General features: G+C 42.2%; 2 long non-coding RNA genes across 2 annotated transcripts; both read right to left on the bottom strand.

Annotated features, from left to right (window-relative positions):
• Positions 1-28,855: 28,855 nt before the first annotated feature.
• LOC128085773 (uncharacterized) lies at positions 28,856-29,841 on the bottom strand. Its single transcript, XR_008209089.1, has 2 exons — positions 29,488-29,841; positions 28,856-29,276 (listed from the first exon to the last, which is right to left on the bottom strand). It is a non-coding gene; the product is annotated as an uncharacterized LOC128085773 (long non-coding RNA).
• Positions 29,842-56,200: 26,359 nt separating this feature from the next.
• Positions 56,201-62,624, bottom strand: LOC128085771 (uncharacterized). Its single transcript, XR_008209087.1, has 3 exons — positions 62,481-62,624; positions 58,094-58,202; positions 56,201-57,987 (listed from the first exon to the last, which is right to left on the bottom strand). It is a non-coding gene; the product is annotated as an uncharacterized LOC128085771 (long non-coding RNA).
• Between the last annotated feature and the right edge of the window lie 9,465 nt (positions 62,625-72,089).

Here is a 72,089-nt window from a genome sequence, read left to right as displayed (position 1 = left end):
GTTTCTTCCTTCATAGAACAGACGGGGATTTTTTCCAGAGTCCACTCAAGGAACTCACTGCATTTTCATCCTTACAAAAGGCTTTGGATCAGGTCCACCCGTATGGATAGTCCTCTTTTTTTCTCGTCTCCTTTAATTGAATGTATGACATATTTAATTCTGGCAGTGTTCTTTATCTCTGTGAGAAGTCCTTTTAATTCGCCGTGTAAGAAAGTGTTCTGTGATGTGGCTACCTGATTTTATTGAAACTTGCATGTTGGGGAAAAAAAAAATCTTTGCCTTCGCTGTCAAAACTGACAGTAATTACAAGTCCAAATATATAGCTGTGATTGACTTGTAAAACCAGATCTATAATATTTCAAGTTTGCACGTTGACTTGTGCAGCTTTCAGGAAATACAACCCAGTGTTTTTCTTGCAAACTGACGTCTCTTTATCCATTTCTTTTATCGCCTTTGTTTTTATTTGTAAGGGCGGGGAGCAGACAGCATTTATATAGCACGTACTGGATGGCATTTAGCAAGTCTGCTTCTGGGGGAAAAAGCGTTCTTTCTGGCTAAGCACAGCTACAGCAAAATCAGGGATGTTTTAGCACATGGCTCCTTTTATGTGCTCCTCTTTGCACGTAATCTGTCAGCAATAAATACTTTGTATTGATTGCTTAATTGTAATGGAAACATACTTGGGCAGGGCAGCATTACAGCCTATTTACTGCCTTAATTTTTAAAGAGTTTTTAAATTTTAAAATGGATGTTTCCCTCAGTGTGGTGCCGCACTCTCCTGTGCAGAACTGTTATGGAAGGGACTTTCTCACCCAGTCTGTGCACTCAGAGCTCCTTCTGTTCCAGCTGCCTTCCTTTCCCCTACACTTATAAACCCAGAAGGATCTGTAATTGCTGTTCATCCTCCATTAGTATATGTAAAATTCACATCAGAACAGAACAATTGTTTTAGATTAATTAACAAAGAAGTCCAAAGTAGGCTTTGGTAGATAATTAATACTTTTTTCCAGATTAATCGTAAGAATTTAACTTGTTTATTTGCCTAAAAAATCAAAAGTGTGCTAGAGCTGCCTGGTTAATAATGGGCATTTCTAAGGAATGGTAGTGAAAAGTGATCCTCCTTTGGCTGAAGAAAAAATACGCATGTGTGCATCAAATGAGTGTGTAAACCAAATGCTGACCTAAAGTTGTCCTAAAAGTGAACCAATAGCACTGCATGGAAAAAAAATAATAAAAAGAGAAGTCTTTATTTTAAATATCACGTAATCATTTACCTGATGTACATGAAAATGAATAGGTGTTGAAATGATAAAAACGAACAGCTACAAGGAGGCACTTAGAAGTGGTATCCAAATGCTGTATATTGTTTCAAATGTACAATACCAAATTATTTTGGAGCAGAAAAGATTAAATTTCCTTATAGGTCAAAATATTCTCCATTTTAATCTGTCATTTCAAGGCTGGTATTTGGATGGTATTGCTGTTGTGATTCCAGTTTTCCTTCCTTCCTTCCTTCTTCTCCTCTTTTTTTTTTTTTTTTTTTTCTTTCTTTCTTTCTTTCTTTCTTTCTTTCTTTCTTTCTTTCTTTCTCTCTCTCTCTCTCTCTCTCTCTCTCTTTCTCTTTCTCTTTCTTTCTCTCTCTCTCTTGCTCTCTTGCTCTCTTTCTTTCTCTCTCTCTTTCTTTCTCTCTTTCTTTCTCTCTCTCTTTTTCTCTTTCTCTCTCTTTCTCTTTTTCTCTCTTTCTCTCTTTCTCTCTTTCTTTCTCTTTCTCTCTCTCTCTGTCTATCTATCCAAAGCAGTGGAGCTGAGCTTGGGAAACAGTAATTTCTTTGAATCTTAATGCAGTCTGTCTTCTTAATGAGCCTCCTGCACTGCCCTGAAAACAGCCCTTTACAAATAAACATGCTGGAAGTGATTTAGCCACAATGTCCAGACTGTGTAAACATCTAATTATTACAATAAAATTGTCAATAAATATACATTACTGCTCCCTTTTCAAACGTTAACCAACTTTTTTCTTTATACCTTGATAAAAAGGTATAAATTGTATTTCTGTACATGGGTTCTGTTTCCATTACGTGCTCGCCGCTCTCCAGACAAAAGGATGCAGCCTAATGCCGGGGTTATTCCTGGATGGCAATAAGTCCTACAGGAGTTTATTAATGTAAACTACAGTGTTGCCTTTCACAGTAAAATGGATTCGGAGCTGATGTTTAGTCACAGCATCTTTTATTTCCCCCCCCCAAATCAAAGGGCTATAAAACCTGTTATTTTACCTGCTGTAACTGCAGGGTAGGCGCGTGATTAAAACCCGCTTGTTAGAGGGAGGAACAGGCATAATGCTGCATTAGGGCTGTGAGAGCAAATAGCAAAACGGAGTAATTTTCTCAAAAATATGAAGTTCTGCTTTCAGGATTATGGCATCGTGTTGACCATAATTGCAGCATACCCCCCTTTCCCATACGTCCCCCCTTCTTGCATATCTTATGTAAGTGGAACATTAACATCAGAAAAGCCGAGCGATATTGAATCCTAATGAGGTCTGGCCTATATGCTGGGGCAGGAGAAGAATGAGGATCATTCATTTGTATGCCACAAAGCGTTCAGGACTCCGTGAGCATCCCCGTGGCTCCGGCGCGGTGCTGATCATCTGTTCTTGCTTTGGGGGGTTCCACGGCTCCGAGCAGCATCTGAGCTGGGCAGAAAATAGTTAACCACTTTGCTGCAAGCTTTTGTTATATAATGACAATTTAATACGGTGGCTATTTTTTTGTTAACCTGCTTTAAAAAGGTCTTTCAGATGGTTAAATTAATCTTCTGATTAGCTGTGCCTGCCAGGTAAAATATGAGGAGGAAAGTGGCATGGGATGCAACGGTGTAAATGCGTGATCCAGTCCTGGTAAACACGTCTGTTTTAAATAATCAATGCAACGACAGCGGCCACTCGGTCCTAAAAGATATTTTTGAAGTACTTTTTGTTCTATTTCACTGCTCGTGTTCACATCTCTTTTCATCTTTCTCTTTTAACCCAGGAGATGCTCGGCAGAGTGATGCGGTATTTAAAAAGAGCAGGGTGAAATGTTTCCCGAAACTGAGGTATAAAAGATCCGTGCAAATTGCCACGCAAAATGATCTGCACAAAAAGGCATCGGGGAAGGGAGCGAGGGCTGTGCCAAACAGATGGCACACCCTGCTGTGTTTTTGATTGAAAAAGAAAGGTAACATTTGCAGCCACGTCAAAGAGACAGTGATCAGCTAAACAAATTGGTCTCCAAAGTGCAGCCGTGCTGGAGCAGACCCTGCTGCAGGGTACGGCGCGGCTGTATTTCACCATCGTGCTACGTGCTCCGAGTGGAGGGACATGGCCCCTTCCTCCCTGCGAAGCGAGCAGAAGCCTTTGTTGGAAGAGGCTGCGGCGTGCTCTGCAGAGAAATCCACAGACAATAAGTGCCAGTGTTTTGGGGTTTTTTTCCCCCTTTCTTTTCGGCGTGTTTTATCTCTCCTGGTCACCTCCACGTCGTGGCCTCGGTCTTCCAGTTGGTGGATCAGGTGCTGGGTCAGAAGGGATGGGGAGACGATGCCAGGCGGGCGGAGGAGGAGGCTGCGTCCTGCTGCTGCCACAGCGCCAGCGTGGCATGGCAAGGGTGTGGGGCTCCCCCTCCCCTGGATGGGGCTCTTCTCAGCTGGCAGCCTGATTCCGCCTCAGTAAAGACAAGGTACAGAAATGTCCTTTGGGTGACATTCAAAACTCGATATAAATCCACCGCTTTATGAGACTGCAGTGCAATAAATTACTTAGCCTAATTGTAGATGTAATGAATTACCATAATTAGTCATGGGCTACATTAAATTAATCAGCATGGTACATTATTTTGCTAAATTACATCTTTGCCTTCCAAAGCCACCAGTGCAGCAATCAGTGTTTCTTGCAAGAGGGGAATGATGCTGTAATGAGAAGCCTTTCTGCTCCTCGAATAGTGACAGGATATGAATTTTGATGGGAGACGGGAGCTCGGAGACGCTGGAGCCTCGCCTTGTGCCTGAAGTGCCTGCCGTCGTTAATGATGCGCCGGTCCTCCTGCAGGGAGCAGTGGGCTGTGTCTCGTGAAGGTTGTGGACGATTCTCCTCGCAGGGGAAGAAAAACACTTAGCTCGTGCTTTAAGGCAAACAATATCGCTGATACAACAAGTCACAAAGCAGTGGGGTGGCAGAGAGATAATGCCTCTGGAAATATTAATAGATTTAGAATGTTCTTTTACATCGGTTGATGAGATTTATAGTTACCAGGTATTTTTTTTTTTTTTTTTATTATTCATACCATTTGGATCTGAGTTAAAGCCTGTAGCTATTTCTGTTTTTTACTTAAACCTCCAGCTGTTTGGAATCTTGCTGTTGCTTCCCAGTGAATACGTCTGGAAGCAAACCGTACTTGAGCTGAGTATTATTCACTATTCAGCAAAATGTTGTTGGGAGAGCTCCAGCGTCCCACCTGAACACACATGCTCTGCTTGGGTTTCGATTCGGGGGCTTATGAGTGTATAAAGACCATTATATGGCTTGATATATGGCAGAGTTTGCATTTCAGATGCGTGAATCCCAGTTACTTCAGATCTATTCCAAAAGTTTGAAATGGCTGTTCTACTTTTTTTTCCTTTCCCCAAGTACTCCCTTTCCGAGGTCTGTCACTTTAATGCTTCAGAACAAGTTTGTTTAAATATTTACTTATACTCAGGATGTCACCAGCTGACAGTTTGTGACAGAGATTCATGGCACTGTCCTGCAATGAGGTTAATTATCCCGCATTTGCGGTGAAGGATGCCGTTGTGTTGCCGTTGTTTCGTTTTCTGGAATGACAATGTTTGTGAGCTTCTAGTTTAAAGGATGCATCTGCTGTCTAAGTGCCCATCTGTGTAATGAAATTAGGCTGGGACTTCTGCAGCGTTCCTCTCTGGTTTTGCTGCCCACCTGCCTGCCTTGTCTAACGGATGGGAGAAAACCAGCCAGCTTAAAATGGGACCAGGGAATGGGGAACGGGGAAAAGTGACAATGGAGATGCTTCTGGTGAGAGCGCAGCTCCTCTCCCTGCAACTGTGAGCTCAGTCTCTCAGCCTGGTGAGGAGAAAGGGACCCAAGTAAAGCATGGTCACATCTGCAGGGGAAAATGCATAGGGATGCAGAAAAGCCCTGTTTGTAATTTGTGTTTTTGTCCTGGTGGGAACCCATTTAATTAGTGCAAGAAGGTATTGAATTTTAGCTTATCATGCATATTGTTTTCCAGCTGTACAGAAGGTTGCCAAGTTTCTAATGGCCTGACCCTACTCTGTAAATCAGCAGTAAATTGCGGCATTTACACTGAGCAAAGGCAAAGGGCTCATTCTGTTGGGTTTGCGCTGTCACAGGAACCTGGGCTAAGGGATTAATGGTCTGATGTTAAACATCTGTCCCCTGTCTTTGGGGGGACGTAAACACACAAAGAGGGAATCTAATGCCATCTACTAAAAGATCTTCAATGAGAGGGAGCCCTTGCTAACATTTCCATCCAGTGGCACCTCAGACACATTGCCTCTTTATGCTAAAGCCCCACAGCACTAAGGGCCCTATAAATAGTCTCCATGTGACAGCTCTGAGAAGAAGAGAGGTTTCCTCTAGACATTAGTTGTGCTAAAAGATTCATCATTACCTGCAGTCATGAAATAAATCTTTGATGCTTACAACTATAATATCCATGCTCTACGTTTTATTGCAGATATAGGTAGACAGTCATTATTTCTGACACTTTCTCGGCATTACAAGGAGTACTCTAGGGGAACAACTAGTGTACAGTCTTACAGAAATAGATTGATATAACCACATGGAAACCAGTTACTTGCAGTCAATATAATATTCCCTTAATGATGTTAAACAGTCGTGTAGATTCCAAGTTTAATGTAAAAATCCCATCTTCGAACAACCGTAGTTATCTACTGATTAAGTTGCCAGAGGGGAAATTTATTTTTTCATCATATGTAAGTCCTTGAGAAATATATTAGAGAAATATATTACTTGGAGCTAAATAAAATACTTGTGTTTTTTTTTTTCTTTTTTTCTTTTTTTCTTTTTTCTTTTTTTTTTTTTCTTCATTATAGTCTGTTATTATGTAGGGGATGTTAAAGTAAGACAATGGCCAACAGCAATCACTTCAAAGCACTCTTGGAAGATGGAAGCATGGAGTCCTGTGAAGTAGGGCACTGAGGGATGCTCTTTGTGGTGGTGATGTGGCAGGTACCGCAGTCATGTAAATTCAGTGATTGTTTTACGTGGCAAACAACATCCCATACAGCACTTTGATAGTCTGGCTGGCAGCACCTTGGAGAGCCAGCCCAAGTTCCTGTCCTGCCTCTTGCAGACGGGGCTTCAAATGCAGATGGGCACTTTGGGAAAAGATGCTCATCAACTCAGAATGAGGCTTTTTATTTCCTGAAATGCAATACTGTTATTGGTAGTCTTCATACAACAAAGAGTGGGCATCCTGGGTTATCAGTGCAGTTTTTTAATTTGTCTGGAGCTGTGGCTGGCACAAAATGTAGTGCTGGGCATCCAGCACTGCTGGTATGTTCAAGGCTGGATGGCAGAAAGCAGGGCTGGAGCTCTGGAGGTTTAAAGCCCCTTCTTTATCAAGATCAGAGATGTGCAGCCATGACTTAACACCCATGAGAGCTGCACTGAATTGCCAGTGCATTCCTGATGTCAACACTGTTGGAAAACACTATGCATCTTTCACTGAAGTGTGTTTGAATAATGCTGAGCTTTCTTCCTTCAGCCACTGAAAGAAGCCCTCGCGTATGTTAATATTCTGCTGATAAGTGGAGAGATTCGTTGTACATAACATTTGCTCTGATTCCTGAGAGTCATTCCCAAACTACCCTGTTAGCCCCAGAAGTGGCACTGATATGAGTGCCCCACTCATACCCTCTGAGGATGAACCTCAGAGACCTAGGTTGGATATTAGGAAAAATTTCTTCTCAGAAGGAATGGTGATGCACTGGAATGGGCTGCCCAGGGAGGTGGTGGAGTTACTGTCATTGGAGGTGTTCATGAAGAGAGTAGATGTGGCACTGAGGGGCATGGTTAGTGGGCACGGCGGGGATGGGCTGATGGTTGGACTGGATGATCTTAGTGGTCTTTTTCCACCTTAGTGATTCTATGACTCCTTTGTTTCACTTTGGGAGAGAAAGGAAACGTGGTGATTCCAGTATTTGGTGGGAAGAAATATCAGCATGGGGGTTCTTACATTGCCCTTTAGCTAGAGGAATGTTACTGATTTTCCAACTGCTATTTTTCAATGCCAGGTGACATCTCTTCATGCATCCTCACTGACAGATAGGAAGTTATAGTCAGTGAGTGACACTCTTGCATCTCACCCTCACATCTCACCTCCACCGGCACCAGGAGTGCTGCAGGTGGGTGCCCGAGCACGCAAAGATTCTCCCACCCATCCTCCCATGCTCACCTGTGACACGTTCGTCATCTCACTTGTGAGTGATGATAATGAGGTTTCAGCTGCTTTCTGGTGCAGAAATGTGCACTGCTACAGTGCAGTTGGTTCAGCTTCTGCAGCCGTGCCACTGAAAGGCTATCGATTCAGGCTTTCACATTTTTAAAAGGTCACAGCAATAATTCTATCTGAATTGTGCTAAGTGAAAATAGTTTGTAGAGGTAATAGACTCCTGCTCAGTTCCAGTGTAAACAAAAGCCATTGTTTTTTATTACTGGGCTTTTTTTTTTTTTTTTTTTTTTTTGTATATTTTAATTACATGGATTTGCCTTGCTCTCACATTGGGTCAGTGAACTATGTGTGAAGTTGCAAGGCAAGTGACCTTCAGTGTTATGTGGCTCTTGGTTTTATGCAGAGATGTTTTATTTTTCTATTATGTAAGATGTGCTGGAAGCGCTTACCATAATATGGTGCTCACATTAAAAATTAAAAACACAAGAATAAAAATTACCTTTTTTTCCTTGCCCTGTCATATATCCGTCTGTTTTAATAAGACAAAAATATCTACAGCTCTAGAAATGTGGTGTTATATGTGCTCGCCTTTTGTAAAATATCATTGTAGTTAAACAAACAGCCTCCTCTGGCATGACTAGGAACAGATTGTTCCCAACAGCTCGTTTGATGAACAGGCTATATAATGCAATGAGTTAACTTACTGCAATGCATAGTTACTGCAGCCCAAGTGCCCTAGAAAGATGACAGAAAACTGTGGATGCTATGGCATCAATTATTTCAATAGCTGTGCTGCAATTAGTGATTTTGTATTCTGTCTGGTTTATGGGACTCACAAGCAGGTCACAAAGGAGAAAGAGAAGGTTAAATTTTATGCACAGAGTGAGCATTTTTATTTTCCTTAGATTTTTTTCCCTGTGTTGGCTTTGTTTTAAATCATTTTACTGTGTCAATCCTGTGAACACCAACAGAGCTCTTGGGAGCTTTCCAACTCAGCTGAATGGCTTTGCATGAGGCTGCAGAAGAGCAGAGAAGTGCCATGCATGGGGACCTGTTCTTTCCACCTCACATCATGGGCTTTGGGCTGATACCCAGTGTCTGGGAGGACATGGGGAAAGATCTCCTTCCTGAACTGCTGTAGCATTAATGGTAAGTGGCATGCGTAGAGGTGGAAGCTTAAATGTACTTTGTTTCCATGTGCATCTATTGAGTCTCACTGCTGTTGCCATCACTCACTCCACAACTGGATGTTAATTTACTTTAATACTTGGGTCTGTAGCATGTAGAGTTGATAAATAGTGAGAAAGTACGTGATGGCTTATCTAACCTTCTTCATATAGATGAAACACTACAGGTCTGAAATCCATTCGTGCTCCCTGAACACAATGCCTTATTCTGGTTTTCTATTCATACTGTTGTAAATTTGTCAGCCTAATGGGACACTTTGTAAGACGTTTTCCTTTTTAAGTGCTTTAATGGGAGTAGGTATTACATTGATCCAAAATCTAGCCTAGCATTTCATATCGTGGAGCCTGGAATTGCATTGTTATCTGCATAAAAGTTAAGTGGTGCTGTGTTCTTCCCCTTATTTTAAGCTGAATTTTGCGAACCTGAAACTCAGCCTGCCACGTACATATGGAATAAAATAAGCCCTCAGTTTGGCCACCAAATTCTGAAGATGCACTCTATTATTGCTTGGTACCAGCATAAGTGGAGGTGGCAAGCATGCAGTGCACACAGCCAAAGCCACATCTTTTTCCTCTCTTTCCCTGCAGTAAGAGGGCAGCGGTTGCAAAATAGCCACGCCAGAACAGATGCAGAGTCCAGGGACCTGGCCATGGGGACAATGACAGGATGACACTGGTGCAGACACTGAATCACAGAATCATTAAGGTTGAAAAAGACCACTAAGATCATCCAGTCCAATTGTCCACATGCCCACTGAACCATGTTCCTAAGTGCTATGTCTACACATTTCTTGAACGCTTTCAGGGATGTTGACTCCACCACCTCCCTCGGCAGCCTATTCTAGTGAGCAATCACTCTTTCTGAGAAGTTTTTCCTACTATCCAATCTGAACCTCCCCTAGTGCAACTTCAGGCCATTCCCTCTTGTTGCTGTTACATGGGAGAAGAGGCTGACTCCCGCCTTGCTACTCTCCTTTCAGGGAGTTGTAGAGAGCAGTGAAGTCTCCCTGAGCCTTCTCTTCTTCAGACTGAGCAATCCCAGCCAGAAAAGTTTGTCTTAGGAGGGCAAGAAGCAGATGGACAAAAGGAACCAGTCGATAAATGGAACAGTTATTGACCCACACCACTGCTTATTGACTCCCTTCACTGTCCTCTATGTTCCCCCATGTGCTGGTTCCTCGGTATAGGACTGCCTTCATTCCAGCAGCAGCTATCAGTCTGTGATGTTGTTTATAACGGGGAGGAAAAGTCAACACCAGAAATCTTTCCTTTGCCATGTAACCTTTGAGATTTATCACGGTGTTGTTTCTCCGAGGGCTGACAGTAAGGTGACAGGAGGAGCTGTCTCATGGCTTCTTTTTTTGTTTATTGGCTCCCAGTGTATGAGAAAGCACTATAAATAATACTCCCTGATGCGGACGGGTGCATTGTTAAAGGCACTTAACCCGCTGGCTGCAGCTGTCTTCTGAGGCAGTATTCTCCCTCCCTGGTCACTCCGGGGGCAGCGGCGCTGGTGGAGGAGAGGCAGCAGAAATTTGGAGCATGTTGGTTGTATACTTGGTGAACTTCTGCTGTGGAGAGATGCCAAGGTCAGAGCATGATTGAAGAACCTCCTTCCTCTCCTGAAGTCGCTGTTACTGTATGATATTGTTTTCCACCGTAGAAGGTTCTCTTAAAAATGAGGTTGAGATCCCTAAAGAAATTGCTTCAATCAGCAACAGTGCTTAATGACTGTTAATGGGAAGTGGAGATAGGATAGTAAGCGTTACTTTGATTAATAAGAGAACTGCAGAGAATTTAAATTGTGCCACTGATGGATTATTTTCTTCAAGCTTGATAAGCGCTTCTCATTTGTTCTTAAATTTGGTCAATACTGTTAAAGACAGCAAAATGAAGTATAATTAATTCTATTACTGCTACTCAGACCCAGTGCTTCTAGGAAACAGATTACATTGCAGACAACAATGTTAGGTAACACTTCTGATGGTTTTATCATACACAGCCTGGTCAGGGCTGTAAAGCAGAGAACCTCAGAACCATGCTGAGGAGCTGCCCAGCTCACTGCCTGCCCTGGAACATGCCCATCTCTTTGTGTCTGCCATGGACACACTTTCAGTGAAGGAAATAGCTGACTGTGAGGCACATAGGCAAAACAGAGAGCTCCACTTGGTTCCTCCCTTGGTGCACACGTGAATTATCATGGTGCTTTTAAACACACCTATCTGCGTTATGCAATGAATAGGGAAAATACGCTGAGAAATGCAGTTCGCTCAGAGGCCCTCTTGCCACTTCTGAAGTCAAATTTTAGGAAAAGGCTCTCAGCAACTCACCTGTTCTGGTACCTTGGAATGGATCCAGGCTATGCTCAAAGGAATTGGGAAGCTCTTCTGGACCCTCATTAGAGGTGGCTGCAATTAGCACTTAATTTTCCAGACTCTGCCTACTTCAAAGTCTATGCTTCTCCAATTCTGACTGCAGAAAGTCGTTGTGTGAGTGATGTCGAATTAATTTGAAATCAGAGCGTGTTGGCTAATAGTATAGTTATAAAATCAATGAAGGTCTAATTCTGTTATTAAAAATGTAAAGGTTATGTATTATGAATAAAGAGTTCATGCTCTTCCACGGGTATTCCATAAACATAATTTCTGAAAGTACTGGGAACACATAAAATGTATTTCAGGCATGAATTTGTGTGCAATGGTCTGATGGAGAGCAAGGATACATTAAAAGACTCTCAGGTTGAAAGGTCATGTTTAAAACTTAGAGGCACAGAACAAAAAGCAGTGACAATTCTCTTCCCTTGAACAGTCTCTGTTTATAGCTCTGCCTGCATTCCACGCAGCAAACAGCAACGGAACATCTTTCATTCACTTGACTTGTTTGCAAATCTTTGAGGGTGGCTCATGAGGAATGAGGTGGCCTGGCTGAATCCTCACTCCATTGATGCTTTTCTCAGGTAAGCAGGCTAAACCCTGACCCGAATAACTCACTGGGGACACCTTTTAATTTCATAGGAAGGGATGTCCAGGATGTCATGGGCCTCGCAAGTGTAGAGATGGCACCCATCCTGTACAGAACAGTAGCAGTAAAGGGCTGATGGTCTTTGTCCTTAGGGCAGCTGCAGAGCTGCTGGACCCAGCACACACAACGCGTGTGTGTGTGTTTGGAGGAGAGAAGCCCTGTGTATCACTAATCTTCCTACAGAAGCATTTTTTTTCTAGGAGAGCCAGCAACTTTTTGAAAGATGGCAGCTGGCTTCTTACATTGCCTCTAGCGCAGCAAAGACAAAGAAACTTTAAATCTTACACGTTATCTTTGTAGGAATAACAGAGATTTGGAGGCTAAATAAACCTTTCTCTCCCCTCAGTTTCTCTGTTATTCCATTTTAGTGTCTGTCAGCTTGATACAAGCCCTCACATTTGTCTGTAGGTGCATTCTTTGTTTGTTGCTGCTCTTTTATTATGCAGCATGATGGAAATTCTGCTGGATCAGTTGCTTGCAAAGTTGATTCACAGTGAAAGAAAAGGTAGCTCCTATATTCCCCTTTACAACTATCTTCCAGAATTAGGCAGTGTATATTTGAAGGATTGTGGTGCCGTAAATGTACTCTTCTGAAGATACCTTAATAGTGTCTGGCTTGTCATAAGCCAAGGCTTGGGTAATGAAAGAGAGCCCTGAACTCACCAAGAGCCCTGATTAAGAGAGGAGTGCAGTTTGTTATGGATATAGGGGTACTTGGCTATCATATAAGTTTATTAAATCCTATGAAATTTCAATTTACACCATAGTATTCTCTGAAAGATGGAGCATGCAAAACTGGTAAGTATGTCAGTTTCTTTCGTGTAGGAATTCTATTGTTGATTGTGTTAAATCTGCCATTTTCAGAAGCAGAATGATTTCTACCAGAATAATCATTTCCTGTCTCAGTTAAATTCGATAGAAGTCCATTACAGATTGAAAAGTAATGAATGTGGAATAAAAGCTAGTAAAATTCCAATACGATGCCATATAATGTTGGGAAGGGGAGAGTAGATATGTACTCTATATACGTATATAGACACATTTGAGTGTCTGCTTGCTGTAAATATAGTTTTGTGGAAACAGCAACAGTACAGTATCTTTGGGCTTTGTCCTCTAGCAGGTAGGTAAAATTATTAATTTTCAGGTCTTGTTTCTCATAATACTTCTAGTTTTCATGATGCTCTGTAAAAGTTTTCATAATATTTGCCAAGTCAAGATGCAAGGCAGGAAGTTTGTTTTCCTTGTTGGAGTTCAGTCTTCTTCTCTACCTTCATACTTCTTAGAGTTCTCAGTTCAGTGATGTCAATGGTATCCTACCCATGCTTTTGGATATCTTAATTCATTTCTTCTTAGCATATCAGAAAATACTCAAGACATGCACAAATCTTGGGTTACTGTGACTGGATTACATGCAGTGGAGTTCCATCCTAGAATATGCACTGTAAGCAAGAATATGTTTGTTACTCTTTTTGCTAGGTGGCCAAGCTGACTTTTAGGCTTTCCTGATTGCTTCTTTCTGGCTTCTGCTGTCATTCTATTTTAGCATCACGTGCTAGACTTGGCAGGGGTGGCATATTAGTAGTGAGTGAGGTGAGAAGTTCCATCCTGCAAATACATAGCCAAGAAATTAGAAAGGAGAGCAGCAGCATTTTTTAAGTAAAATTGAGTTTAAACAAACAGAGAAGACAGCAGTTCATGAGAGGCATTTTCTGGAGAGTTCTTTTGAGCCTGGGCAGAGCTAGACTGGGCTTGAGTGTTGTCAGCACTCCTGAAGGCAATAGTATTCTTTACTGAACATGTCTTCAGCAGGTTTATGGCATCTGTTAGGTAGTGCCACCAATTATGTGGGGGAACAACAGGGCTTTGTGTCAGTGCAATGCCACGAGCATTTCTCAAGTTTTTCATAGAATCACAGAATCATTTGAGTTGGAAGGGAATCTGAAATGACATCTAGTCCAAGTCCTCTGCAATGAACAGAGACACCTACAGCTAGATCAGATTGCTCAGAGCTCCATCCAGCCTGACCTTGAGAGTCTCCAGGGACAGGGCATCCACCACCTCTCTGGGCAACCTGTTCCAGTGCCTAACTTGTGCCAGTTCCAGTGCCTCCCAATTCCTGCAAAGATCCAGAGGACAAAAGATGGTGGTAAGCAGCAGGGAAGAAAACTGAAGAGGGAAGGGGGAGAAGAAATCCCTGTCTTTCAGGGTTTGCATGGTCCTTCTTGACTGGATAGATACCTTTCTCCTTCTTGATTTATTGCAGTCTTGACCTTGGTGGCTGTGTGGCACATTCACTGCCACTATGCAAGACACCCAGGCCTTGCAACGCTTTTAAACTAAGGGTTTAAACCAAAGGTGCAGTAGATTAGCTTCAGGATAGCTTCATTTTCCAAAAGGCTTTGCATGTCATTTATGCACGATTTATAATGATTATCACTTTTTGTAGAGCCTGAATGCAGCTCCCCACCATTTTGGAGCAGGATTGAGAATGTTATCATGATTGGCTTGCTAGGCGAAAGGCTTTTCTATTTAGTTTCTAATAGAGCAAAAGTGACTCTAAATTTGTTAATATTCTTTAGGTTATATAGGACAAATTACAGATAAGTGAATAAGTAATGAAATTTGTAATGAGAATTTCTCAAGTATGAAATGTTGGCACAAATTAATTGCGGGATTTTACAGCTATTATAGTTTATATCATAAATGCAAAAATGACTAGGGCTTTTTAATTACAGTAGGAACACACTAAATTTTTATGGAGTGCCATTTTGTTAAAGAGGTACTTTAAGAGCAAATACCATCCGTAATAGTGAGCCCAGATATCTGTACCACATCAAATAAATATGCTATTGCTGTAAAATTGTTCCTTAGATACCATAATTGACACAAAGACTAATGAGAGGTCTCTTTTCACACTTCAGCGTATTGTGTCTTCTCTCTTGGTCATTTTTTGTTTCTTAATTACAGTATGTTTGCAAAAGGCCATAGCAAATTCCTTGGAAAAATATACAGGGCTTTTCCATTTATCCTTCAAAGCTGCACTGTGAATTGCAAAGCCTTGGTGTCTCAGTAGAAGTTAATATTATTGTGGAGGGGAGGAGGGAGGATGGCTAGATGCTAATTCTTATTAAATATTTGATGTGTAGAGAAATCTAATGCAGTGAAAACTTGAAGAAATCTCATTACTTGGTGGAATGCATTACATGCTAAGATAGAGATGACTCAGACTCAAAAAGCTAGCAGGCAGATTTAGTAGGGAAGCACATCTGTAGAAATGTCCTGCTGTTTTTTTTCTATTAAAATAAGAAATCTACACATCCTCTGCTACTCTGCTTCTCTAGACATTTCTCAGTCAAGGGTACATTTTAAAATTTCATTGCACACTCTATTCCTCCTGGTGAAGCTGTGCTAAGCTTCCCCTCTTCTCTCCTCACCTGGCTGCTCCCAGGTCTGGCTGGAGAGCTGAAGGTTCTGCAGATCCTCCTCTGCTTGCATCTGGTTCTGAGGTCACTCAGCCTCCCCTGCAGCCAATAAAGATGATCTGCTCCTCTCCTCAAGACTGACTTTTTGCTTAGGCACATGACACTGCAAAGTCCTTTCTCAGTGCTTCCTCCAGCACAAGCAGTGTCACAGACTGCTTCCTCAGTTAAGGTCTCTAATCCATCACTCACAGTTCTTTAAGGAGATTAATTAATTTAAAAAATGGCCATGTTTCTAGGTATGTTAAATGCCCTCCCTCAAGGGCAAGTGCTTGTCCTTACACCTGCACACCTTTCTTGACTTGGCTTATTGGAACATTCGGCAGGTGCTAGACAGTCCCCAGACCTTGCTTGAGAGGAATTGCAAATGAACTGATTTTTAGAGACCTTGCTCATGATTAGCTGGTATCCTTTCCCTGAAGGTGAGCCTTGCCGGCAGCATGCAAATGCTCTGCCATTACTTACAACTGTAGATTTACAGAATCATTTGAGTTGGAAGGGAACCTTAAAGCTCTTCTAGTCCAACTCCCCTACAATTAACAGGGGCACCACAGCTAGATCAACTTGCTCAGAGCTCCCTCTGACCTGACCTCAAGTATCTTCAGGAATGGGGCGTCCACCACCTCACTGGACGACTCATTCTGGTGCCTCACTACCCTTATACAAAAACTTTTTCCTTATATCCAATTTAAATCTGCCCTCTTTTAGTCTGAAACCATTTCCCCTTGTACTGTCACAACAGGCCCTGCTAAAGAGTCTGTCCCTTTCTTTCTTATAGCTCTCCTTTAGATATTGACAGGCCACTGTCAGGTCTCCTTGGAGCTTTCTCTTCTCCAGGCTGAACAGCCTGAGTTCTCTCAGGCTGTCTCCTTAGAGGAGATGTTCCATCAGATGCTGAGGGGATGCTAGCCTAGTGCTGGTTTTTAGCATCAGCTCTGGACTGGCTGGACAGCATTAAAAGTCTCCTTTCTAACTCCATGATTCATTTCCTCATCTGCAGGTTTTTAATGTGACCTACTTCGTGACCTGTTTTCCAAAATTACAGTAAAAGTCTGATTGTACAACAGAAGAATTATAAACACCATGGTATATAAGCTGGATATTGATATGCCTCTCATATCAATAGGAAGGTCCCTCTCATGGCTAGGAGACCCATTAGGTGCTTGTATGCTGCAGACTGGCTGCTGATCTTGTTACTGTTGACTAACATTCCCTTTGCCATTTCAAGGCTTTGGACTGATTTTTTTTTTTAAACCCTCTCTTCTAGACTGAGTAATGCATCACCAAGAAAGCACTAACAGGTCACACTTCTGCACTGGATGTATCACTGAGTTAGAAGCTGATATCAATTTAGGAGTTTAACTTAGTAAAAGCAGGGTGACAAAGCATCTCCTGGGAAAAACTGATGAGCCTCTAGTCCCTGATATGTGTCAAGTTGGGATTTAATGTACCTCTGATGAAGAAGAGGCCTTCTGTGCCTCTGCAGTCTGGAAAGATACACAGTCACACAGGTGACCATGGGTCTACTGGTGCTCTGGCCTGACCAGTTGCACAGGATTACAGCCAGGGTTGTTTCAGCTGACCCCTGTCCTAAGCCTATTGCTGTGATTTGTGCAAGGCTCAGCCTCTGCTAAACTCCCCTGTGTTATTTACACAGCATGGAAGGATAAAATACTGCACATCCCCTGTCTCCTGTCTTATCCAGTCTCCTTCCTGCATTCTTATTTCAAGGTCTGTTGAGAATCTCCCAAACTTGCATATTTTGTGCTTGTGAAAACAAGTCAAGGTTGTTTAAATTTCACTTCAAAAATCGTTTGTCTGAAAGATTTGTCAGAAATATGCCACTGTTTTCGTAACTGAATTTCCTAGACTCCTTCCTTTTTTTCTCTCTTTGTTCTTGGTTTCTTAATTGCAAAATATAGAGACAACAAAATGACATAAAATACTGTTTATATCCCATTTGAGTGCAAAGATCCCCTGAAGTTGCTGGAGGAGTGATCAGTGGTCTGGGCCAACTGTGCTGGGCAGCAAGGAGGTGGTGTGTGCTTCAGCCAGGTCCTACAAAATGCCTCTCCTCCACTTTTTTTCTGTGATATGAACAATACAATATGACAATCTAGTAAGACTCTGTTACAACAGGATTAGGATTAATCTTGCTAACTAATAGCAAAAAAGCTAAACAATAGGAAAAGGGCTAAACAAAAAACCGCCCCAGATTACGATTGTATTTGTACTTATCATTGTCTGAAATACACGTATCAGCCAGCTCCTGAAGGGTCTTGCTCCTTTCCATATTAATACAAGGAAAGAATACATATTCTTGGCAGATTTCATTAAAATAGGAATTAGAGACAGTTGCTGAAATGCTCTCATTGTAAATGAACAGCTTTATGTTTACACAAAAACCACTCCTGGAAAAAAGTAATTTTGCTAATGAGGTATTCCCATATCTCCTGGGGAGTCTTTCATTGCCTAGGCACTTTTTTACATCCAGCCCAGATCTACAATAAAAAGCACAAATGACAAGCTGCAAGGAGCTCACATCTCAGCTAGCTGTCCAGCAGCAGAACAGTGTGCACTGCACACTGCATCAGCAGTGATGTACACTGTCAGTGTGACCAGGGGTGTTGTATGAGCAGCTATGACCAGTGCAGAATGAGATCCTCCATATGAGTGAGGCAGCGTTAGTGAAAGTATGCATTGTGTGTACAGACCTCTGCTTTCATAATTAAGATAGATATCAGACTTCTTCCTAGCCAGGGGGTTCAGTTTAAGCTGGCACGTCCCAGAGCCTTCTAGCAGCCAGTGGATTTTCCCCAGGACTCCTGGCTGTAAAAATCTGGACATACGGCTAGGTGCTGGCCCTTCAGAGCTAGAGTGCACAAGTGTGCCCATGCAATGTAGTGGGAAAGGTGGTCATTTCTTAAAATCTTCTTTTAAATATAGAATTCCTAACTCCAGTATGGCTCAATTTGAACTCTTTGGCTTATTTTAGAAACACAAACCCTTTAAACTTTAATTTGAGGCACTCAGCCAGGCTTTTCACTACTCCCTTTTTATGTCCAACCTTGCTTGGCCACTTTAGAGAAGTCAAGGATGAACTGGGGATGACCACTCAGCTGTGGTGCTCCAACATGGACTTGGAGTGTATTGGAGAAGCTGATGTTGTTCTGCTGCTGCCTTGCTGAACTGTTCCATGGAGAACTCTCTCAATCCAGCTGCTGGTGCCTTTCATGGATACCAATTACATTTTTATATGTTTTATAACCGTAAGTATACTCTACAGACTTGCACATAATTCCTCTGCTACTTAAACTGCTTTTCAAAGTCTTTTTCAGCAGGCTTATCTTTGTTTTGCTTGCGCTGATTAAAAGGAGAGATATATTTTTAATAGGGTGAGTAGTACAAGAGAGCATACTTCGCAAAAGAGAAAGAGAAATGCAGTCAACCCTTTCTTATCCAAGCTGAGTAGAAGACACTGAATTAATTCAACTAACCACAGTTTCAAATAATTAATGGGATTTTCAGCATACTGAATACATCAGGGACAATTAGTTTCTTTTGGGCAATGAAGGTTCCAGAATGATCAAAACTTTGGCTAGAAGTAAGAAAAACAGCTTAGGAGATGTTCTGCAAAAAGCAAAAAGTCTAAAAAAAATGGGACATTGAGTTTAAGATTTCTCCAGAAGTATTTCTGAGACTTGGTAGGCCCCAAATAAACTGGAAGGTATTGAAGAGAGCAGTGCTAAACCCTCTGGCCAGACCCCACCCTAAAAGTACCAGCAAGAGATCCTGATTTCCTCTGAAAATTTTTCACTTTTCCTTCTTCTAGTGCAGCTTGTTCTTCTCTGTGGGCTTTTTTTTCCCCCTCCACAAATAACCCTTAATTGTTTGTTTTCCCTGTAAACAGAGAAGAGAGCCATATTGCACCATAAAAGCAATGTCATGTGGGTTCCCATCTCATCAGCTCTCCATGACTGCTATGTCATGCCTGGGTAGTTTTCAAGTGCTACTACAACACTAGAATACATTGAACAGAAGTCCTGATGATTTATTGGAGAGAGGTAGGCTTTTTCTATGTAACATATGTACATATATATCCAATGTGGGCTCTGTGATTTTGGGGTGATCTTTGCTCATTGCCATAGACAAGAGGAGATCTGGAGTTGGTCATGGCTGTTGAGGAGGACGGAGACTCGACGCATCATTTTAAGAGTACCTTTTGCTCTCACCAATGGGAAATGTTCACGACGGCTTACCAGGAGACTGCAATGGCCTGGAGAAGTGTGGATAGCTGTGACGGTAAGAGCAGCTGGTGTGTAGTGATGGACTGTACCAGGGGAAGGAAATCATCAGTTCCAAAATGATAAAGTGGGCTTTAATTGTCCACATCCCAATGCCTAGGGGAGTACTGCCAGAGAAACTAGAGCAGACGGAAATGCTGCTGACATTAGAATAATGCGCTGTGTGCGAAACCGCTGCAGAAACAGTTAAATGGCTCCTTTGCCAAGGCCATGGAGTGAAATGTTACTACACCATGGGGTGGATTAAAATATGCATTTTCTCCTAATTGAGCACAGCAGACTCAGCTGGAGGTCCTGTCAGGAGAAGAAGAATAATTTGTCACAGCAAGAAATGTATAACTTGATAGAGCATCTATTAGGCAGTACAGTAAAAAATAAAGTAGGACTTGTGCAGGTTTGCTTTATGCTCCAGACAGCTTGGTATCTGAATGCTCTAAGTGAATCTCAGGCAGGTTGTCAGTGGACCATCCTGCTCCCTGCCCTCATGACTATCCTTGCACCTTGATGAGGTTAAGAATGTTTATGGATCATTCCTAGTCAGAAAGGTCCCATCAAAAAAAAAAAAAAAAAAAGCCATTCTCTCCATGCTTTACACATAACTGGGTAAAGCAAGCAGAGCTCCATAGCTTGTTCTAGCTCTTTCATTGCTCTATGAGATGGTATAGTGTAGTTTAATGGAACAGCCAAGTAATGGCTTGAGGATGCATCTAAGTGCAATGAAGAGCTAGGACTGGGCTACCCATCAAGAGCCACATTTTCCTCCTTTGGTAAGTACCTTGTTGTGAAAAGTGCATCTTTTGCAGCATTTTACATGGCTGGGTGATGCACAGAAATCCAGCCTTCAGCTCTGGCCACTGTTTGCAGCAACTCACAGAGTGCCATGCGGAATCGAAGGGAGCAGATCCTTGGGCTGGGTTTCACACAAGCAACCTGTCACACAGCTGTATGGCAGCTAAAACCAAGTAACTTTTATTCAGGCACATGCTTTTTTATCTCACTGGAAGGAAGAGCTCTAACTGACAGGGTAATTCATCATTCACCTGATGCACGAAGAAGTTGCGTGAAGGAGAGAAGCCACTCACATTACTTTCACACCGGTGGGTGCGTATGGCCTGTCTGAGATGCAGTAACCCCCATGCAAACACAGCGTTGCAGATCTGCCCTGCCCCATTGACATGGGTGCCCATTCTCACACCCATTTGTGTGATTTCTCCTGTCTGCCCCCAGAGCACTGCACTGCGGTTGTGCTGTGCGATTTTTGCACTGTCTGTTCTTATATGCATGGTATTTGTTCTGCAGAGATCAGCTTCAAGATCTGGCTCTTCACAAGCATGAAGTTCCCTTACATAGGCTAATAAGTATATATATAAAGTTCTTCACCCTTCCCTCACCTGTGTTTTCCTCCTCATCCATTTCTGTCACCTTTGCTCTCTCCAAATAGCCTTGTAACAGAGACTGTGAAAAATACATAATAGCGAAAAGATGGTGCTTTCTCCCCTTATGCAGTTCCTATAGTCAAAATCAGTATGGTGTTCTGAGATGACTTATGGTGCCATTGGTGCATCTGGGTAAAGAAATACTCAGATCAAAGATGTAGAACCGAGCCTTCCACATGCCCTCAAATCCAGTGCCACGTGTAATAAAATAGATTTAACTTGTTTGCGGTGATCTCTTTTTGTGAGAGGTGTTTGGAGTCTTATGGGTGCTAATTCATGGGATTTTTTTTAGCCTTGAGGCCAAATTCCTTCTACATTTGGACCTTATATGTCCCAGGGACATTTGTTGTTACCTTCTGGCTTTGCTGGATGTTTCAGGTTCGGACCCAGGGAGCCTGTGTCCAGGCCTGTTGTCGTTCTTTTGCTTGTTTAAAGTTGAATCTGTCCATGGTCATTTGGACCGACCTTCTATGCTACAAGCAGTTACCCTGAGAAGTCTGGGGATTCATGGTGCTGCTCAGGCTGTCTGCTGTGGAAATGTAGCCCTTTCGTGCAAGTATAGTTCATCCTTCTGCATTTTGAAGCATTGCTTACGGCGTAGTGAATTTAAAACGCTTATAATTACTTGTTTCCTTAGTTTCTGCTAATAAGGTGATAATCTCCAGCCATAACAAAATCCAACTACCTAAGTGAGATGCAGACCCTGTTTTAATTCCCACATAGCTTCTCATTCAGGCTTTCCGAAAGCAATTTTTGCCTTAGTCTGTTTCTGCATTTTACTGGGGCAATCAATTCTTATTTCTTTTCAGTCTACTTCATCAGCTAATGAGAATTGCTACCTCACTGCCTTTTACCTTCCCTTCTTTTTTAAATAATGCATATCTTTCAATGTCTCTGTCTGAGACAAGACTACTATTCTAATGTGTCTATTGTTTCAATAATATCCTTTCCTTTTGTTCTGGACCAGGGGTTCTACTTCCTATATGTGTCTGGCCTTAATGCACAGCATTTCTCTTGATTTTCTCTGTTTTAATCCAGTTTTAAATAGCAAATTTCATTACTTCTATGTTGCAAACATTTATTCCTCTCTTCAACATTATTTCTATATTATCTTTCTGCCTATTCCTCTCCCCTTCTGTGTCCTATTTCCCACTGCAATGATCTCATTTACCTTTTTCCTTTTTTTTTCTTTTTCTTTTTTTCCCCCCATGCTTTAAAATCAGACATAAAAATCAAGTGAGTCTTTCAATCTTCTTCCCCCAGTTTCTAGTTTAAAACTCCTGTTGGTCACGCCACCATCCTAGGAGATAATCACATGAAGTCCATTCCTAAGATCACTCATCCCTTTGTGATGCTCTTTTTGTACTGCAAATCACAGAACCTTGTTCAGAGCACTGCCCCACAAGACATAGGACTGTTTCACCTTTTGAATCTTACGTTGCTCTTGCCTTACTGAGGACCACCTGTAACTTCCTTCGTTTCAGCATTTCTGAATGCCAGGTCCTTTCACCTTGCAGCCAGCCCTGATCACAGTGATTATGGCAGTACTGTTTGGCTGATCATGGAGGACAGCCAGTTTTGGGTTTTTTTCTCATCAGGATGTTTTCCAGTCTGTATGGGAACTGCTGAATCACAGCCTGAACCTCTGATTGAATACCTGAGGTGAGCAATGAGTCAGCCACGGGAGCACAGGTGAAGGCAATTCACCTGTGCTGCTGGAAGGGGTGGAGCCTGGCTGCACCTCTCCTAGACCCATTTAAGAGCTGGCTACCAGTAGGGAGGGATGTCTTCTGGAGATCCACTCCACTGGAGTTTACCATGCAAGCCCAGGATAGGGTGAGTGTCCTTCTTTCCTACTCTAGCATAATAATTATATCAGCCAAACTCCTGGATATACTATATCATCTGTATATTCACTGATTGTACAAGCCCTACAAAACATTGTTGCTGTTAGATATGAGTACCTGTACAACTGTTTCCTCTTCTTAATATGAGCAGAAACACCTGCACAGTCCTCTGACTTTCCTTTTTTTTTTTTTTTTTTTTTTTTTTTTTTTCATGCAACCCCCTATGGGTCTTTCTTACTCTTTCTTTGCTACTTCCTTCTCTCTTCTGCTGAGTCTGAACATCCTTCTCATCTTTCGTGTTTTCATACTCCTTCCTCTTCCCAGTGAAGCAAATCTGTGCTTCTTTTTGCTTATTAGCTGATTCTTTTATCTGTTTCTTCTTCTATGGTCACACCTTCCCCAGGCATCATCATCTAATGATCAGTCATCTCTGGGTTGTAAATAATCTAGAGAGTCTCACTCACCTTTTGTCTCCAACATATACTTACATTAAGTATACATATACTTCTGAGATCCACCTAAAGCTCATTATCACACTATCTAGCTGCCTGTGTTTTGGAATACTGTGTTTGCATTCTCTTCCTTCTAGCATAGAGCAAAACTCTAGCCCTTCTCTTGCTACCGAAAGACATAGAATCATTAAGATAGGAAAAAAACACTGAGTCCAGCCTCAATCCATCCCCACTGTGCCCCCTGACCATGTCCCTCAGTGACATATATACATTCTTTTTTTTTAACGCTTCTGGGGACGGTGACCGCACCACCTTTCTGGGCAGCCTGTTCCACTGCATCACCACTCTTTCTGAGTAGATATTTTCCCTAATATCTACCAGTTAGGCTGCTAATATAGAACTCGGGGCAAAGCTGAACTGCACAGCCAGAATTGCATGTCAGAGTTCTGTCAAAGGGTGGGCTGGGTAAGAAGGTGGAATCCTAGATGTTCCTCCTTTGCTGTGTTAATTGTGTCAGTGCTAGCAGGAATAAAAAAGTATTAAAAGTTTATTTTAGACACTAAATCAAACAAATGTGTTATATGCACAGTTCAGGAATTAAAAATCAAGCAATACATCTTGGAAATGTTCTAAAAATGTTCCACTTAGTGCCATTACAGAGTATGAATTATATTTTGGAGCTGGGTTCCTCTCTGTTATTAAACACATTTGCTTGTTTCTCAGACTGTTTTCCTTCCTCTGATTGTACCATCTGCTGGTTGCACCACCACAGTTAGTTGTTGTCTCCCAAACATGTGATTATGCCTTCAGGTCGGAGCAGCAGCTGATCCTGCTCCCATTCCTGCGCTTCCACAAAGTGAAACAAAACACAGACAAAATGCTGACAGAAGGAATACACACAAGGGAACTGATCTGTGGCATCTTATGTTGTTATCATGCTTATTAGTATGACATTATCTCTTTTCAGTTGTTTCAGTAGTGAGATATTTAAATGATAGCGTCAAAATATTGGCAGCATGATAAATATTAGATGTATCCTAGCCCAAGAAAGATCAGCAATATGCTGTGCAACTTTTATTTTTTTCCTATGACTTTTTTCCTTCCCTTCTTTCCTCCTCTCTGTTTGCAGCATTAAGCAGTTCAGTTGTTTCAGACTTGTCATATCTTTCTACTTGTGCTATGTGTGTTTTTAAAAGGGTAGCTCCCACTTAATGCCACACTTGAATTATACAAAAGAAAGAAACTGTCCTACTTAGAAGAACACAAAAGAATTTTGCAAGGGAAGTGCTTGAAGTGGGATATGTCAAATTAAATAAAGACCATTGTTATTCATTTTTTCCTCTTGAATAGTTTCAGTTCTGAAGAGTCTAAATTTAGACTTGGAGCAGGAGGTATGGCTTCATGTTGTACATCAGGTCCTACATTTGGAAGAAAGATTTGTGTTGAGGAAGTGGCTGAGGAGTTTTTAGAAAAACCCCAAGTGCTTTGTTTCTCCAAGAAATAGTTTTCTGTGGTTGTATTTATCATGGCGGTCACCTTTAAGGGAAGGAAAGGATAAACTTCTACAGCAAACAGCTTTTCCTGATGCAGTCCAGCAGTGATCCAAAGCCAGGGGTTGTTCATATACAACAGAAAGCTCTTTCTGCTTAAGCTGATGACCAAACCGCTCTGGGCTTTATATCTTTATATGCCTTCAGTAGTCACGTGTTAGAATCTAAACCAACATCCCCGGGTGTTTGGGACCAATGGTGAACCGAGTCTGAGAGCTCCAGCAGTTGCTTCTGTCAGAGGGACAAATTCACGGGTTCTGCAATATTGCAGATATTGCAATATCACCTTTCACATAAAACAGAAACTCTTGCTGAAAAGCTGAATCAAATAACAGGAGAGGGCATCTTTTTCAGCTGCCTACTTGCTTCAAGCAGCATTCAGTCAGAAATCTACTTTTGCTAATGTCACATCTCCCAGTACTTATTTGAGCAATACCCATTTTTTCCTTTGTCTCAAGTTTTCTTTCAGCTTTTCTCACAGGTGCTGTCCACACAAAAATGCCCAGTGGCAATCCCTCCCTGCCTCTCTCCAGAGCGGTTGCTTGAGTGTGCCTTTGTGCTGGGCACTGAGTCTGCAGGACAAGACAGATTGAGCTCCATTTGAACATGGGGATGTGAGTTGAACAACTTAACATACACCAGCCCATCTTGGGGCACCCCATAGTGGAGGTGGTGTCATAGTTTCCTTTTGGAGGGCATGTTCCCAGCAGAGCCAAGGACAGGGACAGTTTCCCAAATCCTTGTCATGGGGACTGCTGAGCCCCATTTGGGTGGGCTGTGGTAGCAGCAAAGAGGCTGTGGGGCAGGAGGGACCTGTGGAGCTATGCAGGAGGAAGGAGCCCATTTTTGAGCTGTTCCTAGGGACAATCTACATATAATTAAAATTCCTGTGCAATCTGAATGCAGAACAGTACTTTATCAACTAAAACTTCTTTATTTAATCTGTTGATTTAATTATGAGCTAGTTAATTGAAAAATTCATGGTACGAGTTCTGAAGGTCAGAATACTCAGAAGTTCAAAGAAGACTGAAGCATTTGTTTCACTCAGGCTCTGACATTCAGTGCTGAGTTACAGAAATCTGCTCTGATTCAAACTGGCAAACTGATCTTGGGACTAAACAACTGAATTGCTAAACAAGAAGACAATTCACTTCCACCCATGAGGTACAAATGTGTGCACTGCCAGACATGGTTAGACTGTGATTGATTTATCTGTCTGTTGTGGCTTCCGAAAGACCCAAGGAGTAACTACTCTTGCAGAGATGCCACCAGCACTGTCCTGTCAGCCTTTCAGCCCTCTCAGGGATGTCTGTGTTGGTACCATGTCCTGGATTGATGGACTTGCAGGCTGAGATGCGCTGAGGGTGACAGAAGCCTCAGACCTCTGTGCTGTGGGTATTGGCAAACCCTGGGCCGCTTCAGGCTTTGTGCTGTCATTGTAGGATTCTGCCATTCCTGTCTCAGTAGAATGGTGACACTGGCATGGGCTCAGCCTGCCTACACATTTATGTGCTGTAAACAACATACTCTCATTTTAAAGAACTTCTTCTTTTTTTTTTAACAGTTAATCCATGGCATTTCTGACCCTTGTGGCTGCAGAGTACTTTGAAAGACATAGAACTGATTTAGTGTTGTTTTCCTCGATCTGTCAGTGGCCCTAATTGTTAGCTCTTAGGGCTCAGCTTCCCACAGGCCTTTCAGGGATAGCAGTTAAAAGCCCCGTGGTGGTTCGGTCTGTCTGTCTGTCTCTGTTTCAACTTTGATGTTTTAATGAGAAGAAATAGGGACAGGACTGAAGCCAGGAGTGGGAGAAAAAATGAAACAAGAATTGAAAAAATGCAGCGGAGGAAAATTTAAGATGTGACAACAGCCACAGTGAAACAAAGAAGGGGAAGAGGAAAAAAGGGAGGAAAGGACAAAACACACAACAAAAAGGGCAAAAAACTCACGTGCATAGATAGGTAGGTGGGTACTTCTTCTAAAGGATGACGCCTGTGAGAAGAAGGAAATGAATAAGTAATAACTATAAAGTCATTTAGTACAGATAAAACTGTTTGTGAGACTATCAGCTCCAGAGACCCTCCCTGGTGCCTGGCTGTGAGATTCCCCTAATGCTGCTTATGGGCAGAATTGGATCCTGCGGCTAATGTAGAGTTTCTTTTATCACTAACCCATGGAAAAACTGCCCTCAGCATCTACGGATGTTGCACTGAGCAGGGCCAGACTGGGCGCTGCTGTAGCCCAGCACTGAAGAAGTTGGGCTGATCCTTATGGGTCCCTTCCAAATCATAAGGAATGGAAACGTTTGCTCATGGCTACCCAATTTTCGACAACTGGCTGATGAAGTAGCAGGAAGAACAAAACAGCAGTGATGTAGTGAAATAATTTTCACGTTTTGCTCAGGTGTCCTATCTCTCCCTGAATGAAAATACAGCTAAGAGATATTTCAGCTGTAAGTTCAATATGCGTGCCCCCAAGCAGGGGTTGTTTCTAACTCTCCATCTACTTCTGTTGAGGTTATGTTGTTGTTTTTCTGCGTAGTGTGGCTGCATTATCTTAATAAATGATTTGTTGTGAGAAATTATTTTCCTTTAAAACATGTGACAGCTGCACAAGTTTTTAATAAAGTGTTTCGAAAATGCAACAGGCTGAAAAAACTGGGCAAGAACTCAACTTGGTAATAAACTGAATATGCCTCTAATTGCATTGAATTTACAAGTAATAGGATGAAGCAATATTGGAAATTACTTCTGACTGAAATTCGGTGCCTAAAGGCTGACAATGTTCCCTCAAACTTCCAGAGACTGAATAAAATTGCTGTATCATTATTCGTTTCAAATTTCTGCCACTTTGAATCTGAAAATGAATGACAGCAGGCTGCCTTCCTGCAGACAGACGTGCCAATAAATGTGCCACAAAAGCTAATATTTTCTTTGAGACAAGATTTATTTTTGGACTTCAATTTACATTTACTGTAAGTTGATCTGGCTGTGTGTAACACCAGGCTCAGTATGTACTTAAACCCACATGTTTCCCTGGGCTCAGCCTGTCGATCTAGATGATGCTCATCATCAGGCTACATCTCTGTGCCCCATGCCAGCAATTTGGGCTCAGTCTTAATCTGTGTATGAACTCATTTTCTATCATATGTATAAATAATTAACATCTTGATTATTGAAACCCCATCAGATAAATTCCTTTCATAACACAAATCCATAGATAGAGGCTGGTTGGGAAGGTGACTTTTTTTTTTTTTCCATGACCCTGAATTAAGTCCTGTGTTGACCAGAATGACCATTAATCACTGTGATCAGATTACTGACAGAGTTACCAAGTGGAGTCACTTCAGGCATCTCAGTTTACCCAGGAAAGAGGCGCCGGGTTTGCATCACACAATGAGCCCAGCAATGGTTTCTGTGGGTCAAGGCTGATGTATATTTGCGCAGCCCCATGGATCTTGTCTGTCTGTCTGCGTTCTTGAACCCCTTGCTGATAAATCCAGGATTGCTTCCCGCAGCATGGGTAACCTTACTTTTGTGCCATAAATAGATTTTCAAATGCCTCATAGATAAAAGCACGAAGAAAGGGTGTGCTCGCAGGTCAGGCACAGTAAATCAGACTGCTTCACAGATTGCTCTGGAGTTTAAATATGTTTGTATACCACAGGGAAGGAAAGCACAGACTCCATGGCTGTGTCCGTGCCTACTGCTACTCAGCACAGTGTGAATGAGAACACAACTGAGGAGAAAATATTAAAAGACATTTAAAAACTTGTCAGGCCAGTTATTAGGTTAAGTAACATTCTCTCTAACCTCAGCTTTGTGGATCAGCTTTCCTGATGAGATCACAGCAGGTTAATGCAGGAGAGAGAGAATTGGAATCAGAAACAGAGAAGTCCATCATCCCCAGGAACAGTAGAATGTGTGACACGATAAAACTGTGCTCATCAGAAATACTTCATCTTTTCCATGCCTAGGACAATGTTTTGGCAGTATTACAAGGAATGAAAAGGGCCATACACGCAGTTCATCAAAGTTAGTATCTTGATTCTTTCAAAGCGTAAATAATAAAACAGGAAAATGCATTTCCAGGTTTTCTTTTCTTTTCTTTTTTTTTTTAAGGCGTGCTTTGAGGAATACACCTCACAGGTCCAAGCTAAAATGAGTTTCTGTCACAAGACCCAGGTCCTTCTGACAGAGAAAAATGCTGAACCAATACAAACAAAAAGCTGCTGGAGGGAACAGGAGAGCTGCCACCCAGGAGTCACATGTCTGTGGTGATAGCTGCCACAAGACACAGTCAGAATGGCAATCCCCATATTGCCAAAGTGCTTCTGCACTCCCTAAGAAACATTACAGGATCTGTTGCATAGGCTTCTTTTGAAAGAGAAACGATCTATCACCTGTGCCTTCTGGTGTCTCTGCTGCCTTCCTAGCTGCATCTCCCTCTCCTGATGCTTCCAGGCGATGTGCCTTTCAGCCGGTACTCCAAATGATGCCATAATGTATCAGCCCTGCCAGAAGACCACACACAGGAGATGGCTGGTAGGACTGACCTTTAATCTACCAACTTTCACTTATCTGAGTCTTCACCCAATGCTCTACCACCAACACGCAGTGTTACAGGATTGGGCATCTTCAACCTCAACACCAACATGTTTCTATGCTCGTGTATGGGACAAGGGCAACTCTGTAACAGAATAGAATAGTTTAGTTGGAAGTTACCATCAAAGTTTACTGGGCCTGACTGCCCTGACCTTCCTGTCCCCTTTCCCTCCCATCCTGGATGTCATCTCAGCCCTCCTCTTAGCATTACTCACACAGTAATGTGTGAGCAGTACTTACACCTGTACAGATGCCACTGAAATGTACACAGGAGAAAAAAAGATAGGTATGAAATCTGTACGAAAGGCCATCTCAAAGATAGAGCTGGCATGGCAACACTGTATCTTGTCCTTGAAGGACTAATGCAACAGGGAGCTGAAACTCTGCAGTTGTTTTGTGACAGCCTGAGCACATCCTGCACCTTCCTTCTCCTTCCCTGGTGCAATGGGAGTGACACACACTATCAGGCAAAAGATATGGCCATGGGTATTCTTAGCACAAGCCTCACACACAGCACAGTGTGACATGTTTAGCTATAATTCAGCATGGTGATGCCAGCCAAATTAGTAACCTGCTATCCGGAAGACATTTAGTAAGTCACAAACAGCCCGAGGAAATCCCTGTCTGTACTTAAGACAATTCAACAGAAGCACATGCGTTCATCTACACAGGAAATCCAAAGGAGTTCCACAGTATATGCTGCTTGGTGGCATCCTAGCAGTATTTGTTGCTGCTTCCTGCAACACGTGGTTTATGCTGTCCTGTCTTCATGAAGGGTGAGAGAAAAGCCTGAAAGGCCAGATCTACTTTATATTCCAGTATTTTATTAATAAAGAAAGAGGTTCTTAGAAAGCAACAGCTAGGAAAGCTGGTGCACCTCCGTTGCTGTGTTTTATTCACAGGGCTATTGCTTCCTCATTTGATATAAATTAGGAGGCACTTAAAAAATAAAAATTCAATCCAAACCCATGTGATTATTTCAGTGTACTTTTACTTTATATTATTGTTTTAGCTAGATACAATGTCTATATTTAAAATATATGAAATGTAGATGCACTTATGTTCAAAGTGATATATGATAAAGATAGGAAAAGGTGAACTCTTGATATATTACAAGTCTTTCATACCATGAAATAACTATTGCCTATTATTTTACTCCTGACATTTTTATTTTTAAGGGAATTTCACTTGATTTGTATTGCTGACACCACTGATATGTTGCTTCCAGTGACCTTACATCCAGAATCAGTAGGGTGTGACATTTGATGGCCCAGATAAAAAACAATAATGGTAGAAGAGAAGGTTTATTTTACTGGTCATAAATTAAGTTTAAATAACTCAGAATTTATTTTAAACTCTTCAGTACTTTTTACTGTCTATCCAATAAATGTATTTATTACAGGCAGCTTAGCTCACATTTTCTTGGTGGAGCAGTTTACTTAGATGCTTATGTGCAGCCTTGCCTTTATCTTGGTAGAAAGCAACGCTTCCCACAGATGAAAGGAGATTGCTCTCAGGTACTAAATAGAAAAGAAGCTAACAGCACTGTCTTCTGAGGTTGCCTACATGAAAAGGGGTAGAAGAGTGAGAGCAGCAGCTTTTGACATGTGTAAAATCAATGAATATTAAGATGTTATAATTACAAAACAAACAGGAGAGTTTGGTAAAGCAGATAATGATAACGAGAATAGATAGAAAGCTTACCTTGTCCTGGGCTCACTTAGAAAACTCCAGCAGAGCAGATCTCCAGGAAAGATCCTTCCCCACTGGTAGCCAGCTCTTTAATAGGTCTAGGAGGGGTGCAGCCAGGCTCCACCCCTTCCAGCAGCACAGGTGAATTGCCTTCACCTGTGCTCCTGTGGCTGACTCTTGGCTCGCCTCAGGTGATCAATCAGAGGTTCAGGCCATGACCCAGCAGTTCCCATACAACATGATGCACAATAGTGAAGATGTGGGTTTGGAGAATTCTGCAGCATCTCTGTTAGTATATGTGAATAGGGACTGACAAAAGTAGGTTGTCACACCTGTTCATTACCTTTTTGTGCCATTTGCCCCACAAATGTTCTCTTGAGGCACTTTTTGAGAATGTCAATACAAATCACTTTAGTATGTATTTCTCCACACTGAAAGTGTTCAAAGACCAAGATCTCTGGTTGTGACTTGAAAAAGGAGGAAGAGCATGAGAAATTCTTTCCCCAGAAATGCTAATGTTGGCCTCAAGGCACAGGCAGATTTAGGTGATGATAAGCAAGGCTGGTGGCTCAGCAAAACCTTATAAATCCCAGAAAAAAAAAACAACAAAACCTTCCTACCCTTCCCCAATTTGTAGCTAGTTCCAAGGGGCCAGCAAAGTCATGAGGAAGGTATGATTCTACGCACCAGCATCTGTGAAAATGATAAATTTCTATTGAATTGTATTAAGAATTTTTATAAGAGTGAGATCTTAGTAAAGATGTGTTCCTGCATTGTAGGGTTGTACTCTGTGTTCCCTTTTGTCATGTTGTATTGCATAGATCTGTTTAGGAGATCAGTCTGTCTCTTATGCATTGTCCATGGGTGATGATGGAGAATTTGTTTGCACGGCTAAGTCCTGCAGGCAATTATGGGAAAGGTTCACAAATCTTTGTTGTTCCTCAAAAAATCTTGTTGGATTTCCTGGTGCACCTGAATCAACTGAAGCCAACCAAGCTTTCTGTTATAACAGGGGCAGACTCTTTCCCAGGGAAGGAGTGGGAGAAAATTAGCTTTCCAAGCTGAAGATGTCTCTTTCTGTTGAGCAGACATCATCTGTGTCTTCCATATAGGTAGAAAAGCACAAGAGATTTTGTATACTAACATGTGAACTCTCCTTCTTTCAGGCAAAGACTTATTGCTCCCAGTATTTATTTCTCTTTCCCTAAAACAGTTGAGGTCTGGCCTGAGAGACCTGGCCTATCAGTAGAGATAACCAGTCCTATGTTCACCTGCAGGGATTCTTGTTGCCATGAAGCAGTACAGCATCATGGCCTAGCCTGAACCTCAAAACCTTCAGGTAGCTCCCAGCATGGCTGGTACTTCTGCATCCCAGTGGAAGGATAATGACTAGTCATAGGAAAAAACCTTGCCTGTTTGGACCTCTGAGAAGGATTCAAGGCATGGTTTGAGCCTGAAGCATGAAATCAGAGCAGAGATGGAATGACAAAATCATAGAATTGTTGAGGTTGGAAAAGACCACTAAGGTTTCTAGTCCAACCATCAATTCATCCCCACCACACCCACTAAATCACATCCCTCAATGCAACATCTGCACACTTCTTTGTATGATCAATGAATATTAAGATGCTACAATTATGCAATAAACAAGAGAGCTTGACAAAGCAGTCTGTGATAACAAAAAGAGAAAATATAGAAGGCTTACCTCTATCCTAGGCTCACTTAGAAAACTCCAGCAGAGCAGATCTCCAGATGAGATCCTTCCCCACTGGTAGCCAGCTCTTAAATAGGTCTAGGAGGGATGGAGCCTGGCTCCACCCCTTCCAGCAGCACAGGTGAATTGCCTTCACCTGTGCTCCTGTGGCTGACTCATGGCTCGCCTCAGGTGATCAATCAGAGGTTCAGGCCGTGACTCAGCAGTTCCCATACATTCTTAAACATCTCCAGGGATGGTGACTCCATCACTTCCCTGGGCAGCCTGTTCACAGTTTCACACCATCCCCTTATCTTCTTCTCTGGACACCTGTAGGAGTGGAAATGGCCTTCAGCAGCTCCCAACACGCACCCAGGCTTTTGTCTCCTTGAACAAGGAGGCACTCCTTAACAACTTCTTCTTGTGTAACTTATGGTGGAGCATGGCAGCTCCGAAACTGGGCCTCGCCTCTCCTCTCCTTGCCTTCTCTTCAGCTCCTCTGGTGGACATGGAGGGATTTTCCTAACAACTGTGTATGTCTATTTTCCACGTTTTATGAGAGTTCCCATGTCTGATAGTCAGTATGCCAACCATTAATATATAGCATGCTTTTACTGTGAATTCATGAAGTGTCACTGCAATTAAACTTCTCCAATAATGACATAATTTATTAACGAAACAAGGTTCATCTTGAAGATCTTTAAAAGAAAATAGAGTTGGTTGTCAAAATACCACTATGCCAAAGAGCAAAGCGTTCTTTTTAGTGCCCCAGCTTGCCCTCTTCCAGACAACTCACAGAAAGCAATAAGGAGGAGATAAGCAGAAAAGAAAATCTCCCTCCCGCCCCCCCAGAAAATAAAATAAAATAAAAAATAAAAAAACCCCAACACAACCAAACTCCAAATCTTCCATTTGAAAAATCCCAGGAATCTTCTAAGTGGTTTGTTCTGAATCTTCTCAGTTAGAAGGAAGACAGCAGCGAGCTGTAGCTGCCTTCCCTGTTAAGGTCAAAAGGCTTCTCCAGAAGGCTGGAGAACAGTCCTGCAGTACAAGCTACAGAAGGAGAATCTGCCTCACAGAGTGTAAAAATGTGTTAGTACGGAGCTCGGCTGATGATCTAGTGGTCTTTTCCACCTATTTCTGATCATACTCTCTGAAATACCCTGATGTAAGTATTAATTGAGTCAATTAATAAAAAAGAAATTCAAGTAACTGCTACATCAGTGATATTTGTAAATCTAAAATGTTTGCTTTGTATTAATGGTCTCCGTATGGTTGCAGAAGTTCTCTATTTGCTGTATGTGCAGTTTGTTTTCATTTATTTATTTTTAATAAAATGCTATAAATATTTGCTGTTGGAAGAGAGCAACACTATGGGAAGCTTTGAAGTGATATTCATAAGAACTGTGAACACTGACTAATTGATTAACCAAGAGTTCTTGAAGAGAATGATTTGATTACGGTAATTTATAGAGGTTGTATCTTTTGTCATCATTTGTCTTTGAAAACATAGAAGAAAACTGCTTCCAAGTGCATGTAGCCGCTGGCATGAGAGATGGTGTGCACAACATCATCAGTTACAGCAGACTGCTCAATTTTGTACCTTTCCAGCTAGTCAAATATCCAATAACAATACACACAGGCACACACACACACACACAAAAGCTCTTTGCACTCAAAACTTTTCTAACATTGCCTTAGAAAAATATTTGGGGTTGTTCACCGCTCTGCTCTCTGTAGCATAAACATTTATTTAAATGGGGCTGTCTTTTCAGTAATGAAGAATGAAGGAAAAACAATGGTCTGATTTTGACAAATTAACTTGTGATTTGGAGAGTCAGTGAAGCAGGGAAGAGACATTCCTAACTATACTAATTAAATGAGCTTGCAACATTTATTTTAATGCAATGGAACCAGCCATATGAAGATGAACATTTTAATTTATTTTGCAGTGACATTATGAAAAATTTCTCTGCTGCAGATTATCTGCAAAAACAAATCTCATCAGCATCTAGGTTTGTGCATGAAATTTACATCTCTCACACAAGTTTGACCTTCCCCAGCGAAAACAAATGGAATGTGCTAAGTTAAAAAGTTTCTGCAAAGGTTGTCTTCCATTGATGCGGTGGTTTATGTTCAAATTACCTCTGTGAAAAACACATCCATTTTTCATGGTGCACTGTAGATGAAAAATTCTGAATCCATTCTAAGGGGAATGCAAATATAGCTCATTAGTTTAAAAACATTTTTCATGAACGACTGCTGAGTATTTTCAGGCAGATGAGAATGTGCAGCTTCAGCCAAGAATGAGCACCACATGTCCTACTAATTGTTTTTTAAATTTGTTCCTTTCCTCTATGGCATTCAGTAACTCTTGAAAGTGGGAAGATTTCTGGAGAAAAAAAAAAAGAAAAAATTATATGTAACTTTACTGATAGCATATATTGGGTCTTTCCAATATTGTCTGCAATATGAAGAAAAAAAATAGGAGCATTTGCTTTCAGATGGGTGATATCATTATATTCTGGCACATGACATTCCTCTTCTCTAAGTTTTTTCAGGTTTTAGTAATGAGTAAAAGTTTTATTTATGGGCTGCCGTCAGCAGGGAGAGCATTGTCCTGAGGTTCATATCAGTGATGATGTTGTGGAGCTGCTGCCAGTGGGAACTGCAGAAGCTCACTGAGTTCTGCTTTTTTAGTGAGGTTGAGTAGCAGTAAGATATTTTCACTGCTTTGAATGACCCTTAAAGTGTTTTAGCCAGGATTTTCCTCTCTTCAGGAGGCTTCACAAAAGTTTCCATGACATGACCTTCAAAAGCCAGAGAACTGAGGAATGATTCTTTAGAAATGATGTGATTTCATTGTCAGGTCACTTGGCACGTATCCTCTTTCTCTGGGTGGTGGCTCTCCATGGGCACCCACCAGTTCCCTCTTGCCCCATGGTGGAGGAGAACTGTCCCCATGGCTGAACTTACCTCAGCAGTTCAAGTGGGTCTTTTTTCTCAGCCATCTGCAGCCAGAAGTGCCTGCAGATTCCAACCATGCCCTGGCACCTGTGGGCTCATGGGCAGCCTTCTCCAGTAGAAGTTCTCCCACGATGTTCATGCATTCCACTGAGACCAGCAGACTCCAGCAAGTTGTGAAACACCTCTTAACTGTGGCCATCTCAGGGCTGAAGTGAGCAGTCCTTCCATGTGCACAGAAAAGCTTGAGTGCAGGCATTCACCCAACTGAAACTGAAGGACAGGAACATGTTTATTACTTAAAGTTGAGTTGGAATTTAACCATAACAATTGTATTAACATCTCTAATGCAATGTTATGGCAGTCTTAATAACAGTCAAGTATGAAAAGGCAACTTGTAATAAAAATCCTATTGCTCAAGATCATAACCCTGTTTTTTCAACCAAAAAGCAGTCCTGTGTTCCCTGGATGTTTGCTAAGCACTTGCTTATTGCCACTTGTTTGAGATGGGAAATCACCAGATACTAACACCATCCACACACATCCCATACACTTGCTAATGTTTTTTTGATGAATGTTATGCTGTCATTTTTTCCTTCTCTTAGGATATCTGTCCCTGCTTTTCTATTTAGGTCTGTCAGGCTAATTTTTTTTGGTGTCTGGTCTTAAGAAGAGTTCTCATACTATAATATCAGGGGTTAAATCTTTCAGATGTTTTTCTTTACCAGAGCAAAAAATCCTCCCAGCCATACATGAGAAAGTCTTCTCCAGCAAGTACCACTATTGGAACCTCCACACCACTTTTGTATGGGCATGCTTCACAGCCCTTCAATACATCAGCAATGTTATGTTTACCTGGTCAATATAGAGCTAAAGCTGCCTGGCATTTTGAAACAAGAAAGGTATCCTCATGCTTCAAAGTGACAAGAAGAGAAATGATTTTATGCAATTTTTGTGGCATCTGCTCACAAAGTGAAAACCAGGACAGGCAATCCTGCCTTCATGGCTTGGGCCACAACGTGGCCATGGTTTCATTTGCATCAAGGAATGTTCCGTCAGGAAAGTGATTCCTCATATTTCCTGGGAATGTGGGAAATGCTCTGGATTGCATAACTTGCAGACTATGTGTCCTTCCAATCTGTAAAGCCAGGGTTAGTCATGGATCACTGGCAGATATAAGCTCTGGTATGTGAGTCTCAGTGTTGCAGGAAAGCAAAGGATTTACGTGGCGCTAAAGAGGTGATGGTCAGTCTTCATGCTGAACTGCAGCAATCACTAAGTCCACCTTTAAAAGTCATTGGGTAATAGTTATTCTTCAAAATAACGAAGCTGCCTCATTGCACATTGGCCCCATCGGAAGAACTAAATGAAGAAAAAAACCTTCAAGACACCTAAAGGCACATAAAAATGCAAAATTATCATTTGAGAGGACAGAGGAAAGTAGCTTCTTCCAGAATGATGGAGTTGTTTGAAGCTGTTTTCCTGATCTTGAAATCTGAAAATGCTTCACCACCTCCGAGACTTATGCATCTCTCCTAAAACAGCCAGCAGCCACACTTGTGGACACAAAGCAAAATTTTCCAACTATGCACACATTCAGCTTGAAAATACATTTGCACTGAGATGGCCTCATAGGACCAAACTCATCCGCAGAGGTACTTTTATGAAACTATGAGTCCATCAACACTGTCCTGTGTTTCCAGTATATAATTTACAAGCAGTAGAGAGGCTGCTGTCATGCCTCTCTCTAGATCTCTGATGAGAGAAAATGATGATGCATTTATGCAAAAGAGAAGCTTGCACACAGACCTTTGAAAATAAGCTTCTGACAATTTGCTTTTGACTCCAAAGTCATGTACAAGAAGTCATTGCTCTTTCCGATCTCATATATGTCTTGTGTTTCCCATGAGGAATCATTTCTCTTCATTCACTTTTTTACTGTTTAGGCAACCAGACTGATGTGTGCCTGTTCTGGGTGCATATCTGAGTTTCTGAAGCTAGCAGCCCAAATAATGGCAGGAATCTATCCAAATGGGGAAAAGCTTTATTTCTTGCCAATCTTACTGATCCTTCAGAAGCCACTTTCTTCCCTTTTTATTTGTCCCCTCTTCCCCTTTCTTTCTCTGATTTGAATTACCCTTTAGCTTAGAAGCACCCAACGATATCGCTGTTGCTGTCTGCCACCCATATTAGGGCAGCCAGTTGCTTTCATCCTGACAAATATTTGTATTAGAGTGAGACAAACAAGAAGCAACCTCATGGGACTTTCTTGCTAGAGACTCATCTCTGTGTCCTTCTTCTGTAGGAGCCACAGCCCATCATTCCTCTAGAAGATGCTGAGCAGTCCCAGTGTGGCCAAGAGCAGGACTGATGGTTCTCCAGCCATTCTCCTTGGTGACCACGAGCAGGAGGCATAGTTGTCCAACAGACAATGTGATCAGGATGCTAGTGGGCACCAGCTGCCTCAGAGAACCTTCCAGCCCACCCTGGGCAGTGCAGAAATTGGACTATCTGAATCTTCTGTGTGGTGTCAAATCTCTGGAGATCTCCAGGTATAATCCTACACTTGCCACTTGCAGCTTTCTCTAGGGCTTAGTCGACCTGGGCTTAGTCAACCTGGGGCCCTCTCCTACTCAGGCTGAGCAGTCTGTAAATCCCTGCCTGGCTGGAGATGCCAAATTAGGACAACACTAGCTTTGTGGCTGGCTATGAAAAATGGTGTGTTTGATTCTGGTGGATAGGTCATCACAGCTTTGAGATCCTCCTGGGTCTAGATAAGGATCCTGCCTTTTCACACTCCTGACACTTTGACTTTCACTGCTTACTGAGTGGCTCCCGTATCAGACAGCCCACAAGTTTTTTTCCATGAGATGTTAGTGTTTGGACAGCAAGAGTGCCATAAATGAAAGCTAACAGACAGATAGGAAAATAAGTTTTCTCCCTCTGTCTTTCTCTTTATTTCTCTGTCTCTCAGTGCAAAACCAGTGAAAAGGAGGTTAATTTTATGTAAAGCTTTGCATTTCAGATTGTGACCAGTGTTTTTTTTCCCTTGGTTGGCTCTGAGAAAACATATATTCAAGTTTGAAAATTCATCATGTCTGATTAATGATGTGTATATAGAGCTTTCTGTATCATCTTCCTTCTTTTGGTCTTTTTTATTCAGTTGTTTGCTGTCTTCCAACCCTGCGGATAGATGGTTCTGCAATGATAAATGTAAAGTTTGCATAAGCCATGTAACAGCAGGACAGCCTATTATCACTGTACATTTTCCATGGCTGTGCAAACCTCTGTAGGCTATTTTATTGCTAATAGATCCACAGAGAAACAGTAGTGATTTTATGACTCTTTTTAAAATGGAAATTCATGTTTGAGAAATACAACTGGGAGGAAACAGATGTAAACCACTTAAGCATTTGCAGAAAATTGAGATGCACACTCTTATTTACAGACCCACATCGCCTCCATCGTTTTATTTTCAAAATTAAAATAAGCAATCTGTTTGCCATGGGAAATGAGCAACCGTAAACTTGTTGTTTTTCCTTTCCTAAGCAATGGCCAGCATCACCGTCTCTGTGCTTAATGGCATAGCAGACAATTGTCAACCCCCCTCATCCCTCTGGGTTTTATTGTCTATAACACACTCCTTTTGTAATCTGTGTAAGAGGTATGCAAGTGGGAAAGATTTTAGCATAACTATGTGCCTGAATTCACGTAATGGTATAAAAGCTAAAATGATTACCTAATCTATTACAAGGTTTTACCCAAGTATTTGAAGTTATTGGAAAATTGATTGAAATATTTTTAACAGAAAACAACTGCAAAGTATTTACATTCATGTCAGAGTGCTGGTGTGTTCACTGCCTACACCAGCAGAAAATATTTTTTATTTCTTGCATGTTGTTAGATTACTGACTTTGAGGACCAAGCATCCACTTGGACAATTATTATAAAATATCCCTAGAAGCTCTGTTCAAAATGTGAATGCATGAAATTCTGCAGTCCTGCCTCCATGGAGATTGGAACTGCACAGCCTCTTGGTGCTCTTTTATGGAATGGATGCTATAGGTGCTTTGCAGATAGCTAACCAAGGGCTTGGAGCTATGGCATGGCACCACTGAGGGCCAAGGTTGGAAGAGAAACAAGTGAGCTCTGTCATCCTCAGGAGTCACCACCAGTATAAAGTTTTTCAGCTATGTATTTAGGAATTGAAAGGGATGATAATACACTCTTTCAGATTTCTCTCATCGAAGAGGGCAACTGAATGCATAACTCTACATTCAACAACCTACTGAAAGCTTGCATTGGAACAGGGATAAGCCAGATCCTTTTCCTGAGCAGCCATGCTGTCAGCCACCTGGACACTGTATATTCTTCAGAAGATTGAAATTCTGATGAAGCAGCTGGGAAAAAGGTGAAGGACATCACTGTAGTGCCCTGCTTGGGCCTCCTTTTGTGCCATATGAAGAAGGAAAAGGAAAGAAGAGCTGTTTTTGTTAATGGCAGTGGCACCAATATGCCTGGATCATGTCAGCACAGCTTGAGAGCAGGAGAGGAAGGGGAGCAGCTGGGGAGAGCTGAGGTGGCAGTGTCAGATACCCAGGGAGTAAGGATGTGAGCACCCGGAGAGCAGAGTGAGGAGAAAGAAAAATCAGGTGTCAAGAAAGAATGGCCTGGGGAGGTGGGGAAGCAGAACAGCTGGGGTAAGAGAGCTCCCATAAAGAGCAAAACCAGACATTGATTCCACTTTTGGGAGAAAAGACACATATTGCATTAAGGAAAGCTAACAATACAGACTGCCTCCCCTAATGTTATTCCTCCATGCAAGCAGTTTCCATAGTGATGTCGCTTGATTACTAGCTAGAGAGGAGATGGGCACAAGGCAGTGTCTGCAGAAACACCACAAGAAAACATGCTACCCCTTTGAAACCCCAAAGAGTGGCTTGTCACAGATCCCGCACAAAGGGTCTAGTTGTCCCTACCCACCTGTGGGCAGTGTGGGGACAATCTCCTGCTGCATCCCAAAAGCGTGCAGAAAGCAGAACCTTTTGCTGATCCCACATCCAGTCCTTGGAGTCACCATTCAGAAACACGCTTCAGCCCTCCAGTCTGTCACAAATATAGCCAGCAGTGACAGCAGTAAGCTGAAAGAGCCAATGCTTTGCACAAAATTGAAGTGAAAGGACTCTTTCTTATGCTTTCCTTCACTTCACTCAGCACTGATTAGTACATTAAAAGGCTTTATTGACCCCCAGTAGTTAAACGAAAAGTTTTCTTGCTGCAGCACTGAAAGAAGGGACAGATTTTCCAACAGCTGTCTAATATCTCTGTCAACATGGAAATGAAATAGATTTAAGGACCTCAGAAAAGCATCTGAACATTTAATGCCCAGTAATAGTGAATTCCAATTTCCACTTGCAGAAACGGGAATTACTCTCAGTCTGCTCTACCAGCTTTCTAAATAAACATCTGGCAAATTTTATTTTTAGAATATAAAAAAAATCTTCCCAAAGCAGGCTTCTTAGTTGACCGTCTTGCTTTTAATCCAGCTGCAGAAGCAGTGTTTGAAAATGCTACCATGAATCCATGTGTCACATCTAGGCCCACAGGGAAGAAAAGGGCAACAATAAATAGCCAAATAACAGGATAAATGAGAGTCAATTTCACTGGGATTTGTGAGACACACTGAAACCCTTCAGATCCTTGTAGGGCAGTGCTCAGATCAATGGACAAAGAGAAAAATATCAGCATTTTCACTCTCCAGCTGCACACAGCACTCCTTGTTCTTAAATCAAGGCATTGTGATGAGGAAAGATCAAGAAAACATAGCCCGAGGACCTGTGAACAGATGTCTGCTCCTTTCCTTGGTCCAACCCAGCCTGCTATAGCTCATATCTTAAAAAACCAACAGCAGGATTGAGCAATTGCTCCCTATACGCTTGTTATTGTCATCCAATAAAGCAGCATCTGAAATAATAGCTTTTCTCCTGCCACCCAAGGTTGATTTCTGGAGAAAAAAATGTGTTGAAACTGATTAGGTTAGAGAGATAGGTCTGCATAAATAATTGCTGTAAGTCAACTAAGTCAAAATAATAATAGCAGAGAAAATTAACTTTCAGATAGAAAAGCTACCTGCCTATGCTTTCATTTGTACGCTGAAGGCTAATTCAGCGAATGAAGAATGTAGTTCTTGGGACAAAGCAGGTAACCCATGGATTTGTGATGACAGCTGTCACAAAAGCCAGGTCTTCCCTGAGACCAATTGGCTTCAAGTACAGTTAAATTCATTATTATTTTAATTATTATTATTAATCATTATGATCTTGGATCTGCATTAAGATTTACACAACTTTTCCCAGTAGTTTTGCCCTGCCAGCAAGGAAGCCAAGATTTACAGATATTCAGGTAGGATACTTGAGGCAATCCAAGATTTCTATTCATACAGTTGAAAGGTGTATTTTTTCGTGATTTTTTGCCTTTCTGTCACCAGTTTCTGTCTGCCTTCCTGTCACCTTTCTGTCACTTTCTCCATTACTATACAGAATAGAACGTTCTTCAATTAGTATTGTTCTAGTCATCAGTGATCACTGCTTTTCTGGGCAGTTAACAATTTGAATGTGGAAACCCTTATGACAACCCTTTTTCTCGCAGGAGAGGCAATGACTTGTTTAGTATCTCTGTTCTCAGTCTTGTAATAATGTTTATGGCTGCATTTGTCTTGCCAATACCTTTCTCTTTTCACAAGAGTCCATTCAGAGCAATTCTTACCACCACATTTTATGCAGGATTCTGTATCTAATAGCAAATACTCTGTTCAGGCCAAGTTGGTGAGAGTGGTGCCACATCTGCTGAGCGAATCTCTTGTCTCTGCCTAGCTCATTCTGCATGACCTGTTCATATTATTTTCTATTTTGACTTCAACTTCTGTATTATTGTTCCAGAAATTGATATGTTTTAAGTAATTCTCTCTACTTCTTGACTATTTTATTATGTTCAGTGAAGTACATTTTGTATGGATCCATTGTCATAAACACCAAAGAAGTACATTTTTCCTCAGCAAGTGAAGGAATTCTGACAATTCTGTATTCAGAAATGAATCTAAGTTAAATAACCTGTGCAGATCCAGTGAAAATAAGCTAAGCATGCAAAACCTCCCAAAAAATCTGATGTCTCACAGTAATAAATAACATTCCTTCCAGACCTTAGATTTCAATTGAAAAGCATCCCACTTCATCTCTAGTCAAAGACATTTCTCATACTTCCAGATGAGCAAACATGCTGCTCCTTATCAATTATTAGCACTAGGGAGCTTATAAACAGGAGGGAGATCAACTATTTACACCCTCTAATGGTAATAGAACAAAGGTAAATGATTTTAAACTAAAAGAGGGGAGATTTAGATTAGAGGTTTGGAGGAAATTTTTTACTCAGGTGGTGAGGCTTCTCTGGCTGCCCAGAGAAGCTATGGATATCCTGTCCCTGGAGATGCTCAAGCCCAGGTTGGACGGGGCCCTGGGCAGCCTGAGCTGGTGGGTGGGAGCCCTGCCCACAGCAAGGGGTTGGAACTGGGTAGTCTTTAAGGTCCCTTTCAAATCGAAGCCATACTGTGATTCTATGAGAAGTATTTCTGTATTGTCATTCATATGCAGAAAATAAATTGGGCAGTGTGCATCTGATGAACTTGCATGTCTTGTGCTGCACACCAGTACTGAACTTGCCATGTCTTCATTCATTCTAAGGAGTGCTTCTGCATTATATTTGTACTGAGCTTGAAGTAGAAGAAAAAGAGTACTAAACACATGGATTAAGATAAACTTCTTCATATTTTGCAAATGACCTTACCATATTCCACCAGCATGACAATGGAGAAGTAGTCCCAAAACATTTTTTATCACATAAGAAGCTTGGAAAGATATACTTAATAAAGAAAATATGAATGGTTATGAGCATTTCTGTATGTGTTTCCCCATCGTCATCCCCATCCTGACAACCAAGAGAGAATGGCTATTGGGTTGGTGAAAGCTATGCTACTCATCCCTCAGTTATAATGGATTTTCTTGCCTGATCCTGAAGGTTAACTTGAGGTGGAACTTGAGAATAAGAAACTAATTTGCTTGCCATCTTGTATCCCACTGCAGACTCTTCCTAGTTCATCATGATCAGCATGTTCTTTTTCAAGGCTTTCAAAGGAGTTTTAGTTTGCAGCTTTCCTTCTAGACTTCTGTCTTTGTAGTTTCAAATAAAGTTATGAAAATGTGAAAAAAGGCCATAAAAAAACCAAAGAGATAAAAGATCTGAGTGTATATGTCTGCCCTAAATCTCAGGAATATTAAGGAATCTCACTGTTATTGAATGTCATGAATTGTCATGAAATCACTACATGAAAGTGATTTCTTGCTATTTTAGAAACATCTATCACTGAGTTTGGAATGCCTGCATTTGGCATTACAAGCTTCGTGTTTTCTTATACAGATTCATGAAGCACTGCACACCACAATATCTGGAGATTTAAAATATGCAAGAGCATCCTATGCCTACTACATGTCCAGAATTCGTATCTGAAATCACATTTTGGCCACAAAGGAGAAATTAATAAGCCATCACTCACCATTTTCTATGGTAATTAAGGAGTTGCACTAAACTGAGCATTGCAAATTTTCCATGTGCCAATTTGCTGCCATGTTTTAGTACACTAGCTGAAGAGCCCAGAAATCAAAGGGATGCTGGTGACTTCAAACATGAATATGTCGAGCTGTGCTGTTCTGAATGAAAATGGACACAAGTGAATGTTAACATTTTTCTCTCTAGAGTCCTTCACCCGGGCATGTTTGATGCTTTCTTCCACATGCCAGAGCTGGAATTAACTAATGAATAAACATGTCTCACTGAAATAACTTTGACATTTTAGCTAAGTTTCCACATTAAGATAAGGTTGTCCTGCCCCCCCTCTTTTGCCCCCCCTAAAAAAAGAGTAGAAATTTGAGAGAACCCAGTGGCTGAAGTATAGTACAAAAAAAGCTGTATGAACACTTTGTTAAATGCACAGATTTAACCCTGCTGTTTTTCTCCTAATCATTATTAATTGCCTCCAGTGGTGGACATTAATTTCCCTATTGCAGCAACATGCATCTTGAGTTTGGGCATATCCTAATATATCAAGTGGGACAGGTGATATAATTCAGCTGGTCACAGCTGGAAAGAAGACAGCCACCCACATGCAAGCAGTCTGTCAGCCTTAGTTACGCTGCAGACACCACTGCAGCCTCCATAACAACATTGTACATTCATCTCTGGGGATAACTTTACAAGAAGTATAGCCGATCGGTTCATCCTATTTAATCTGCTGTTGTCTTAGCTGTAATAAGAATGCCTTCGCCTAAGCTTCAGCTGTGTGAATTTTGAGGGAAAGGGAGGAGGGCCTTTTCACTCCCTTAGGGCTGAGCCCCCATTCCTGCCTTGAGAACTATGTGTGTTTCTACAGACGGTTTCTCTTTCTGACAATGGCACACTTCCAGGTGAAGAATGCTTCCTTGGAAAAAGTCTAGCCCAAGTGTCCTGATTACAGAGTTAATTAAACATGCAAATTGCTGCTAGCTTGGAGCTCCTTTCCCAGCACATCCCATAACTCCACCTCGGCAGCCGTTATGTTGTATGCACTGAATTCAAGCTGGAAGATAAAGGAAGCATGAGCAAATAAAATACTGTGTAAAAGGATTTCAGGATTTGGCCCAGAGGAATGCTGAGGCTTTATATAGGCAGGACCAGGTCCCACAGTTGTCTTTCTTCAGTTGTAATTAACCTTCTTCTGCACTGCAGCTGCCTTCACTTGTAGCAACCAGAAAAGAATACCTCATGGATGTTTTTAGCTCTTGGTTAATTGGGATGCTGCTTGGCTGCCTGTCCAAATCATTGTCCAAACTTGCAAAAATCATGTGCACCCCAAAAAAGAAGGAAATGTACGGTGCTGAGAATTTCTGGAACAAGATCATCCATTTCAAAATTTTTTGCAAATTGTGAAAGCACATTTTCAAAGAAAGTCTCTTTTCCATATAAAAGAGCAAATGAATTTTGGGGATATAAAAGTAGAGCCTTTTACTTTGTTTGATGAGGCTCAAAGGCAGTTTGTGGCTAGACCAGCTTGGCAACTCCCTACTTCTCTCTTGAGTTCACAACTAAAAACATGAAGTGCAAGAGTTTAAAAACAGAACTGCTATTTAAGAGAACAAACCTTGTGTAGAAACTTGATGTGAACTTGATGGGTCTTCTTTCTGCTCCCTAGCTCTTGTGCCTTTCCAATGATTCTGATTGGATAGGTCTTATCCTGCAAAGTCTTGCTGCCTTCCACAGAGATGCTGTAAAGGACCAATGGACGTGACAGATGCCCTGTCACTGAGGGATGGCACCACACAAGTGTGGCTGTTTAATGAATCAGAACACTGAGGTGAAGATGGTCCATAGCATCTTGGCATGTAGTAACACTTTATGCTGAGCCTAAATGCATTATAAAACATGTTTTTAAATGCTCAGTGATTAAGTGTGATACATAAAACCCAGCTCAAAATCACCAGCGATAAAGAAAATGTAAAAATATGTGGCTTAGAAATGGTTCATTTCTTCACTATTCCTGTGAAATAGGCCACCCTAGGAACTCAATATCCCGAACAATACCTTGGTAACCAGACCATTTCTCTAAAGGTGATACTGTGTCCTGGTAGCACCTGAATTACCTTGTTCTCTGGGCCAGCACTGCCTCCTGACTTTCATTTCCCTGTTTTCCCATAGAAGGGCCATCCAGGGCTGTGTTTACCACACAGACGTCCCACAGCCGCACAGGAGGACGTGCCATTCCTGGCTCCTCGGCTGCCTGACCCTGCTCAGCCTTGTTGGGAGAAGTCCTTCCACTTCGCTGCGAGTGGCTCTATGTTTCATCTGGAGTGACACCTGATTTGGAGGTCTGGAACACAGTGTTTATGCTCATTGTGTCTCTTTTTTTTTTTACCATTTCTAAGGCATGCTATTTTACTATCCAAGAACCAAGGAGAGGCTTTGACAGGGGAAATATTTGCTACAAAAATTCAGCAAGGAGAGATCACAATTCTGGGTATATTGTGGCTGTCATCGACTTTGATGAGGCGGTTTTTGTTATCTGGGCAGCAGAAGTGTTTGGGTTAAGCTGCCAGTGCCCCTCTGTCACAGAGCTCTCTGCCAACCTGTGAATCAGAGCTCACTATCAGAGCGGGTCAGTGACACAGCTGTGCTGCCTGCTTGGGTGGCTTTGCCTAGCAGCTTTTATTTTAGTCAAAACGGTTATTTATGAGTTATCACAAGATGACTCCAGTGTTATGATTACTGTTATTAACATGAGTATAAAGGAACAAAGGCGTTGTACTAAAAAGGAAACACAGAGGAAAAAGCCTTGTGCAGTGGTATGCAGGCTGAGTGCTTTACAGAAGTACACATTTCCCTGTTAATTAAAAGAGTTAAATTCAGGAACTGGACATTAATGCAATGTGTTGTTCCCGTTCTGGAAATACATTCCCTAAGAGTTAATAAATAATCTATGAATTCTAATCTTTTAAAGTCATTTCAGAGGGATGAAGTCATCTGCTATAACAGTGAATGTAGTACCTCTGCCTTCATGGCATTCGAATGGAAAGGTGAGCAGCTGATTTAAGGTGCTGGGCTGCCAGAGAGAGATGCCCCACAAGTTTAATGTCACTCCATTTGTTTTTAGCAAATTGAGCTGCTAGAATATTATTTCCTTCTTTTATAAAGCTTTATGCTGGATTTCTTACTGTTTTGTTCCTGTTTGACAGAGCAAAAGGATTCATTTCCTTCCTATTAAATCTGAAGGGATTGCATCACTGATGCTGGCTGTTTCAATTGACCTACCTGGTGCCAGAACTACAGGAGCACCATGCTCTCAACTTGGCACATCTTATTGGAGCACTGCTGTTGCAGGAGCACAGTGAGAGCTGCTTCTGAAAAGCTTGCAGAGTATTTCTGTTTTGGTTTGGTTTTTACAGAAGCTGAGCTGATTTCCCTGGAAAACCAAGCTTTCTGGGTCTGATTTCCCGATGAGGACAAACTGAGAGAGCTAGAGCTGTTCAGCCTGGAGAAGAGAAGACTCCAAGGGGGACCAGAGAGCAGCCTTTCAGTATCTGAAGGGGATCTACAAAAAAGAAGGGGGCAGGTTTGTCAGCAGGGTCTGCTGTGACAGGGCAAGGGGAGATGATTTCAAACTTAAAGAGAGGAGATTTAGGTTGGATATAAAGAAATTTTTTACAATAAAGGTGGTGAGGCATGAGTATGGGTTGGTCCAGAAAGGTGGTGGATGCCCCATCCTTGGAGACACTCAAGGTCAGGCTGGATGGGGTTCTGAGCAGCTTGATCTAGCTGTTGGTGTCCCTTTTCATTGCAGGGGAGTTGTACTAGATGACCTTAAAGAGTCCCTTCCAACTCAAATGGTTCTGTGATTCTATGATTTCAGCCTTATCTCTATCTCAGGCCCTTAAATTAATCCATACCAATGCTAAATTGGAAGTTTGCATCAGGCTGTGAGCTCACCAGTCGCGGGGGATGTAAAACTGCTGGGTTTGTTATGCCACCTCCCGACTGCTACTGGGACAGGGGTGGACCACAGAAGCCTGGCTTGTGAGTGCAACATGGACGAGCTCATCTCCTGTACACATGTTTCTGTAATCAGGTTTAATTCTCCTGTCAACACTCAAATGAAATGACATGAGGCCATCAGGCTGTGCAAGCCACATCAACTTCAGAGTCACTCAGCTTCAGTCATCTTCTTCCTTGTGACAAAATGTCAGTTTAGAGCTTGACTTACCCTCCTCTGCAGCGAGTTTTAATTGAAATCACATCATCAAAAAGCTGCAGCCAGGCACTGCTGTGCTTCTCGGTGATCACACACCCAAAGGGAACAACCTGAACAAAGTTCCATACAAAGGGAAAGAAATCCACAGGCCTGGAAGCACTCACATCCTCAGAGCAAAGATCAAACCTCCCTCATACCACCCGAGGTCTTACAGAGATGTTGCTCAGTGGGGATGCAGCCTGCTAATCTGCTGCTGAGCTGTCTCAGCTCACTCAGTGCCTTTTACGCAGATATCAATGGCAGCATTGTCCAGTGTGCACATTAGGGAGAGACAGTCAAAAATGGTATATCAATGATAGCATCTTTAATAGCCATAAAAATAAAGTGAGGAAGACAGGGGGTGATAAATAAAGAGCAACTCATATTGATCCATCTGCATCTGGTTGTTAGATTTCTTATACAGTTCATGGGAACAAAAATCTGTCAGTTTGTCTTCATAATAAACTGCTTCCCATTACCAGGCAGTGGGTGATCTCATGGGCTTTAAAGGAACATGCTAGGGAGATCCACAAAAAAGGATATGATGAGGATTATTAATACAGCAATAAATTTCATCAGCCTTGCCTCTTAAAGCTGGGACAACTGCACTCTGCAATAAATATAATAATAATAGTCAGAAGCTCTTGTGCAGCTCCATCATGTCCCTGTGTCAGGTTTAACATATGGCTTACGGTATGTGCTGCTTTGGGAAGACTGTGGTTAGTGCCAGACTGCACTAACTAACTGCAGGCAAGCATAGAGGGGATTCTGGAGCACGTGTGCTTGGTAGGCTCCGTGTGCACACCAACATGTGCTCACCAACATGTGAATATTTTTCCATTTGAGATCCATGTGCTTGAGGCTACTGCTGGCCCCACAGAGGGATGTCTGAGCACTGAGCACTTCTCGCTTCCAGCCATGACACCCACTTATATCTTTTGGATAGGAAAAGTGACATTTCTAGTAAAGACAGAGCACTAAGCACAGGGCTCAGAAGTACTCCCACTTTTCTATTGATTTGAACTGCTGAACGTAATTTCTGCTGGGTTTTAAATGTGGTGCTACTCTGAAGCATAGCTCTGGGTTACAACGCATTCTTCTCCCATGGTGTTTGCTCACCTCAGTTTTTGGCTTTCTGCAATTACAAACATACTGACTTCTTTCCCACCAGATTCCTAGATTCCCTCACCTGCGTCACAAGAGGGAGGAAGTCCTGTTACAGACAAATGGGTGGCAAAGACCTTCCAGAAGCGCAGCTCTGTAAACTCTGGTCTCTTCAGCAGCACTGTGGCTTGTTTTCCCAAAGAGTGCAAGGTGAGATGAGGATGAACAGCCTGTTCCCTGCTGCAGCTCTCCTTACCCCATGCCTCCTTGGCTTCCCAGGCATTTTGGGTGCTGCTGTACACTGTATTTAATGCATGTCCCTTCAACGAGAGAGTCAGAGGAGTGCTGAGCGATATTGTTATAAACAAGCCTTTAGCTCAATGGAGTTGTTTGACAGGCTTGAGTTCTTCATCCTGCTTGTTTACACATGGGCAGACACACACACATACATACACACACTTAAATAACTTCTGCCGCTTAGAGCTCCATTACTCCCTTTGTCCTTGTATCCTTTCCTCTAATGTTTATGACCCGTTTTCAAAGGCATGTGCTGGTATCTGATGATCTGTGTCTCTTCAAGTCTGTGCACAGACACGCAATCCCACTGCCTGGCAGAGCTTCCAGGGACAGCCGTCCTGCCGGCTCCCCTCCTCTGTCCCTTTCTGCGGATAAAAATGACTGATGGAGCCCATTACTTATCTATCAGATAATAGATCTACTTCAACACAGATTCCTTATGAAACTTTCTCTTAGCAAAATTTGTTCTAGATGTGGAGGAGGCATTGGGCTAAAACCTTGGGCTTTCCTGGGTGAGTCAATACAGCATCTAAATTCCTTTTCTCTACCAACTTCTTTTGTGAAAAATTGGTTCTCTATGTGCAGCAGAATTTAGCCAATCCATACTTTTGCAGTAAGGAAAAAGACATTTTTGTAGTAAAAATTCCTCTCCGTAAGGCTGACAGCACTTGTCTCGGCTTGTGGACATTATTAAGATGCGTCCAGCAGAATCCTGACACCCAAACTGGAAGGTGGTGCCACCAAAGGGATTGAGTTATCTTCTGTTAGTTCTAAAATTCTGCCAGTGATTAGGGGAGAGAAGAAACTGTTTTGTAGCTTTGGCCACGTTTCAGTGCACCATGCGCTGTTACACTGAAAGCAGAACAATTTAAACCCAGGAAAAATGCAAAGCAGCAGCAAAAGGGTTGGCTCATTTCTGTGCTCAGGGCTGTGCTTCTGCTCTGTCTCCGTGGTTCTTGGACTCCATTTGCACATTGTACTTCCCAGCTGCACCAAACCCTTGCAAATGCCTCCAAATCCAGTGAAAATATGGTTTGCTTGCCAGTTCACGATGCTTTTTTTGATGAAAGGAGAGATGCTCCCAGATGAAATTCCAGGACCTCACACCCAGACCAACATTTCTCTCACAAGGAATTCATAAACCCTTCGAAGTACAACATCTGGAGCTTGGCAGCTGTGGCAGGGCCTGATTATCAGACACACAGCTTCCCACCCTGGGAAGACAGGCTGAGCTGGCAGTCCCATGCTCTCCTGGCTCTCTCTGCAGACAGCAGGATGTACTTAAGGGCTCTTGGAGGGCCCAGTGCTCACATGAAGCACTCCCAGCACTGCTGACGGACCCCCTTCCCTTCCTACCCCACGCCTGCCAGCTTCTCAGGACCTACCCTTCACCTTCCCTGCACTATGTGGCATTTCTTCTTCACTCCTTTTCCTTGCAGCCCCTTCCCTGGGGCTCTGAGAAGCAGATAGAGACTGCAGAGGCTATTTTCTATGTATCTTTGTGGGGGGTGTATAGATGGCTACAGATTTCAGTTGTGCAAACTCCCAGAAATAGCTTTTGCAGAAGTATACATGACTAATACAACCTAAAAATAACCCGGTGGCAACACAAAGTGTGTATGAAGTTGGGAGATGCAGATGCAGAAGGTACAGACCACTTCTCTACATAGATCCATGTCCCAGGGAGCGCCTCTATGGTGCTGTGCTTCCAACCTTGGTCTTTGTGCCTTCCTTGACTGAAGGACTTGGCTTTGGAGATTGCTCCTGCCTTCAGGGAGTGGCTGATGGAAGGTTTTGCAGAACATTTTGTTATTACATCTGAAACAAACTCCCTGAGTGGTGCACAGTTTTGCAAAAAGGAGGGGGCTGGTTGACCCCAGCCAGCAGCACCTCTTCAGCACACCAGGGTCCATGTGTGGGCAGTGCAGCACGGAGCAGAGCTATTGCTCTCTGTCTGAGGACCTTGCTCTTCACAAGCATTGCGAAGTGCTCAAAAGCATCCAGCTGCTCTCCTGTGCAATTAGTTTTAATATTACCTGCTTTCGAGAAATAGATTCAAATTAGCTTCAGTGAGTTTACCTTCATTTTTAATAGTAGCACCTGAGAATCAGCAAAGTTCTCCACAAATCCAATGCCCCAAATGAATATATGAATATATTGAGAAATTAGCATGAAATGGACTACATAGCAAACTTATTTCACGTCTCCAGACAAAGACAAATGAAAATCAAGAATCTCTGCAGCTTCCTGGAAGAAAAAAACCCTATCTTATTGAATAAATTACGCTTGAAAAGGCAGCTGTGTTTTCTTAATGGTCAGAGATTGATTCTCAGGACTAGAAGCCTGAACCAGCAAGCAAAGTACCCACTTCTGTCTGCCTCAACCTGGGGGTTCGTAGCAGCAGAGCTGAGTAAATAATCCTTAGAAGATAATTTACTCACACAAAAGCTTTTTTTCTTTTTTTTTTTTTTTTTCCATTTACCGAATGTCAGTACCTTGATTGTGGCTTCCTCTAATTTATTTGTAATTCAAATTTAGCTGTTCAATTTATTATCTTTCTTCTTTTGTAACAGGTTAGATAGACTGTGAAGGGTCTGCTGCAAGTATTTCAACCTGCCTGTTTCAAAGAGGGCTGAGTTCATCACCAACTCCACCACATAGGGCTGGGTTTTTCCTCCTGCTGCATCAGTGCAGATTTTGTGATCAGGAAAAGCTGTTTGGGTTGCTGTTAATAGGTTTTGATCTGCTGGAGGAGGTTTGCTTCAGCCCCGGGAAAGTGATGGTATCACAAGCTCTGCTGTTGTATGAGCACAGTTGAAATGCAAATCTTCTTTTTATTGCCTTCACTTAAAATAACAGCACCTGCAGCCATGGGGCAGCCAAATGCATGGCCAAACCCTCATCTAACTGCCAGGTGCCTGGGCTTCAGGAAAGTGTCCTGAGGAGCTGGGACCTAGCTGCATTAAGCACTATCCTTTCTAAATGTACTAATTGTAGAGATCACAATGAAGAGAAATGATTGCAGCAATGGTGAATGAAGGATTTTGTCCCTCATTAGGCAGGTTTGAGCTCAAGGCTCTGCTACAGCTTTGTCATGTCAGCCCAGCACTTCTGCTACATGGCAGAATTCAAGCGTGCAGATTTCAAACGGGCTTTCCGTGGGTACTCATGCAAGCCAGACTCCGTCTTTTGAATGTCTATGGGAAGCAAACAGAAAAGAGAGGAGAAGTCTTGGCAAAGGGTATCCATTTTCAAACCACAGCCCAGTTAACACAGTTCCTGCTGCATCCTCTGGATGTGAAAGATAAAACCATAGATCAGAAACGAGTCAGCATCAGTCAACCACATCTTGGACAGGACACCAGCTCTCCATGAGTTTTTGCTGCCATTCACACTGCTGCTTACCTCTCTTTTTGCATAACATGGTTGTAAATAATTATGTATTGTTATCTTTCTGTACTTGGTGCTGGTGAGGCTGCACCTCAAGTACTATGCTCGGTTATGGGCCCCTCACTATAGGAAAGAGATAAAAGCCCTGGTGCACGTCCAGAGAAGAGCAATGAAGCTGTGAGGGGTCTGGAGCAGAAGTCTTACGGCGAGCAGCTGAGGTAACTGGGATTGTTTGATCTGGAGAAGAGGAGGCTCAGGGGAGACCTTATCAATCTCTACAAGGACCTGAAAGGAGGCTGTGGTGAGGTGGGTTTTGGCCTCTTCTCCCAAGTAACAGTGATAGGGTTAGAGGTTCTGGTTGGATATTAGGAAAAATTTCTTCTCAGAAAGAGTGGTGATACATTGGGACAGGATGATTAGGGAGATGGTGGAGTCACCATCCCTGGAGGTGTTCAAGAACCATGTAGATGTGGCTCGGAAGGACATGTCAGCGGGCATGGTGGGGACGGGTTAATGGTTGGACTAGATGATCTTAGAGGTCTTTTCCAACCTCAGCGATTCTGCGACTCTACGAAAAGGACAGTCTTACCAATAACTCATGTAGATCTGAGTAGAGGATGTATTTACAGAACAGTGCTTCCCAGTTACAGTGAGAATGAAGACCTGAGCTAGGAGGAGAGCTGCAGGATGGGTTTGAGTTACTGGAATTTTTCTTCACATGATCAAAAAGACAGCTGTTGTTCAGAACAGCTTGTGGACCAACAAGATATCCAGCACATAAAGGCAGAGACAAAAACAATTGTAACGTAAAGTTGCAGTTTAAAATAAATTTCAGTTATCCCAGTTGCTGCCTTTCTGTATCACTGACAGAGCAAATCTTCATGATAAAAGCTGAGGAGGAGCAGGAAGGATCCAAGGCCCTGTGGATAATTCAGGAGCAACATGCCATGCATGAAAACTGCTTCTGAAAAATACATGAGAGGAGCTTTGCTAAAAAATGTACGGTGGAAATGCTGGTTTCCTTGGAAAACTCTTGAGCAATAAGCAGAAAGAAGAGAAAAGCATCCCACTGAGAGCATAGCTGACCTGGCTGGAAAAGAGATCTCCTGCCCTCCCCTTGCAGTCACTAGCACCTGCAACACAATGAGGGCTGCGGGCAGCCCAGCTGGTGCCCACTGCAGAACCCCATGGAAACCCTCATGCAGAATGAGAGGGACTCAGCCACTCCAAGCAGCTACAGGGGTTTCCCTATGTTATTAGAACATTTTTAATGGCATCAGTTCTGGTCATCACACGGTGAAGACATGCATGAATGGACCAGCATAGGGATCATTCTTGTGCCTTTCCTCCCCAGCAAGATAGGACTGGGAAGAAAAAGCACTTACAGAACCCTTGAAACAAGATACAATTAGAAGTGGCTGAAAAGGGAATTTTGGGGAAAAAATAACACAGTCATTTTTTTTTTCCCACTTGATTTTAAAAGGAAAACAAAATTTTCCTAGATGTATATAGTTAGTCTATGGAAAGGAGACTTCACACAGAGTTGTTTTATTTTCTTAAAGTGGTTGAGACATCCCAAATTGGTAACTTAGCATTTCATGTTACAATGTCAGAAGGAGAGATTGGGTTTTTAAAATACTAAAATGATTTTTTTTCCTTGCATATAAAGGAATGAATTCTTTGCTCATATCATTCTGCCATGCTCTGTGGAGAGCTCAGCGAGTCTACAAACTTTCAGGACAACCTGTCACAGTCTCTAGGAACACACTAAATAACTGTTAACCAAAGCATGAAATATGAAACACAGCACAAGATAGAATGAAGTAAAACTCTGCTCTGCTTTCAAATCATGCATGAACAGATTTCCTTGCAATAGGCACAGCTGATTTTTTCCACTTCCTCTGTGTTTCCCTTGTGTTCTAAAAAAAACAAAACAAAACAAAACAAAAACAAAAACAACCCCAGCATCTCAAAATATTCCATCTACTCCAAGTTTTTATAATCCTAAGCTGGATCTTATAAAAAATGAGCAGGGAAAGCAGCACCACTACTTCTGCAGACGTGCTTTACTTGCTGGTTTTTAAGTCAGGAGCAGCACAGTTGACCTTGAGGGGTTTCACTCCATGTCCCCAAATAGCTGGGGTGCAGATGGGGCTAAGATCACCCTTGCCCAGATGGCAATTTATGGATGTTATTATGTATAGGGTGCACATTAAAATCACCTAAATGTGATTTTCATTCAGTGCTTTTCACCTTGCTTTGCAGCTCTGCGCTGGTGAGCCAGCTTCCAGCCTGGCTCAGATTATGGCTGAGATTTGGTAATTCAGCCCACACTCATGTGCAGTTGAGTGGTTTCCAGTGCTGTGCAGAGCAGCAGCTTGTCTTCCCTCTTCCCACAGAAACAGGCCCAAAACCCCATAGTTTTCAGTGATGGATCTCCCTGCAGCATAGGCATGTTTGGAAGGAAAAAACCCACAGACGTATGCCTGCCTTGCAGCTTCATTGGGAGAAACAAGAGTAGCAGGCTCTGGAAGTAAATCTGCCTCTCGCTCAGAACCAGATCACCGACAAGTGTTCGTCCATCTGCTGTCAGCAGTTCAAACCATGCATCTGTCAGTGGGGTGTTACAGTGGTGTAATTCATTGAGGCTTTTTTGGAAGGGGCTGCGTGCCCACGTGGTGGGGCTGCTGGGGACAGAGACGCTCCTCTGGATGCTCTGGTGCTGGGTGGGAATGGTGGATTGGTGCCAGTGATGGAGGGATCCCAGCACAGCTGTCCCTCAAATCCCCATGCCGGGGTCTCATCTGCAGCTACTTGTATCAGCCCCGGCACTGAACCTCTGCCCTAGCATTTGGGTGTCAATCCCTGTTGTCATCACTCATCCCATGATGTTCTTACATGGACAAGAGGCACACGTGCTTGCGTTACATTCCCTGCAATACTGCAGCAGCTGGCAGTGTGACCTGTGCTTCCCAGGGCAGTGATGCCCCTCTAAGGTTGGCTGGTCACAGAACCCATGGACAGAGCCACCAAGTTCTGCAAGGCCTCTCTAAAATGTTGCCAGCATCTCCACCACTGCATCCCATAGCGCTGCAATGTAACTGATACTCCAATGAAAATGGAGTCAGGAAGATTATGCTGAAGTTGTAGCTCATTAAAGGAAAACACACTGAGATGTTTTTATGCCGCTGTATCTTATAAAAGAGCCAGTTAAGACCGCTTATTACGATAATTACAGCAATGTAAAGAGAGACCTAGCAAACATTATAGCACTTAGTAAACCATCATTGGGGCTTAAATGAAACATATTTAGGACTCAAACAAGGCATCTCCCACATAGCAGGGCAGAAGATGTCTGAATGGGTAGCTCGGTTGCCTGCAGTGTCCCCAGCCCCAAGAGAGGGGTAGAATTGGGACACAGGACCAGGTGGGTGACTTTTCTGGAGACAGACAGCTTAAGGAACTCTTGTTATCCACCTCCATCACACTGGCTGCTGCAGGGATCATGAATCAAGAAAGAGACTGTTAAGGACTTCTACCATGTGACACGATGCCCTAGTAAATCCCCCGCTTACACCCCCTGCTTCCAGCACCAGGAAGAACTGGACCATAGAATTTAATAGCCCTGTTGGGACTTGTCCTCCCTTAATTTATCCAGACCCCCTCTGATAAAGAATTTATGTTCTCATCTCTGAAGTTGGTGTCATCTCAGACCATGTACTCTTCTACAGCTAGATTTATACCAACATCCAATTAAAACTCTCTTCAACCCTTTTCATTACTTGCACAAACAATTTTGTTCTGCTTTGTTTTGGTAAAGCCCATATTTTCAGAGCAGACTCTCTCACTGCAGAATTTGCCAAACTGATAAAGAATTACAGACTCCCCTATATGTCTCTCGGTCCCTCACAGAACCTGTATCACTGCACACTCCCATGCAGGAAGCCAGCCCCATGTAGTCTACTGCCATCCTCTTTGTTGGCACTTCCAGATCTTTCCCAACACTCTAAGATTATAGAATCTTAGAATCATAGACTGGCCTGGGTTGAAAAGGACCATAAAGATCATCTAGTTTCAACCTCCTTACTATGTGCAGGGTCACCAACCACTAGATCAGGCTGTGCAGAGCCACATCCAGATGCTCCATGATGTCTAATCCTCACTGCCATCGTGTGCATGGCAGTGAAGCCCTTGCAGAAATCTCAAGCCTGATTTGGCTACTCTTGGCTCTGTGGTTTATGAACTGACCACAGAGCCTATAACTTCTACCCCACTTCCGCAAGGTCATGCAGTCTCAGTAGGTGATGCTCACTGAGGTACTCATGCCACCACAGCTGGATTTTTATCCAAATACTGTTTCACTCTCAGCTGGTTTGCTTTTTCTTGAATTATTTCTTCATTCACAGTTTACTGAGGAATCAGGGCTGGAGATGCCTGCATCAATCTCCTCTCCCACAGCTCAGCTCCTGCTGCAACTAAATTCTCCTTGCTTTGATTGGCTCTGCAGCCCTGGGGGCACCCAGTTCAGCACACACTGCATGAGATGATGCGGATCATGCTTTCTCTCAAAGGAGTACAATGCGTATTTGGCTCCACACAACTGGATTCCAATCACCTAGAAAGAAGATGGCATTCAACAAAGCATTGCTCAGGTTTGGTTGTCAGGTTACAGCCATTTAGGGTATGCAGGAAGGCAGGTCAGCCCACAGCATCCATTTCACCTCTAAACAATTATCCAGATGGTGCTTGGCCTGCTGAGCAGTATCCTTTACAACATCAGTGGCCTTGCACAGAGCTCTGCTCCAGTTGCCCTCACTGTAAAGGGTAAGCCTGGAAAAATAAAAACAAAAACATTTTCCTTTTTAAACCCAATTTAAAGGATTTAGAAAAGACACTGGATGGTTTTTGTTTGTTTTTTTTTTTTTTTTTTTTAAAAAGATCTTTGACATGGTGATGAAAATGAGCATGCAAACAATTGCATGTGAGAACTGATGATGTGTGCCAGCGTGCAACAGGATATTGAGTTCTTTATGTTCCTATTAATTGCAGGGGACTTGACTGGGTGACCCTTACGGTCCCTTCCAACTCAAACGCTTCTATGATACTATGATTCTTCATCCTTTTAGCAGAAGCTCCATACCAGCCCTTTGCTGGCCTACGGTGGCTTTCCTGCTTGCAGTGATGTGTGCAGGTAGCATCACTGCTCAAAAAGGTGGGCATCGGGAAGGTCTGGTACCAAACCAAGCAGATGAGTGTCTCCAGGTCACAGAAATGGCTGATCTTTAGGGGATCCATAGAAAATCTTGACAGCTAGCAGCCTGTCCCAAGGATACGCACCCCAGCACCAACTGCGACATTCACGGGCTCTGCCTGCACCCATGCACTGGGACAGGATTGCCCCCACACTGAGGCCACCCACATCCGACCAGCATCATGGCAGTTATATGGCCATCAGCTGACTGCCATTGTTGAGAACATGCCTGATTTACACCAGTGTAACCCAGCCAGCTCGGATTTCCACTTCTGTAGCTGTAAGTAAATGCACCAGTTCTCTGCAGCCAAGCCTGACTCCAAAACCTGCTCTCTTTTAATAAAATAGAGCTACTTAAGCCCCTCATGCGCAGTCTTGACATTAAAACATATTTAGATTTAAACACAGTGTTTTGTAAGAAAGTATATTTTTTTTCTTTTAGCCAAATGTATTTGAATACCAGAGTTTAGCAGACACCTCCGACTGGCTGATTCATGCCTAGTTCATTTTTCCATTTAATCCATTTTCTCTGAAAATGAGATATAAGCAGTGAAGCAATACAGTTTTATTGGATCCAATGCACTGCCACTAAAACAAATATACGTACACGCAGGCCACTACATTTTTATTAAAACAAATAGAATTTAATTCAAGCCAGCATTCAATAACTACAGCTTGGGTTTGTGGTTTTTCCCTTTTTTGTATGTTTTTAAAAGAAATTAAATCCTTCTGCTACTTCTGCGTATGTTCTCACAATCAAATTCATTTGACCTAAGCAATGCATATTTATCATAGATAACACATTTTTATTAAACAGAAATGTACAGAAACTAGATGCTGACAGAAATCCTAACCACATGTAAAGTTAGATCAGGAGGACAGGTAGGAGTGTTCTGATGGTTATTTGTTATGCTTGTAAAAAGCACTCAGTTCTACTCAGGATTTAATTTTCTTCAGACTCCACACTTGGGGTGATGAATTTCTTCTCAGAAAAGAATTTTTGGAAGCCAGTGACTTTCCAGAAAAACCACACTGGCAGATACAGGTAGACCATAGAAAAGCGTTCACTGTTCACTACAGTGGGACAATAGGACTAAAATACCTGATAAGTAGCGGGGCTCTGGTGATTGGTGTGGAGCAAGGGTCTGGTGCAGTGAGATCAACACAGAAAGGAAACAGGGTCATCATTTACAGTGATATTTGCTTAATCACATTTCACAAAAGCCTTAAGTTGCACTTCCTAAGTCTTTGCAGCACATCATTCCTTTTGAGAAGAGGAATTGGCATCGCTCTGCAAGCCGAACTGTTTTCTCCCTAAGAAAAACACTCTGGGGATGTGTGCAGTCAACAAAGTACAGTTGGAAAGAGTATTGTAGTGAGACAGCAAAGGAACAAACAGAGAAGGAATGCTCAGCCATATCCAAAGATTTAGGCTCATAATGAAAAGCTCCACAGAGAAGGGATCTCCAGAAGAGATCCTTCCTAGTGGCAGTCAGCCCTTAAATGGGGTCTAGGAGAGGTGCAGCCAGGCTCCAGCCCTTCTGGTCACACAGCTGAATCGCCTTCACCTGTGCTCCATGGCTGACTCAGTGCTTGCCGCAGGTGGTCAATCAGTGGTTCAGGCCATGACTCAACAGTTCCCATACAGGAGGCTGCTGAGATGTCTCCATGTGATAGAGGAACACAGGTCTCAGTCCAAGTCAGGAGAATGTATGCATTTAATTTCCACTCACTTATTTCATTTCTTTGTTATGGGTAAAGCTCTGGAAAAGGAAATAATTCCATAATCTTTGTATGAAAAATAACTGCAGCATATGGTAATGGCCTCCTTCGAGCTCATGGCTGTGACAGGGATGGGAACATTAGCACTGCGGCCATCCAAGAGGCACCTTGGCTGCACTCAGACCTGCCACAATGGTAGATAAGTACATTTACAGCCACTCAACCATAATTTTGATTGCTGTATGCAACCCACTGGGGCTGACAGAAGATGTTGGGTTTACAGATGTCTTGGCAGGATTGGTGTCAGAAGGGAGTGCACAAAAATAGGGAGGTTCAGCAATAGGGGCATCTCCTGATGCATCCTCTGCTTTTTCCTCCCACATGCTACAAAGCACTGAGCTGTGTTGACCTTCCCTCCTGAATCAAGGGCTCTCTCTGGAGTGTCAGTCAGGAAAGCATCATTAGATAGCGGTTGTGGGGGTGTACCATCCCCTCCATATGGGCTGAACAGCTGTCTTTGCAGACTTCCCAGCCAGGGGAGCAAAGGATTGAGTTCAAGACCCATATCCAGACATCCTCCCCCACATTGCGCTGAATGGCAGCACGGTGCAGGTGACAAAATGCTTCCCCTATTTCCAATCCACTTTGTCAGAGGCCAGCTACCACTCCCATGCCTCCTTCTCAGTGACGACATTTCCAGTCAGCAGCTCAGCAGCTGCGCCTGCCTGTCAGGCTTCTCCTCCCTGCCAGCCTGGTGCAGAGAGAGGAAAAATCCCGACCCGACTCCGAACAATTTTAATTAATACTGACATTCATCAAGCTGCAGAGGAAACAACTGCTGCTTGTTGCTTGGCTTCAAATGAAAATAGTAGAAATAAATGGAACTGTCAGAAAGTTGTAGACCACCCCATCTTCAATACAGCTAATGCACAGAGAAATGAGTTGTGAGCAGCAAGAGATACAGAAGCTTGTGGAGAAACTGATGGACTGCTCAAGAACAGGCTTTTTCTGACAGGCAGGCTGCTTCCAAAATCACTCTGCCTTCTCCACTTGTAGATACACAGTTTTACTTGGGATGCTGAAGGCAAGTCTGCTGTTCTGCACATTTCTGCAGGCAATGGGCACACCATGCTTTGGATATACTCTGTATTCAAAGCCAAAAGTCAAGGTCTCCCAGGAACTGCCTGCCTTACTTGTACTGACAAGGTGAACAGGTCTGGTACAGGCTTACCATGATAGAAAGGGCAAATAGTTGCACTGTATCAGTATAAAATCTAGACAGTACATACTTGTTCTTCTCATAGAACCATTAAGCTCAGAAGATCTCTAAGATCATGTTCCAACCATTAATCCATCACCACCACATTCACTAAACCACGTCTCTAGAAGCCATCTACAAGCCATCTGAGCAGTGCTACAAGCCACCTTACCAATCTGCTGGTCATCCAACAAACCTTTTCAATGTTGTTGGAGAAGCATTAGCATTATGGGGGTTGGACTCGATGATCTCTGGAGGTCCCTTCCACCCCCTACAATTCTGTGTGATTCTGTGATTATCTCAGCTTTCTACTAAGAAAATCTTTGAATGTTTCTTCCTGCTTGTTGACAGATAAAAATGCTTCCTTGAACTCCTCTGTAATATCTATTTCCTGGGCAAGAAATAACATCTGAGCTGATACCCACAAAAGTTTATTAAAAACAGCCAACCAACTAATTGTGAACTTGTTAGAACTTCATATTTCAAGTAAACTTCTGTAGGGCAGGAAAAAACTGATTTGTAATCCCTCTGTGAAGGTTAGCTCCTGCTGTGGCCCAGAGCGCCCTATGGAGACCCTGGGGACAGATATCTCCAGTACTGATTTGGGCTAAAAATATTCTGATGCAGACCCACATCAACACCAAGTATCTGTCAAGATAAAGTAGTTCTGTCTTCCAGGAAGCAAGTCATGTAATAACTCACCAGTCTTTCCCAAGTTATGAAGTAGGGTCAATAACAAATAAAGATACAAACACATCCAAGCTCATGTTCACTTTCATACAATCAATGAATATTAAGATGCCATGATTATGAAGTAAACAAGTGAATTAGGCAAAGCAAGTTATAATAACATAAAGAGAATAGATAGGATGCTTACCTGTATCCTGGGCTCACTCATGAAACTCCAGCAGAGTAGATCTCCAGATGAGATCCTTCCCCACTGGTAGCCAGCTCTTAAATAGGTCTAGGAGAGGTGCAGCCAGGCTCCACCCCTTCCAGCAGCACAGGTGAATTGCCTTCACCTGTGCTCCTGTGGCTGACTCATGGCTCGCCTCAGGTGATCAATCAGAGGTTCAGGCCATGATTCAGCAATTCCCATATGACTTTTTTACCTTACGTGCATACTGCATGAATGGATTTATGAAATTCTGCAAAGTGTTCAGAAATTACAGAATCTGACCCTGATGGTGTTTAAATAGCTGTAGGCCCCAAAACAGACACACACACACCCCTATATGCATGATTGCTGCAGAACGGGAATCTGGATTCAGTCACAGCGTTCAACTTATCAGAATATCTTCACGACCCTTATTTTTAAAGTAATTGCTTAATATAGTACAATAAAGCAGTTATCCTGTAGTGACTTTCAGATGGGCCCTCCAATTCTGAAAAATAAATGTGAATGACAAATTATTCCTCCAATATCACTGAAGTAAAATGCACCTCTTTTTCCTCCTTTAGCTCTAGCCAGCAGCAACTGTTGACTGCTGATAGCTTACAGACAGCACATTTCCCTTTCAGGAAACAAATATTGTTTTATTTCATTGAAAAAAATATCCCCCATAATGTCAGCTATGAAATACAGTAACTGGTCTTCAGCAATACATTGAATTATACGCACCTAAAGTATTGGAGCCCATAAATTCATCAGATGGTGCAGGCCAGGGGGCTTGTGGAGTGGAAGGGATTTGTCTCTTGCCCCCCCCAAGGGAGAACTGTCACCCCACTGCTGAGATATTGTTTGAGTGGTAGCTCTCCCGGGGCAGAACAGGTAGAACTTGCTGAGTCTGTTTGTGATGTGCTTATCTATTATTGACATTCATACCCTGTAATAACTCAGAGAATATAAATAGAAAATATATCCACTCAAAACGTTCTTTGGATCCTGCGATGACAAATTCCTACTGCAGAAAAGAGACTAACTGGGTTCCTGCCAGCCCAGTCCCTGTGGCAAATACTTTGCCATCTTCTGTGGTTGGTTTCCGAAAGTGTGCACTTGTGGGGATGTGTCAGAAAGCATAAAAGAAAATCATAAGTAGCGTTAATACCACTGACACGGTGTTAAAACCTACTAGCATCAGTTCAGCAATTACATCATCTATGCTGGCAAAGATGATCTACATTTCCCCTACTTATTTTCCTGTATTTTTGGGAGCCTTGTTCTATTATTTTTATCCCCCTGACATTCTCCTCTGTTCTTTCTTCCATCTTCTCTAAGCACGGTAAGATGTCCTCTTAGCAGCCTCTGAGAGATACTTCCTACTTAGTTAGCTTTGTGGTGGTAAAGCTAAGTAAGTGTTGAATCTCATTTTCCAGTACATTCTAACAAAGAAATAAAATAGCATTGAATGTAACAAAATACATTTTTTTTTCAGGCTAAATGAACAGTTTTAATTGTTTGCGTTTTTTTCCATGCTGGTAATGATTTTTTTCAATGCTGTGTTATTTCCATTATGGCTTGCTTTGTAATTCCTAATCCATGTCAATCTTGAGCAACTAATTGAGAGTTAAAACACAATATAGCCTCTTTAAAATGAGAAGCATCCTTGCCTATACTAATGAACAACTTTGCTTGTTATCGTTAAGTTTATGCAGCACTTTTTGCAGCGTGTACTTCTATTTCACCCTCCTGTAGTTCTCCCATCAAGCGGGTATCATTATGAATAGTTTTGCCAAGAACAACAAAAAATCAGTTGATCTGAAATTTCAGTGAAATAATGAGACCGTGTCTTCTGACTTGGTCATTTTGGAGGAGATTTGGTTTAGCTCCCAAACTATGACTTCCATCAGATGGACTTACATTAGCTGGATTTGCCACCCTTGCACCTGTAGGGAAGATGCAAGCTGTAGGCAGTCTCAGGGAGAAAAACACAGCATACCTCTAATTTCAATCTATGCATCTCCCTTTTAATGTAAACAATCAATCACTATAGAACAAAGTGCAATACCAAGTCTTTTCCCCACTGAGGTCAAGTAGTGACTTTGAAGCGAGAGAACAGGATTCACTGACAGAATGATAGACAGTTAGCACATGCTATGTTTAATTGAAATGAATGAACTTGATTATTTGGTTTCCAATAAAGCAAAATAAATGGCACGTAAGTCCATAAATAATTAAGAATTTTTGGTTGTTTCTTTGTTATTATTTTTTATGCTGAGAAGTGGGTCACTCGGTATGTGCATAAACAAAGAAGATAAATGGCTGGAAGAGGAATGAATTTTCCATAACCTGATTAAAGGATACGTCTGGCTCCTCGGAGAATGTTATAGTGCTTAACGATTTTGTTGTTGCTGTTCTTAATGTGTCTAATGTTTGCTGTTTAAGAAAATCAAGAAAAATGTTAAAAGGTTGCTCCAGAAGGGAGCTGCGAGCCAAGGGAAGGATGCAGCTGTATTTAGCCAGCAGACCGAGAGGAGAGAGAGCAGATTCCTCCACCTTAGCACAGGGTAAAACCTCACTTTACCTAAAATGAGGGGCTGGTAAACTCCCCAGGACTTGCGTGCTCTTTGTGACCTGGGGCTGGGGAAGAAATCCCAGCACACTCAGTGTAGAAGTACTCTTATGGACTGAAAATGTTCTTCAGCAGCCACTTCTCTGGGGCTGGGCATAGTTGCAGCTGCCTGAGAGAAGGCATGAATGTCCCGGGATTCCACTGCTTATAAGCAGGCTCTGCAAGACGGTCAATTTGCACCAATTCCTGGTGTTAGCACTCCCCATCACTTCATGAAGTTCCCTTTCCTCCCCCACCCACTTTATTAAAACCCAAGTGTTCCCAGGACAGCCTGTGCTCTTTTGGCAGGGGCTGTGAGACTGGACTTAAAATACCGATGGGTTGTGTTACTGTGTTAGCATGCTGCTGGTGTGGTTCTGCAAAGTGCAAAGCAGTGGAGGGAAATGGCAGATATTGGCAGTTCATAGCAGCAAAAGTTGAGGAAAATGCATTAAAGAAAAGACAGTTCCCCAGCTTTAGGGCTTCCTCTCCACCAAACTGTGAAATTCTGCCACAGACAAATGGAGGCATGAGAATCCCTAAAATAGTTAGGTACAAAAAATCCTTATTATAATAATACACAAAGACTCTTTTGTGCTGTGAAATGACTGGCACCTTAGCCACAGCAGCTGCTGTTAGCGATCCCCTAAATGACAGTTATGAGGATGATGACAGTAATAATATACCTTTGAAGGATAAAGCCTTTATTAAAGAAAAATTAAGTAAATTAATTCCTACTATTACACAGTAATTTGTTTAGGGTCACAGAAAGGTTGAATTCAGCTCTCTTTAGAATCAATGCTTTTCAGGCAGGAATGTGCATCTTCTTGGAAGGGAAACTCTGTTTGTTTCCTGCAGATATATTTGCTTTTTGCATAGCTACTGCCATAATATCATCAAGCCCGTCTTTGTTAGCAAAGGATCCTTTTCACGTCGCTCACCATTTTAGTTCCCATAACAACAGAATGCATTTGTATCGGAAACCCAGCTTCTCTCGGCTCTTTTGGGTTAAGATTGTTTCTTCCACCTAAAAGAAGCTCATGGCACACCAGAGCTTTCTGCAAACCTGAAAACTTGTGTAGTTTAACACAGCTGGCGATGCAATGAAGTGCTGAACTACCGTATTTAAAAAACAACTCCAGGTGATGTGACAATTTCAAATGTCTGCAGCTTTTGGCTGGGCTTGTACCTCTTGCAGCCAGAGATTGCTACCCCATATCTGCGATTTCTAATTAAGATATGAAATACATGTTGTTGAATGTGCCTTTTTAGATTCCAACAGATTCATTGTGTATTTATGAAATTACACAGCCATACCAAAGTTGGCCAGCCTAGCAAGGATTATCTTCAGCCTATAGCTCTTTCCCCGAATTCAATACTGCAGGCACAATTTAATGCAAACCCAATTTATGACTTAATGCTCCAGGGACCATGGTGGAAGATTGTTACATTATTCTTTTCTAATCCTATTTGTGTTTTAATTTGCTAAGTCTGTAATGAGGTGCATGCCTTGAATAGATTCAAGATCTTTCACATTGCTTTTGACTTTGTTTAATATAATAGATTGTACAGTTTGCATTCAGAATTGAGGTGTTCCAGTCAGTACTATCTCTTCATTTTCAAAACTAGAGTGAATAAAATTATGTTCTGAAAGTAATTGTATCCATGTTTCCTTGTTTATCACTTAATGGTTTATTTCCTGTTATAATTTTCTGTTACACTGTGTGAGGTAACAAAAACCAATTCTCAATGGACTCTGATTTGACTGTTTGAAATTACTCCCCCAAACACTCTGAAAATATTATGGAGAAAATAAAGCACCCACTACTAAGTGGCTGGCTATACTGCTGCTCTTTTTTTGTGGGTTTTTTGTTTGTTTGTTTTTTTAACTGCTTCCTTAATCTTTTTGTGCTGATGAACCTATAACAGAAATAAATAGAGCAAAACTTCAGCTACAGGAAATACCCAAGTGCTTGCAATCAACTTACCTTTATTTACGCAAATGATTTCTGGTGAAAAATCTACCTCAATATATCCAGAGCATTTTTGTTGTAAGTTTTCTCTGATCATAGTTACATTCATCTATACAGAGAATAGAAATCCCTCTTTCACTGCATTTCTAAATTTGAACTTTGGTTCCATTTTGTTTTGAGAGAGGGAAAAAAAAAAACAAAAAAATTCCACAAAATATTTAATCTTAATTATAAAACATACCATACTGTAAAAACATAATAATTCAGAGAGAAAAAAAAATATTTGAAAAGGAATCATTCAATGCCTTGTTTCAAAGTGTCAGGATAGGAAAGGATGGACAGAGAAGTGGGGAGGGGACAGAAAGCAGTACCATCATGATGGCTTGGATGTTTGCTGAGCTCTTTTATCAGACAGGATGCAGCACTAATATCATTTTTTGATTGGTTCTCCTCACTGTCATACGAATCTGTGTCTTGAGTCCTGTTCTGCCCCTAAGAGCCATACAGGGAGAATGTGATGGTTTTGGTTCCAGATGGATGGTCAGAGCCATTTGATGTTTTGTGAGCACTGGCACTACAGAAATCTCTGTTATGCTCATAAAACACAACTGGAGAAACTGCAGTGTCACTCCACCGACGCTCACCTTTTAGTGGTCCCTATCGGTGTCTGTTCTCCCTGCTAAGTGCCTTCTTGCAGGACTAGTCAGCCATTCCTCTTCATTAGCTAAGGAATTCTGCATGCTTTCTTGCTTGTTTTCCTTTCCTGGACATTGTTTTCCTTGGATCTACACCTCTGGGGAGAGGAAGAAGCCAAAAATCTCCACATAACACCAAAGGAAATTCAGAGGTAATCTTTTCCCATGGTTTTGTTCCATAATGAATGAATGTCTCCACCCAATGCCAGCACAGCACAGCCTTTTGAGTTGGAAATAGAGGAGTTTAAACATGCTTTCGAATAGTGAAAACTCTGGTAACTTAGTTAATACCTTTCCCAATATACTTTCTGTTCAGTTTTCAGATAGATTTGTGAACTAATAGATCAGAATAAGAGCTATCTTACAGAAAACTTGCATTGTACTGAGGATACTCTGAATACGTGAAACCTTGTGCCAACGCATTCCTCAATTCTTTGTTTTAAACAGAAATGAACACAAAGTCACTCCCACCTTCCTCAAATTTTGGGAGAAGGAGGATGAGGAGTTTCAAATCACTGGCTCTGAACAGATGGGTATTGGATCAATTGCCACAATGCCTTTATCTTCTATTTTGGACACAGTCAAAATCTCTCAAAAACATTGAATTTGGTAAATCCAAACACCAGTGAGGCCCTGACCTTGTCTGACACTTTTAAACATTGAGAAAATACCTACATAGAGCAATACCATCTAGAAATACTCCAACCCCAACCCTGATTTAATTGAATATTGGACACAAAGCCTAAACTCTAGTATGCGCCTTGAAGGTAAATAAAAGTCTTTATTTCTGATAGACAGCTTCATCAGAGTAGCCCTTGGTTATGAGTAATTGCTCCTGGATATCTAATTTGGTACAGTGTACCTGGAAGTGACTGGCGATGGTAGTGATGGAACGACACAGAAGGAAAACACCTGAGGTTTAGCTGTGGGATGAAGCTGCATAGTAAGCACCCAAGTCTAAATGAATGTATTTCAGATAGTCATCTTCACAGAACACAAGTGGCCTTTGGAGTTCTTCCTGGTCATCTGGAGGATAAAATAAATTCTTTGTTAAATTGCTGGGGTTCCTGACACCAGGTATCTACCATAGTATCACTGTATTGAATCATTCCATGGCACAGAAAAACATGAGCACATACATTATGTGAGGATCTGGGCATCTGAAATGGCTCTTTGGTAAAATGAGATGCTTGAATCCAGCAGTGAGAGGCTGAAAACATTTTCACAGCTTCTGCCTTGCTGAAACCCATCAGTGTTGCCTCTCTGCCTCACTTTCACACGGAGTAACGCCTCTCAACCATGCCCTGACCTAGCCAGATTCAGAAATCAGACAAACTTCCCCATTAGTTCCCTGAGGGAAACCTTCAGACATGACTAATGCACCACTGGGACCAGCCTGGGCTTGGCAGCTACCTCACTGCTGTAGGAGATGTGAGTTGGAGTTGTCTTAAGCAGAGAAGTGCATATTTCCCACTCTCTAGGTAAGCATTCTCATGCTGGGCTTTTATTGCAAAAGCAGGGCATGAAGCATTTATCATCCTCTGCCATTTACAAGGAGACAGCAGCAGCTAATCCAGCTTCTCCCTAAATCTCCCGTGGACCCCAGAGCAGTCAGCATGTTCATTTCCTCTGCAGATGCCCACTGGATGTTGCAATCACTTGAGCACATTGGAGGACACATGCCTCTACAGTAAGGGTCAAGCAAGCAGGGCTTTAGGCTCCTGTAGCACACAGTACTTGAAGATGGGCTTCCTCTTATTTATTATCAGCTTCCTCATGGTTGAGTGCCTCAGTTACACTAACCTGGGCTTCTCCTTGAGTTTGCAGAGATGGACGCTTTCCAGGGCCCACACCACTGCTTCTGTTGTGACAAAGTTTAGCTTTGCCTTCCTTTTGTTTAAGAGTGCCCAATTAGAGTAATTGTTTTTCCATGCTGGTAGGATAAAAGAGCAGCACGGGGGAAGAACCTACCCTACCTTCTGGGGTTGGCCAAGAGGACTGCAGTGCCTGTCCTCACAGACGAGCACACCTCCCATTTCCACCATCCTCTGCACCTACAAGAAGTGCCTCTCACTTGCTGGTCACTGCAGCCAATGCAGCTTCAGCAGTAAAACCAGACTGCCAAGAGACAGCTGGGGAAGTACTTCCAACACTGGAAATAAATTCAGTGCCCACAAGATAAAATGTCTTCAGTGGGTAATACGGTGCTTGGATGCCGAAATTCCTGGACATTGCATATGCTTGTGGCTTTGTCGCAAGTATTTTTTTTCCTAAAAACATTAAAAATTTTGTTATAATTCCTGAAAGACAGAAAACATCCATTCCCCGACCAATAAAATCAGATATTTGTGTTTGTTCCTTTGTATAGATGCATGTGAAAGTGTGAACATACATCTATATCTCTCTATTAAAAAAAGTAATGTGCTTTAGAGATATCTCACCTTACAACAGCTATCTATACATTAAAAAAACAAAAGACAGTTGTTAGGTGATCTCTCCAGAAAGCTTAGGCAGCAGTAGCTGACCTTTTTCATGGCACTAGCATGTATTAGCCAAAATAACACTTTAACAGTCTTTAGTACTAGGCTATATGTTCTGTTATAAGGAATAGCAAATGTTTAATCATAAATATTTTAATGGCTTCAGGGATTCATGGTATTCAATGACTGTGTTAAATGATAATAATCACATCTGGTTTATTACTGTAGTAATTCAGCAGCTTCTCTTCAGTAGTTATTTTTTATTATATGTGCTGTGCTACTGTCATGGTCATTTATAGTGGTAATATTTTAAAGTGGCTCATTTGTTTGTTTAAGGACAGTTTCACAATATATTTCCGTATTAATATACATTTTGTACTATTATTTCCAAGCTGCCACTGGAAAATTGATCCCGACTTGTTACGATGAGAGGGGCTGGAACCTGTGCAGAATGGCAACGCCGAGAGCGAGGGACGGAGCAGATGGGTAGTGTACTGGTCTCCACTGGGCTGTAATTGCTGCTGAGTCTTACTCATAAATGAAGGGGTCCATTAAGAAATAGTTAACTAATAATAAACACGAGGGGAGGATTTGAATCAGGCAGAGCAAAGACAGAACTAGGAAAATGCCATAGCTGAACCATCATAAAGCAACTGGATGTGGCCATTTTACACATTATTACCTGATAATGCTCCCATTTTTTTGCATGCTAGTACACTTATAATGGAGGAACTTTTACTAGGGAGACAAGGAAGAACTGATTGGTTTGGCTGATCATTTCATTCAGATACCTGCTCACTCAGTCACATGAGAGGTCTCATTTATCTTAATGGGATCGCTCACGAGAGTAAAGATTTGGAGTATCAAATCATATATCAGCACAAATGGGACGAAACCTGAAGGACTTAGCTATCAAATTAGAGGAGGGACCACTCAGGACCAGAAAGACCTTCCTGTCATTATTTTCTCCCCTCGGAATTGTAATTTTCTAAAGCCTCATGTTTCACAGCATACTGTACTTCCCAATCATTGCCATCCTAAGGCATCTGGCACTCAAGCTATTTACCTGCAGAAAGTCAAAGTGAATATATAGTACAAAAGAATCACTTGGAGGGTGACATCTATGACATCTGTGAACATACGTGGCATCTCTCATCAACTCTCATCAGGCTCTGCTCAATTCTCCCTGGCAGAGCAGTCCAGCCCAGGAAGGTTTCCACTGAATTTAGGGGCAGCTTCTGGCCATGAAGGCGTGTATCAGAGCTTGTCTGTGTGCTGAGAACTTGCACTGTCTCTATAGCTGAAGCAAAATAATTAGGAATCCCATTCGCGGGTGGAATGAAAAACGCAAATTGCAAAACTTGCCTGTGAGAAAAAGAAATGGTAGAGCAAGGGTTAACTTTCTGCTCTTGTTTTTTTTTTCGCTCCTTACTCTCTATTTCCCCTCCCTTTCCCACTTTTAATGGCTTGGTGAAGGCATCTCTGTTTAGTTCAGCAAAACCTCTCCACTATCCTACCACACAGGATGTATTGAGTTGTTGGAGCAAAATTTAAAAGGAAGCTAAGGACAATTATTAGTGCTTCTTTCCTGCTCCATTTTCTATTTGGTTTGATTGGATGGTGGGCTGAGGGTAAATGGCTTTTATAGCGCTGAATGATGAATGGCTCTGAAATAGTCTGTAACCAGAAGTGCCGACTGACATGCTGCTGATTTAACTGACATGAGGGGTTATGTTTGTATAGAGTCACTTAAATAAACATTGTTAGGCTGGAGCCAGCTACGCCAGCACTTCTTCTTTGCTTCCCCTCCACCCTCCATTTATCACTAACAGATAACGATAATGATT

The sequence above is a fragment of the Tympanuchus pallidicinctus genome, unplaced genomic scaffold (genome assembly GCF_026119805.1).
Source record: "Tympanuchus pallidicinctus isolate F22 unplaced genomic scaffold, pur_lepc_1.0 scaffold3, whole genome shotgun sequence".
NCBI lineage: Eukaryota > Metazoa > Chordata > Aves > Galliformes > Phasianidae > Tympanuchus > Tympanuchus pallidicinctus.
The sequence above is the reverse complement of the archived record's forward strand: the minus strand, read 5'-3'. Positions and strand labels throughout refer to the sequence as shown.